Here is a 72,089-nt window from a genome sequence, read left to right as displayed (position 1 = left end):
ACTCAAGAGTGAAGTATTTAACATGTTCTTGGCCTTTAAGGCCTTTGTTGAAAAACAATCTGGACATCAAATTCTTAAGCTAAGATCTGATAATGGCGGAGAATATGTTAAAAACACATTCATCAACTTTTGCACTGAGAATGGAATTCAAATGAAACATACTGTTCCATATACTCCACAACAAAATGGTGTAGCTGAAAGGAAGAATCGCACCTTAAAGGAAATGGCTAATTGTATGCTTCAATCTAAAGGACTTAGTCTTAATTATTGGGCAGAAGCAATTAACTGTGAAAATTACATAATAAATCGCACTCCTACTAAGGTTTTAAAGAATATCACTCCAGAAGAAGCATGGAGCTCAATCAAACTAGATGTAAGTCACTTTCGTGTTTTTGGAAGTGAAGCATGGGCCCATATTCCAGATGAGAAACATAAAGCTTTAGAACCTAAGAGTGAAAAATGTATTTTTGTTGGATATTCTGAAGATGTCAAAGGATATAGACTTATTCCACTTAAGTCCAAAAATGTTATCATTAGAAGATATGTAAAGTTTGCTGAAAATATATCGGCCTACGAGCCTAGTTCGGCGAATGTGCCACCTCTCCCTATCTCTTCTACTTTTGAAAATATTTCTTCTTCAGATGATGAAAGCGAGGATGAAAATCCTCCCCCACCTTCTCAGGATCCTCCTTCAGCTCCTCAGCTTCCAAAATGGGTCCGTGCTACTCGGGATGCAGCAGGTGATCCTACAGATCAGCGACGTACACGTTCTCAGTTCGAGAGAGCCTCTTCTTTACTGGCTCAAGCTTCAGTGAATTATGATCCTGACACCTTTGCAGAAGCTTCAGGCCATCCAGATTGGGAAGCAACTATGAATGAAGAATATCATTCATTATTGGCAAATGACACATGGGATCTTGTTCCTCTACCAAAGGGACGAAAACTTGTTAGATGCAAATGGGTTTACAGAACCAAGTATGGACTAGATGAGAAAGTTGATAAACATAAAGCTCGTCTTGTTGCTAAGGGTTTTTCACAAGTTGAAGGCATTGACTATACTGAAACCTTCTCCCCTGTTGCCAAAATGAACTCTATCCGCCTTGTTCTTTCCCTTGATGCCTCTTTCAAATGGGAAGTCCATCAGATGGATGTTAAATACGCCTTCTTACATGGGGACTTGCATGAAGAAATCTATATGGAACAACCTATTGGCTTTATAAAAACAGACTCCAGCCTTGTATGTCGGCTTAAGAAATCCCTTTATGGTCTCAAATAAGCTCCTCGAGCTTGGTATGCCAAAATGGATAACTTTCTTTTAGAAAATGGCTTTTCTAGGTGTCATTCTGACAATACTGTCTACACCAAGAAAGTGGGCAAGTCCCTTATCATCCTTTTTCTTTATGTCGATGATCTTGACTGGTAGTGATCCCAACCTAATAAACCATGTGAAGTCTAGCCTTAAAAGGAAGTTTGAAATGACAGACTTAGGACACTTACATTATTTTCTTGGTCTTCAAGTCTTGCAATCCAAGGAAGGTATTTCCCTTTCCCAGTCCAAGTATGCCTGTGATATTCTACGCCATTTTCACATGGAAGACTGTAAGCCAGCCCCTTCTCCCTTTCAGTCTGGAGTCAAACTTTCATTCACTTGTACTTCTCCTGAAGTTGATGCTACCTTATACCGTCAACTTGTAGGAAAACTTTTGTATCTAACCCATACTCGTCCTGACCTTTCCTTTGCTGTTGGCCTTGTTGCTCGGTTTATGCAAAACCCACGTGAAAGTCATTGGAAAGCAGCTAAAAGAATACTTCGTTATGTTCGAGGTACAGTTTAGTTTGGGATTCATTACAGTGTCAAAGCATCTCCTCTATTGGTTGGTTTCACTGATTCTGATTGGGCTGGTGACCCTGATGATCGGAAGTCTACTGCAGGTTATGTGTTCACTCTTGGTTCAGGACCTATTACATGGGCTTGCAAGAAACAAGGTGCCACTTCTCTTTCTTCAGCAGAAGCAGAGTATCGTGGTGCCGTAGAAGCTAGTAAGGAAGCCTTGTGGCTTCGTCAAATCCTGTCAGAGTTTGGCTTTCAGTAGCAGCATCCGACTACACTTTGGTGTGATAATCAAAGTGCCATTCAACTATGCAAAGATCCAGTCCAACATCAGTGCAGCAAACACATTGAACTGCACATGCACTTCATCAGAAAGCTCATTCATGACCATGTTCTTGAAGTGCAATATTGTTCAACAGATGATCAAGTTGCAGACATCTTTACAAAGGCTCTCACAGAGGCGGAGTTCACTAAACTTCGATTTATGGTTGAAGTTCAGGAAGTTTTCACTAAGGGGGGATAGGCTCTAGTGCCTCCTTCCTTCTCCTATTGTGTCATATTTGTAAATCCTACAATCCTATCCCAAGTTGTTCTTAAGGGGGGATGTTAGGATATTCCGACACATAGGAAATAGTTAAGTACAACTTGGTCTAGTATAGAGTTAGGTAAAGTGTGTTTCTTTACTATGTACATTTTGTAACTTACAATCCGACGGTCACGATATGTAGTGATCCGACGGTTCATTCTCTCCTTGGTATTACCGACACTTGATCCGTGGCTTAACACCCGATTGGTCCATGATCTCCATTTAAAGAGCATGGAGGGTCATTTGTAGGTTAATCGTTCATGAGAGAAGCTTATGTAAATTTTCATTCTTTTATTAATAAATTGCCTGAAGTGGCCGCGTTGGCTCAGGCCGTGGACTGTTTCGCTCTTTGAGGGTTTTAACCACGTCAAAAGTACTAGTGTATTGATCTGCGATCTGTTTGTGAGCGGTGTCCTTTGGTGTTCTGTCTGAGGAACTTACCCAAACTCAAACTGAATTAATTAATTAATATTCAAATTAATTAATTAACTCAAACTGAATTAATTAACTCAAACTGAATTAATTAATTAATATTCAAATAGCTGGTAAGACCAAATTCAAATTTTACTTCCTATTTTAGACCAGGGACTGCCTAAAAATAGGAATCCAACCAGAACTACTAAAAATAGAACTTCTATTTTTTAGCACTTACATTTTTCATTCCCTGTTGCCCAATCCAGCACTGATACCCAAATTGCTATTTTTAGCACTTCTATTTTTAGCATTTCTTGTTGCCATTTTTCAACACTCCTTCTCAACAAGAAAGGCTTCCTCTCGAACCCGATCCTGTACCTCTAATGTTCTGCATGCAACACATCTACCAAGTGTGGTTGCTCCAGCAACTCTTGGAACAAAAAATGCTCCCAACTGACCTCTCTGTTGGGCTAGAAACATTCTTTGGTGCTGAAGCTCTACCTGCTACTAACAAGTGCTCCCTCTCTGACCTCTGCGCTACTGCAACATCTCCATGCATCTCGCACCGTTTCACCCTTCTTTGTGCTACCCTGCACTGTGCAACACACTTGTGCCTCTCGCATTGTTACAACCTGCATGCTCTACGCTATCTTGGGATTCCCTGCACTGTAGCTCTCTTTGCTGCTCCATCCGCATCCATCTCTACCCAATCAGTTAGTTCCTGCTACTCCTCATCGGGGCTCCTATAGAAAAGTCGAATCAAAGAGGTTGGGTACCTCAAGGATCCTGCCCCTCCTCCTTGGGACGATCACTCCACATCGCCCCACCTCCTACCTGGAGGTATGGCTGCATGTGATCCCTCAACCCACCTGGTTCGAAGTTTCCCCCTACTGGAGGTCTCTACATGAGTAGATGTCTCTAATCGATCTCCACTCAGCTTTCCCTGTTGTGGCTACTCCACAACCTCCTGAAGCTGTTGCACCAATTGTGGCTCCTCCACAATTATCTGAGACTTCTTTTGGTGCTGCATGCTGAGAGGTAATACACTCTCCCTCTCAACCACCAAGTTTCCATTAGTTGCCTTGTTTCTCAAGGCTTTGCATGCATCTTGAACCTCAAGAGCATACAGGTTCTTGACCCATGAACCAATCTGCTTCACTTGTCTAGTGATGATGTGTCTAAGGAAAACCTTTCCCTTACTGAAGACTACATCATAGCCTCTATCTTCCAGCATCGCGATCGACACCAAGTTTCTCTTCAGTCCTGGTACATACTTGACATTGGTCAAGATAAGGCGAGCTCCATGCTCCCTCTAAAAAATAACCGTGCCTACACTTGAGACACTATAATTTTTATCATTACCCATCGATATGAGTATCTGGAGAGCTTTCTCCTCCAAAGTACTGAACAAGCTCTTGTCATCGTTCATGTGGAAAGAAGCTCCACTGTCAAGAAACCAACCACTTCCCACCATGGATGAAACCATGCATGCGAAGAGTGTGAAAGCCAACTCAAACTGTGAAGCAAGTGCCTCACCTTCAGATCCTTCCCCAGATCCCTTCTTGGATTTCCTTAGTGGACAATTTGTAACAAAATGGCCCACCTCATGACAACGAAAGCATCACACTTTCAATTTGTCAACCTTATTCCCACCATGGGAAGAACTGGATTCGGGAAGAGAAACCTTCTCCTTCCCCTTCTTCACCTTACTTGCTAAGGCACAGTTCTCTTCATCCTCCATGGATGAAGAACCATCCCTGGTGCTCCGTCTGATCTCCTCCTGCATCAAATCCGACCATAGTCATTCCCAATCTAGAAGTTTCTCTCTTCCATTAACCAAGCCTTGGTAGCTATGCCAGCTCTTAGGAAGTCTGAGGAGTGTAAAACTCACCATGTCATCATCAGCTGTCACAACCCCTACACTTGCAAGCTCATCCCTACACGTGATGAGCTTGGTCAGATACATAGAGATCGTGTTGCCCTTTACACACTTGATCTTTCGAAGTTTGTCCTTCAGTGCCAGCTTCCTCTAATCACTATTGTTCTGATAAAGATCTTTCAATGTTTTCCACATCGAAAACAAAGTCCCTTTCCCATGGAGGCTCGAGACTATGTGATCTCGAACTCCCTCCAGGATGATTCTCCTAGCTCTAGCCACACACTTCCTCCATTCTGCCAACTCTTGGGCATTAGATCCTAAGGGCTTGGGGACTTCTTGATCAATGAAGTCCTTCACCCCGTTATCCTCTAATACTGCCTCCATGCGATCCTTCCAGGCTATATAGTTTGAGCTGCCATCCAGTGCATACTCAAGCCTCAAACCATAGAACGCCATTGATGAAATCTGAAATGTGATAAGAACTCGATATCTATATCTAGAAACCACAAACTTCTTCCTTCTTGTATATTGTTCTTCCTTGATCACCTGTGCTCCGATACCATGTAGAATTTTCTCTACAAATCAGCTAGCTCACTAATATCATGTAGAAATTTCACCTGCAGATCAAACTGATATATGCAATGTACTAAAGCATAATACTAGATCTACATCTACCATAAACTTTGCGGAAGCTAATCAACCATGAGCAACATCAAGCATGAACACATATAACTGATAAGAAGGAATCAATCACACAAAACATAGAAGAATTTATCCGGGAAAAGCACCAGGCTAAAACGCCATCTCTGTATTGTCAATCAAGTGGAAATCCTCAACAACATACAAAAAGAATCAGCTCAAAAGCTATCCCGCTCTCTCTGTACTCTGATGATGTAGCTCATGGACTATCTAGAACTATATATATAGGCTCCACAAGTCCTCCAAGCCCCTATTTCCTTGTGCATTTTTGATTGGGGTCCAATTACATAACATGTGTGAATTGGCCAAATCATACCTGCTGTCACCTCAGGTCCAACTACGCAGTACTAGAAGGAATAATATTCCTTCCTCATGCAAGGAATATTCACTAGGAATATCCTAACAACTGATAGTACATTGTTCCTCATCTGATCTCAACTAGGTCTCTGTCTAAACTGCCATGCATCAGTTATCCATGAGTGAATACTCAGTTATATGAAAATACCAGTTGTCACATGCATGCAAGCATCAACAAACTGAATCTCATTAATTTAACAAACTGTTAAATCAATCTAACTGGACTTGACTAAGTTAAACTAAGTCAACTGATCCTCTCAATATAGAACTCATCCTTAATTCCTCAATCAATGGAGAAAATCAAGGACACATTCCCCAACCAGTGGAGAAAATATTGCATGTTCTCACAAAGACTTCAAGTCCATAATTCCTTAACTAATTAACTCAAACTGAATTAATTATTTAATATTCAAACTGCTGGTAAGACCAAATTCGAATTTTACTTCCTATTTTAGACCAAGGACTACCTAAAAATAGGAATCCAACCAGAACTGCTAAAAATAGAACTTTTTTTTTTTAGCACTTACATTTTTCATTCCCTGTTTCCCAATCCAGCACTGATACCCAAACTGCTATTTTTAGCACTTTTATTTTTAGCATTTCTTGTTGCCATTTTTCAATAGTCCACTATCTCCTTTGGCAATGCCATTCGCTATGATTTATGTATTGTCAAGCCCCATGCCATTCGAAGCATAATTTTTTGACACGAACCTCGCGTTAATGGGGAGAGTGGAACATAAGTTTGGTTGAAGGCATCCCATGGTGGGACTTTGTATTGGAAGAAGTCAACAACAACAAATGATGGCAATTCAGTGGGTTTTGATCCAAGTGCATAGAAAATGGAAACAACTTTTCCAAGGGCTCTATTGACAAGACCTGCTTCAACCCACAAGTTGCACGCGATAAAAACCTGTTGTTCATTGGAAATAAGAACTTTTGAATCTAAATATTCATCTTCTTCTAGTGTACCAAGATGATGGTGGTTCCTTTTCTCTGCATAACATCGTGCAATTGGCATATTTAGTTTTTTTAGCATCTGTTTGTTATGCACTGTGGCAACTAGGTTGGTTGGATATAGGTGCATTGCATTGTTGAATTCATGTTGTTCATCCAATGTTAGAAAGGAATTTGTCCTTGATATGAGAAGGTTCCAGTCCTCCACAGTAGGTATTGCATTCCTGAGATTAGCAAGAAGTTGGCGAAATGAAACCTGAGAAGGGTCGACCCCCTGTTGATGAAAGATGGTAGATAGTGTGATGATCGTGTCAAAGTTGTGCCAAAAGGCATTGCCGCGTGAAGTACTGACATACATGGGGATGTCCTTTATAGGAGGTAGTTTCCCAAGATCACCAATGAGAATGATAGATCAATTACTAAAAGGCATATTGTGATACGAAGGGAATATCTCCCTTAAGCGATCGCATACGCGTGAAAGAAGCTTAGGCCCAATAAATCTCATCTCATCGATTAAAATTTATTTGACATGACATAGTTTTTGTTGGAGATTATAAGTGATTGGCCCTCAAGAGGATGCATTGAAACCAAAGGAATGTCGAGGGCAGAATGGATTGTAAATGCATTTATATTAAATGTTGCAACACCTATTGGAGAGAGTAGGAGAAATGGGATTGAATTGGAAGTAGATTCGACAAGAAATATATATTTTAGGAAATCAATTAAGTAGTACTTACCCATGCCATCAGTACCTTGGATGAGAATTCTAAGTGGAGGAATGGAGGAAGTGGTCCTAAATTGGGAAAGGACAATGTTGAGAGCAACTTGTTGGGTGTGCAACAATAAGTCAAGGGAGCAGGGAAATGGAGAGGGGGTATAATGGATTTGGGTGGATGAGTGTTAGGTCCCTATACTACTAGTGTAACCCCTTATTGTTATTAGTACAACCTGTTAGAGTCGGTCTGGTTATCCCTCCGTCAGAGATCAAAACTCTTTTTTTCACTTCATGTTTAGATGTCTCATTAGTTTCGATCAGTTGCATTTCGTTAGAAGCATGCCATAAATCTGATGGAGAGGTTTGTGTCACTCATTCCCCTCGTGCTTGGCACTGCTGGCTCAGGTCTATTCTTAAAAATCAAGTCTTGAAAAGTCATTTGCAGTCCTGTTTCAGTCTCTAGGTCATAATAGTTTTTTCGGTCATTAGGTCTAGGGTTAAGTCGATAGGTCTTTGACAAAGTTTAAATAAAGCCAGCAGGCCAGAGGGAGGTCCTTGTTAGATTGTTATCTCAGAGATTTTTATCATTATACGGATAGATTATGACTTCTCTTCAAAACTCTGTTTTGAAGATAAGTCAATATTTCATTTTTGTAATAAATTTTCAAAAATTTCAGTTCTTGAAATGTCCCGGCGCAGCCCTGGTCTCCTTTGCCAGATCATATCATAGCTATCCCTGCAAAAATTTGTCAAAGAAAATCATTATTTCAACCAAATTTAAGGAGGAAACAAAAAGGTCAAAATTCTATTAATCCTGAAAAAGTGTCAATTGCAAAACATAACAAAGTGGGTTATGAAAGAGGCAAAAATCAAATTGGTGTCTATATAAGGGTTTTTCAATGAAGTTTCAAGTCATTGTGCATGCCAAAGGAGGAGAAAACCATTGCAAGTCGTGTTTGAGCGTTTTGGAGCGGATTGGTCCTCATTTCACCTGCGCGGCGCATATAACAGTCTGCGCGGCGCACACAGACATTCAGGCCAGTGCAAATTATAACCAGCGCGACGCGCGACGCACTGGGTAAGGAGCGCAGCGCTTACAGTTTGGAGCCCGTAACTTTCTCGAAACCTCATCAAATCGCCTCCTCTTCAGATCAATTTGTCAGGTAGGCTCGCCTCCATTGCCTTGGCTTTGTTTTTAATGGTGAATGTGATGGGTTCATGGATGATTTCCGTGGAGACCAGATTTTGAAAGCCTCCCTTTGTCAATATAAAAGTGCTGTAGGGTTTGAAAACAATTTTGTTACCAAGGTTGTGTTTTTTCCCCATTTCCCTTTGTTCCTCATTCCCAAATCCACTCATCATACTTCCTCATTAATTCCCTCATTAATCCTACACTACAATCCTTGAAATCCTAATCCCCCACCTCTATTAAAAAAAAACTCCTTAATCCTATTTAATATCCCAAACCCTAAAACCCTAATCTCATATTTACATTTCCCCTCCTATCCCTAAATACATTTCATTTCAAAATTCCCTAATTCCCTGATGTTTTCCCTTTCCTAATATCCCTTGTACATTGTTTCCCCTTGGTCACAACATTGTTTAAATCAAAGGAACAGTCCATATTCAGTTGCACACAACAATTTCACTTATCAACATTCATTTGAGGCAGTTTGTATATCAGTAGTGATGTCATCTGGTCACTCATTGGAATATGAGGCAGAAACCCAAAGTGATTCTCCCGTAGGTGAACAAGAACCCCAGAGGCCTCGTAAAAGTGGCAAACATGTCAGGGAAGAACCAATCACCCTTATAGAACTGCATGCCTGTCCTCTTGCTATGCAGTGCTTTGAGCATCAGTCATGCTATGAGTTTTGTCAAAAGGTAGTTGAGGTCCAGTTTCATTATGAGTTGGCTCGTCTTTTTGTCTTGCATTTGCACGGAGACCAAGCTACCTTGGCTGGGGTCACCTTTACACTTACACCAGAAACTGTTTCGCTAGCAACAGGTATACCAAATATTGGTGAACTATGGCATAAAAAACAGCAGATTGATAAGCAGCATTATGAGCCATATATCAAACCCAATTGCTTGAGGTAGCTCAAAAGAGTGTTCCCGTTCAGGTACCTGAAAGATGAGTATGCTCCTCTCATGAGATTGATCATGAAATATTTCAGCTGTGAGGGACGATTCTCTCGTCTTTATGCTTATCACATCAGGTTACTTATGCATTTCACCAGGGTGCGGATGATGAAAATTCCATATTTCGTCTGCCGGAATATAGAGAGGATGACAACCTTTATACAACATAGAACTCCTCAGCAGCAACTCAACAGTGTATATCATTTTGCACTTATAAAGATTTTGGTGGTTCATCAACTTGGTTCGCAGGGCATCACTTGGGATGACTTTATCTCACGTGATTTCTTCAGAGCTTCACGAGAAGTATCAGAGGTGAAACATGAGGGTGAACCTTCTCAACAGTATGAGCGTCATGAGACCAGGCCTATTTTCATTACATATCAGAGAGGCTATCCGAAAGGTACCAGACCTTTGTTTGCGGCAGCAAAGCGAGTGTTATCTCAACCTGGCGTGGAAGGGGCCTCACTTTCGACATCAGCACCACAGGCACAGGTATAGGACAAGGGCAAGAAGCCCATGCTTGAGAAAGGGATTTCAGGTGAGCCATCAGGTTTCGTTGTCATTCCTGATGTTGAGACAGCTACGGATTTAGAAAAGTCTAGATATAGAATGATGATTAAGGAGCAAGAAACAGACATTCAAGCCTTGGAAATCTAGCTGGAGATGGCCAAATGGAACATCGGGTATCTAGAACAAAGAAATAAGCAGCTTGAAGATCAGCATGTGATCATGGAGCTACAAAACATCCGTGAGAATCGCCAAGCTACCCGACATAAGAGGATTCAGTTCACTTCTCTAGAGCGACAAGTCAATGAGGATTGAGAGTCTAATCTCGAAAGGGTCAACATTTACTTGGAGAAGCGGCTGAGCAAGGCCAATAGAGATAATGCATTGTTGAGACATATGGTTGTTCACTATAGGGCACGGAACCAAGTTTACAAGGCTCGGATAAGAAATCTAAAGGCAAAATTGAAGAAGGCAATCCGCAAGCAAAAGAAACAAAGGGAGCTCGATCGTCTTCAGATTTTGGCCGAGGCCTCTTTAGCTCATCATCACACTTGATGAAGGAACTCCAGCCCAAATTTCAAGAGATTTGGGGCATTTTTGGTCATTTTGAAATTTTTGCATTTAAAAAACAGGTTTTTTCCCTATATGCGTTGTGCACCTTGCGCGACCCATAGGATTGGGAGCTCCAAATCACAAATGGCTTGCAGTTTTGGATTTGTCATGGAGAATGATGAATTTTGGTACTTGGAAAAGAAGTTTGGGAAAGTTTTGGGTCCCCAAAAGGTCAAAAAACATGCAAAAAATGACCTCACTACCCCTATTTTGACACACAGGAAGCAGTCTTGGGAGAATGCACTTTTGGAGGGGCAAATGGACACCAATTTTGAAAAATCCACTTGGGTTGGATAGTAGACAGGCTTTCCAACAAGCCAACCTGAACTCAATTTGGACTCCTACAGGTACCTCAAAATCAGCAGCAAAGTAGCGCAGCGCATATAGAAATCAGCGCGGCACATATAGATTTTTGCCCTATTTTTCATCTTTCAGCTCAAAAACTCGGCTAGTTTGACCAGTTTTGATTTGTGATGTAATTTGTGACTTTTATTGATGTAATTGATTGAAACATGATGTAATTTGACGCTTAGTTACTTGATCTAGAAGATTCATTCACCAAAGAGTGAAAATTTAATGAATGAATCGGTTTCCTACCTTATAGAGGCAAGTCGTTTTGACTGCCTAGATTGTAGTGCTTTGTTTAGAATTGGTTGAAACAGCTCCTAGAATGATGAGCTCGACCCCTAGAGGCAAGGGAAGAGGTTGTCTTGCCTATATTATGTAATTTCCAAGTCATTTTCAGGGTTGGACTCTTGGGAAAAGCTTGACACTCTATTGTACATTCACTTCTGCATTTTTGGCAAAGGAAAGACCAGGGTTTTGCAGCACTGTTTGGGATCCTTGTGGCTTTATGTGTTGATGGTGTGCTTCTTTCAGTATTTGTAAGTTTTTATGTGTATCATCTTACTTCTCTCATCTTCTGCAATTGAACAAATGAAGTGTTAAGGTAGAATCCATAGATTGTTATGCTCTGCCTTTAAATTTGTTTGATTTTTCATGTTTTCATCTGTTTAAGGAGAATCCTTGAAAGCTTCTTGCTCTCCTTAGCTTCTCATCAATCAGATCTATCCATTCATTATCTTTAAAGCATCAAGACAATCGCCTACCTTACCCCAAGTAGACCTCTGCAAAAACTGTGTCTCATCCCCGCACCCAAAATTGCCTTTTCCTTTGATTCAACAAAAACCCCAAAAATCAACCTCAAACTCCTTGTATTTCATACCTAGCCTAAGATCAACTGCAAATTTAGTCATCTCGAGCCTCATCATTTACCTTTTGCCGAGATTGACCCGGAGAGAGCCCTCTCCTGTCCTCGTAGGGCTAGCTATGAGGCTTAGCGTGGTTTGATGTGGACCTAGAACCTTGTCTTTTCAGCCTAAGGCAAATCTAGGCTCTAACATAGTGGCGACCATACTGGGGAAAAATGGTTTGTTTGTTAATGTCATTTGTTTTATAAGCTACAGACGGAGCCTGAAGATTAGCCAGGTAGCCTTCGAAACGCTTTTGCTTTGCATTAGCGCAAGTAGATAAACACTACTTCAGTCAATCTCCGGTCTAGCTTGTAATTATGACACTTGAAACACCCCAGTACATCTGCAAATTCTAAGCTCCTGGATGATAAGCTTAGGGTTTGATAGGCTGAAAAAGTTGTTTATGTTCCTTTGGTTTCGTGAAAATAACACGCTGGCTTCAAAGAGATATACCAGAGCTAATCCAGATCCCAATCCTCCTCCCGTTTATGGGAATCCCAATTTGATTCCAAGACTTCTACATCAAGAGAGCTCTGCGACTCCCGTGTTTAAATCCCACTCATGTCCTGCAATTTTTAAGTATCTTGAAGAACTTGATTTTGACGAAAGTTTTGAATTGTCGCTGTTTAAAACCAAATCTGAAAGTGCACTTGATTCTCTTGTTCCAAATCCTGATTTTACTGCGGCCCTTGAAGTTGAAAGAAACAATAAGTTGATTGAAAATTTTATCTTGTGGCGCCTTCAGAGAGACATTCAGTTTTCAAGTCTTGCTGATTTCCTAGAAGCTGCATCTGCAAACATTGGATCTTCTATCACGGCTTCCGCCTCAAAAGTTCCCACCGAACCCCCTTTCATTCCCACTATTCCCCAGCAACCTATAATCACTTATCCAAAGTCTACAACAAATTCTCCTTCTTCATCCCACGTGGCTTCTCCTCCGCATACACCTCCTCACACTCCTCATACTTCAGCTGCATCCACTCCTCCAACAACTCCCAAACCAAATCCTCCAAGAGCAATGGCTGCTCGGTTTGCACCTCTCGCTCTTCCTCAAGTTTTAAATGACATGCAGCAGATTATCAAATAAAATTCCTTTGTTCGATGGTACATCTCAAAATATCACAACTCAACACCATGTCGACAAAATGGCGGATTTCTTTGATCTCCATGAGATTGATGAAGAAAATGTGACCATGAGGCTATTCGTGCAGACTTTTGGTGGAGAGGTGAGGAAATGGTTTAGAGCTTTGTCGGCCAGAAGTGTTCCTACATTAGAAGATCTGGAGAGACAATTTTTAGAACGTTGGGAAGTAAAGAAAGACCTGCTGCAAATCAAATCTGAATATACTAAGATCAAACGAAATGCTGGAGAGTCTGTTCAAGACTATTGCATTAGATTCAATGTAGTATATAATGCAATTCCAGATGATTTAAAACCAACTAGAAAATCAGCGTTGCTCAAGTTCCCGGATGGTTTTGATCCGGACATGGCTTATCAACTAAGGGAGAGAGATCCGGCTACCTTAGAAGAAATGCAGAAAATTGCTGTTAGTGTTGAGGCAAACTTGAATGATAAGCGAGCAAGAATGAAAGCGGAGAAGAAAGTCACAATAAAAGAAGAAGCCTCTACATCAGATCAAGGTCTCCGCAAGGTAGAAAAGATGATTGAAAGGCTAGCTCTTGATAAACCTGAACCGTAGATTCGGAATCCTAATTTTCGTGGTCAACAACAACCACAATTTAGGATCAAACAGCATGAGTAGCAAGCACAAGACACAACATCACAACAGCAGCAGGTAAAGACACCTCTTCAGCAGAATTTTGTTGGTCCCGAGTCAGATGATGAAGATAATGTAGTTGGAGAAGAAAATCACTTCTTTACTCCCGATGATATGCCCACATTTATCACTGAAGATGATGAAAAGGCAACAAGTTCAGCAGTACAATATGATGCAGATTTTATCTTGGCAAATGATATAGTTTTGGAGGAAGAGTCGGATGAGTATCAGAGAGGTTACATGCATGCTTTGTCCGCCCAACAATGTCAGTATTCACTTAGAAGCAGAAATGTTCCCATCAATCCAGTTCAGAAAAGAAAAGAAGTTCCAGCATCTAAAGATGAAACACCGGCTGCATCAAAGAAAGGAAAAGAGAGTGCTGACCCTATGACTAGCAAGCCTCCACCAGCAAATGAAAAGGTAAATCAACTCATTGTATCAAAGGATAAACCTGAAAAGAAAGATGTTCTGGCCAAAGAAGTGGACAAGACTTCTACTTTTAGTTTAGAAAATGAAATTTCTAAATTGAAGGTATCTATTCCTTTGACTGAGCTCATGAAGAACAGCAGCTATAGAGGTCAAGTCTCCAAAATTCTGAATTTTGACCCAATGTCTGATATGGTGAGTGTAGAAGATGATCAACCGGAATTAATATTTGGACCAGCATTGAGTGGTGAGTCTGAAGTACCTCCTTTTTATATCAGTTTGAGAGTGCATGAGTTTGTGTTGCATAATGCTATGTTTGATACCGGCGCCTCCCATAATCTTATGCCGAAGGCTATCATGGAGAAGTTGGGTTTGGACATCACCAAGAAATATCATGATCTTTATTCCTTTGATTCCAGCAGGGTGAGATGTATTGGGCTAATTAAAGACTTGGTTGTAAGTTTGGATCAGATCCCTGCAAAGAATGTCTTGATGGATGTTGTCGTGGCTGACATTCCTCCCCGCTTTGGTATGCTCCTTTCCAGATCTTGGGGCGCAAAATTACAAGGAACAATACAACTTGATTTCTCCTATGCAACGATTCCCGTGTTTGGCCAAATGAGAAAGTTGTACCGGGAACAGAAAATGAAATACATGATCACCAGCAAGGAGAAACCAATTAATCATCCCATCAGTTATGTACATACAGATCTAGAGTCTTTTGTTTTGTATTCAGATAGTTTCAATGATATTGATAGTCAGTTAGTTGTAGTAGATGATATTCCAGAGATAGCAGAGAATTTCAGAGAAGTTTTGAAGAAAGAATGACAAGAACAACAAAACGTCATTGAGCAATCAGCTGGAGGTAATGGACAACAAGCAGAAAACTCACAGCAAACAACTTTTCAGCACTTGGTAGAAGAGGAAGATGGTTTGTGGACCATGGATTTTGATGGAGCAGTGGGCAATGATGGTGCTGGGATTGGTATTTGGGTACGTAGTCCTTTTTCTGCTTCAGACAAAGTGCCTAGTAATGTGCGGGTATGTTCTTACAAGCTTGCTTTTGATTGTTCGAACAATGAAGCTGAATATGAAGCTTTGATCGCTGGTCTGAAAATTCTAAGAAAGCTAAATGCTAAGAGGATTGCAGTATATGGTGATTCTGAATTAGTGATCAAGCAAGTTAAGGGAGAATATCAAACAAAACACCCACGGATGCGGGCATACCGGAATGCTGTTTTGGATATCTTGAAAGTGTTTTCAGATTATACATTGACATGTGTGCCTCATATTCAAAATAGCATTGCAGATGCACTTGCTAAGGCAGCTAGCAATTTGAAGATCCCTATGAACTCCAGCAATAAATTTGAAATCCATGTGAAGCATCGTCCGACCGTTCCAGACAATCAAAGACATTGGCAAGTTTTCCAAGATGATGAGGAGATCAATGATTTTCTACAAAGCAAAGGTAAGTTCAAGGATACTTCAATGGATGTAGAACATGATGATGGTAGCAATGATGTACGAATAAATCAAATGGAAGTGTTGCAGCTCAAGGATAATGTGATTCCTAAAGGCTTGATACCTTTAGAGGAGCTCTTTGATCATGATGATGTAGCCCGCAAACCAACATTGCAGCCAACAGAAAAGGGAGTTGAAGACGTGAATCTTGGAACAGCTGAGCATCCGAAGATGGTAAAGATCTCCAAAACATTGCCACCGGAGGTAAAAGCCAAATATATCAACTTGTTGTCATCTTTTGTCAATGTGTTTGCTTGGGACTATTCTGATTTGAAGACATATGATACAAATATAATTCAGCATACCATTCCTATTAAGCCTAATCAAAAACCTTTCAGACAGAAGTTAAGAAGGCTTAATCCAAAATTGCTGCCATCAATTGAGAAAGAGATAAATAGGTTGTACAAATCAGGAATTATTGTTCCCATCCGCTTTTCTGATTGGATATCAAATTTGGTGCCGGTGCGTAAGAAAACCGGTGAGATTCGTTTGTGCATTGATTTCTGAAACCTCAACAAAGTTTCCTTGAAGGATAATTATCCGCTGCCCAAAATGGATCACATACTACAGCGAGTAGTTGGAGCATCCCGCATGTCCCTACTCGATGATTGTTCCGGATATAACCAAATTTTAGTCCATGAAGATGACAGAGACAAAACAACCTTCACCACTCCGTGGGGAACCTTTCATTATGCGAAAATGCCTTTCGGTTTGAAGAATGCAGGTGCTACTTTTCAGCGGGCAATGGACTTGGATTTCGCTAATGAGAAAGATGTATTCTTAGTGGTGTACCTTGATGATCTGACCGTGTTTTCCAAATCAGATGATGAACACTTGCATCATTTGAAAATTGTCTTTGAAAAGTGCAGAAAATATGGTGTGTCGCTGAATCCCAAGAAGAGTTTATTTTCCATGGATGAAGGTAAACTCCTTGGGCACATTATCTCAAAGGATGGCATTCGTATTGATCCAGCACGTGTGAAAGCGATTCAACAAATTGACTTGCCCAGGAATAAAAAAGAGATCCAATTGTTCAATGGTAAGATGAATTTTTTGCGCCGTTTTGTTCCTAATCTTGCAGAGCACCTTAGAGAAATTACAAACATGCTTAAGAAGGACAGCCAAGTGTCATGGACGGAAGAAGCGGTGAAATCATTCAATTTAGTTAAATTGATTCTTTCTTCAGCACAGGTTCTAATCAGCCCAGATTATACTCAGGATTTTATATTGTTTTCTTTTGCCTCGGAGCATACTATAGCAGTTGTGTTAATACAGAAAAAAGAAGAGCATGAAAGACCCATTGCTTTCTTCAGCCGAACCATAAGAGATGCTGCTTTAAAATACAACATTATCGAGAAACAAGCCCTTGCACTTGTAAAAGCACTAAAAGATTTCCGTGTGTATATTCTGCATTCTCATATTTTAGCTTATGTTCCTAATGGTGCTGTCAAAGATGTTTTGGTTCAGACCGACCCGGAAAGAAGACGTGGCAAATGGATAGCGGCCTTGTTGGAGTATGATGTGGAGATAAGGCCTACCAAGCTGAATCAAATCTGCGTCTCTTAGACATCAATTTGATCGCTGCCTTGTCCGATGAAAATGATGAAAGCTCTTCACTTCAGGTATCAGAAATGTTTGTTCTTTCTCCATGGTATTCAGATATCATATATGTTCTTCAAAATTTGTCTGCACAGCTAGGGATGGCTAGAAACAAAGCAAGAACTCTTAAGTTGAAGGCTGCTAAGTTTTGTGTTTTAGATTCTGCACTTTATTGGAAGGATCCTGGTGGCGTTTTGTTAAATTGTTTGGTGGAAGAAGAAGCAAAACAGGTCATAGAAGATTTCCATAAAGGCGATTGTGGCAGTCACCTTTTTTGGAAAACAACGGCAAATAAAATTTTGAGGGCTGGATACTATTGGCCGACATTATTTTTTGATGTGTTTAAGGCTGTCAAGAGCTGCCATAATTGCCAGATTTTTGAAGGGAAACAAAGATTACAGCCGTTGCCACTTAAGCCCATTGAGGTGAGTGCCCCTTTTCAGCAGTGGGGGCTGGATTTTATTGGTGAAATTCATCCTTCTTCTTCAGGTCAACATAGATGGATCCTCACAGGTACGGATTACTTCACAAAATGGATCGAAGCAATTCCCACCAGGCAAGCTACAGATGCGGTAATAGTTTCATTTCTTGAGAATAATATTTTGTCTCGTTTTGGTTGCCCGAGTAAGTTAATCACTGATAATGCAACAGCTTTTAAGTCAAAAAAGATGGTTGAGTTTTGTAATAAATATCATATTACTTTGGGACACTCAACTGCCTATCATCCGCAAGGAAATGGATTGGCTGAGTCTTCAAATAAATCTTTGGTTAATATCATTAAGAAAATGCTGGAAATGAACAAGAAAAGTTGGCATAAGAAGCTGGTCCTTGCACTCTGGGCGGATCGGGTGAGTCAAAAGAAATCCATTGGCATGTCCCCCTTTGAATTAGTTTATGGAGTCGATACAGTGTTCCCTACTTCTCTTGCAGCTCCGGTAGTGAAACTTCTTCAAGAGGCTGGTAGTGAAGAGGATCCAATGCAGCGAAGGCTAAATCAAATGATCCACTTGCAATAGACACGGGAAGATGTTTTTCAGAACACCTGTAAGTTGCAGGAGCGTATTAAAAGGATGTTTGACAGAAAAGCAAAGGCAGATACATTTCAGTTGGATAATGTGGTGCTAAAGTGGGATGCAAGAAATGAAGAAAAGGGAAAACACGACAAGTTTGAAAATCTATGGAAGGGTCCTTTTAAGATTGCAACATTTCGAGGTCAGAACACTTTTCTTCTTAAGGAAATGAACGGGGATGATTGTCCAGGAGGGCCGGTCAATGGTCGGCTGCTCAAGCGGTACATTTTCTGAGTTTTTTTGCTGTCCTATTAGCATTGTAAATACCATTTCATTTCAGTTTCGATGCAAGTGTGTGCTGTGATCATTTCTTCAGTCTGGGGCCCGAAGTGAAGGCTATAATTCTGAGGAAAGATTTCAGTTTGAGTTCAGTTTGTCGAGTCGGTTAGTTAGTCATATTCTTGAGTCATTTGCAAGTCAATTTTCAGTCAAATAAATTGGGTCAACATATTGAATTGTTTGTCAAAGTCATGACTCCATAGCCCAATGGATGAAGGCATTATCTAACTCTTACAGAGATTTGCTGTTCTTGGCACCTCCGAGGAGCTACCATCCCCATTGGAGCCAATGTTAGAGTCGGTCTGGTTATCCCTCTGTCAGAGATCAAAACTATTTTTTGCACTTCATGTTTAGGTGTCTCATCAGTTTCGATCAGTTGCATTTCGTTAGAAGCATGCCATAAATCTGATGGAGAGGTTTGTGTCACTCATTCCCCTCGTGCTTGGCACTGCTGGCTCAGGTCTATTCTTAAAAATCAAGTCTTGAAAAGTCATTTGCAGTCCTGTTTCAGTCTTTAGGTCATAATAGTTTTTTCGGTCATTAGGTCTAGGGTTAAGTCGATAGGTCTTTGACAAAGTTTAAATCAAGCCAGCAGGCCAGAGGGAGCTCCTTGTTAGATTGTTATCTCAGAGATTTTTATCATTATAAGGATAGATTATGACTTCTCTTCAAAACTCTGTTTTGAAGATAAGTCAATATTTCATTTTTGTAATAAATTTTCAAAAATTTCAGTTCTTGAAATGTCCTGGCGTAGCCCTGGTCTCCTTTGCCAGATCATATCATAGCTATCCCTGCAAAAATTTGTCAAAGAAAATCATTATTTCAACCAAATTTAAAGAGGAAACAAAAAGGTCAAAATTCTATTAATCCTGAAAAAGTGTCAATTGCAAAACATAACAAAGTGGGTTATGAAAGAGGCAAAAATCAAATTGGTGTCTATATAAGGGTTTTTCAATGAAGTTTCAAGTCATTGTGCATGCCAAAGGAGGAGAAAACCATTGCAAGTCGTGTTTGAGCGTTTTGGAGCGGATTGGTCCTCATTTCACCTGCGCGGCGCATATAACAGTCTGCGCGGCGCACATAACTTGCGCGGCGCACACAGACATTCAGGCCAGTGCAAATTATAACCAGCGCGACGCATATAACTTGCGCGGCGCACTGGGTAAGGAGCGCGGCGCTTACAGTTTGGAGCCCGTAACTTGTTCGAAACCTCATCAAATCGCCTCCTCTTCAGATCAATTTGTCAGGTAGGCTCGCCTCCATTGCCTTGGCTTTGTTTTTAATGGTGAATTTGATGGGTTCATGGATGATTGCGATGGAGACCAGATTTTGAAAGCCTCCCTTTGTCAATATAAAAGTGTTGTAGGGTTTGAAAACAGTTTTGTTACCAAGGTTGTGTTTTTTCCCCATTTCCCTTTGTTCCTCATTCCCAAATCCACTCATCATACTTCCTCATTAATTCCCTCCATTAATTCCCCCATTAATCCTACACTACAATCCATGAAATCCTAATCCCCCACCTCTATAAAAAAAAAGTCCTTAATCCTATTTAATATCCCAAACCCTAAAACCTTAATCTCATATTTACATTTCCCCTCTTATCCCTAAATACATTTCATTTCAAAATTCCCTAATTCCATGATGTTTTCCCTTTCCTAATATCCCTTGTACATTGTTTCCCCTTGGTCACAACATTGTTTAAATCAAAGGAACAGTCCATATTCAGTTGCACACAACAGTTTCACTTATCAGCATTCATTTGAGGCAGTTTGTATATCAGCAGTGATGTCATCTGGTCACTCATCAGAATATGAGGCAGAAACCCAAAGTGATTCTCCCGTAGGTGAACAAGAACCCCAGAGGCCTCGTAAAAGTGGCAAACATGTCAGGGAAGAACCAATCACCCTTATAGAACTGCATGACTGTCCTCTTGCTATGCAGTGCTTTGAGCATCAGTCATGCTATGAGTTTTGTCAAAAGGTAGCTGAGGTCCAGTTTCATTATGAGTTAGATCATCTTTTTGTCTTGCATTTGCATGGAGACCAAGCTACCTTGGTTGGGGTCACCTTTACACTTACACCAGAAATTGTTTAGCTAGCAACAGGTATACCAAATATTGGTGAACTATGGCATAAAAAACAACAGATTGATAAGCAGCATTATGAGCCATATATCAAATCCAATTGCTTGAGGTAGCTCAAAAGAGTGTTCCCGTTCAGGTACCTGAAAGATGATTATGCTCCTCTCATGGGATTGATCATGAAATATTTCAGCTGTGAGGGACGATTCTCTCGTCTTCATGCTTATCACATCAGGTTACTTATGCATTTCACCGGGGTGCGGATGATGAACATTCCATATTTCATTTGCCAGAATATAGAGAGGATGACAACCTTTATACAACATAGAACCCCTCAGCAGCAACTCAACAATGTATATCATTTTGCGCTTATAAAGATTTTGGTGGTTCATCAGCTTGGTTCGCAGGGCATCACTTGGGATGACTTTATCTCACGTGATTTCTTCAGAGCTTCACGAGAAGTATCAGAGGTGAAACATGAGGGTGAACCTTCTCAGCAGTATGAGCATCATGAGACCAGGCCTATTTTCATTACATATCAGAGAGGCTATCCGAAAGGTACCAGACCTTTGTTTGCGGCAGCAAAGCGAGTGTTATCTCCACCTGGCGTGGAAGGGGCCTCACTTCCGACATCAGCACCACAGGCACAGGTACAGGACAAGGGCAAGAAGCCCATGCTTGAGAAAGGGCTTTCAGGTGAGCCATCAGGTTTCGTTGTCATTCCTGATGTTGAGACAGCTACGGATTTAGAAAAGTCTAGATATAGAATGATGATTAAGGAGCAAGAAACAGACATTCAAGCCTTGGAAATCCAGTTGGAGATGGCCAAATGGAACATCAGGTATCTAGAATAGAGAAATAAGCAGCTTGAAGATCAGCATGTGATCATGGAGCTACAGAACATCTGTGAGAATCGCCAAGCTGCCTGACATAGGAGGATTCAGTTCACTTCTCTAGAGTGACAGGTCAATGAGGATCGAGAGTCTAATCTCGAAAGGGTCAACATTTACTTGGAGAAGCGGCTGAGCAAGGCCAATAGAGATAATGCATTGTTGAGACATATGGCTTTTCACTACAGGGCACGGAACCAAGTTTGCAAGGCTCGGATAAGAAATCTAAAGGCAAAATTGAAGAAGGCAATCCGCAAGCAAAAGAAACAAAGGGAGCTCGATCATCTTCAGATTTTGGCCGAGGCCTCTTTAGCTCATCATCACACTTGATGAAGGAACTCCAGCCCAAATTTCAAGAGATTTGGGGCATTTTTGGTCATTTTGAAATTTTTGCATTTAAAAAACAGGTTTTTTCCCTATATGCGCCACGCACCTTGCGCGACCCATAGGATTGGGAGCTCCAAATCACAAATGGCTTGCAGTTTTGGATTTGTCATGGAGAATCATGAATTTTGGTACTTGGACAAGAAGTTTGGGAAAGTTTTGGGTCCCAAAAGGTCAAAAAACATGCAAACAATGACCTCAATGCCCCTATTTGGACACACAGGAAGCAGTCTTGGGAGAATGCACTTTTGGAGGGGCAAATGGACACCAATTTTGAAAATTCCACTTGGGTTGGATAGTAGACAGGCAGGGATTTCAAACAAGCCAACCTGAGCTCAATTTGGACTCCTACAAGTACCTCAAAATCAGCAGTAAAGTAGCGCGGCGCATATAGATTTTTGCCCTATTTTTCATCTTTCAGCTCAAAAACTCGGCTAGTTTGACCAGTTTTGATTTGTGATGTAATTTGTGACTTTTCTTGATGTAATTGATTGAACATGATGTAATTTGACACTTAGTTACTTGATCTAGAAGATTCATTCACCAAAGAGTGAAAATTTAATGAATGAATCAGTTTCATACCTTATAGAGGCAAGTTGCTTTGACTGCCTAGATTGTAGTGCTTTGTTTAGAATTGGTTGAAACAGCTCCTAGAATGATGAGATCGACCCCTAGAGGCAAGGAAAGAGGTTGTCTTGCCTATATTATGTAATTTCCAAGTCATTTTCAGGGTTGGACTCTTGGGAAAAGCTTGACACTCTATTGTACATTCACTTCTGCATTTTTGGCAAAGGAAAGACCAGGGTTTTGCAGCACTGTTTGGGATCCTTGTGGCTTTATGTGTTGATGGTGTGCTTCTTTCAGTATTTGTAAGTTTTTATGTGTATCATCTTACTTCTCTCATCTTCTGCAATTGAACAAATGAAGTGTTAAGGTAGAATCCATAGATTGTTATGCTCTGCCTTTAAATTTGTTTGATTTTTCATGTTTTCATCTGTTTAAGGAGAATCCTTGAAAGCTTCTTGCTCTCCTTAGCTTCTCATCAGTCATATCTATCCATTCATTATCTTTAAAGCATAAAGAAAATCGCCTACCTTGCCCCAAGTAGACCTCTGCAAAAACTGTGTCTCATCCCCGCACCCAAAATTGCCTTTTCCTTTGATTCAACAAAAACCCCAAAAATCAACCTCAAACTCCTTGTATTTCATACCTAGCCTAAGATCAACTGAAAATTTAGTCATCTCGAGCCTCATCATTTGATTGACCCGGAGAGAGCCCTCTCCTGTCCTCGTAGGGCTAGCTACGAGGCTGAGCGTGGTTTGATGTGGACCTAGAACCTTGTCTTTTTAGCCTGAGACAAATCTAGGCTCTAACACAACCCCCTTATTATATTGTTGTGCCCATGTAGTCCCCATATTGTTATTATTGTGCCCCATAGAAGCCCACTATTGTTATTATTGTGCCCTTAAATTATTATTGTTATGTCGGCTCTAATTATATTATGACCCCTTAGACTCCTATATAGAAAGGAGGTCTTGTCATTTGTATCATCCAAGAATTGTTCATTTGTGTAATGTAAAGGTGGTTTCCCCCTCGAAGAAGCTGATTTCTAAGGTGTTGATCTATCTTTTCTATCTTTTTGTGAGTTGGTTTCATAACATTTGGTATCAGAGCTTTGGATTCTAGGGTTTCACTGCTCCAAACAGGTCGTCGTGGAATTTTCACTATAAAGTTTTTTCTGTGACGTTTCAGAAGCTAAAAAAAACCCATTTGAGAAAATCTCGTTAAACCTCAGGTGCGAATTTTAGATCTTGTCTCACTATATTTTAGGATATATGATTTGAGGAAGTTAGGGTTTTTGCAAGCTCCAAAATTTCATCTAAAACAGGTCATCGTGGAATTTTCGCTCTAATTTTTTCGCTAAAAAGTTTTAGAATGTAAAACAAAAACCATTTGAGAAGAAATTTGTCTGAACCTCGGGGCGGAATTTCAGATCTTGTCTTGCTATATTTTCAGATATATGATCTGAGGAACTTAGGGTTTTGGCAGACTCCCGAAGTATGTCCTAAACAGGTGACCTTGGGAAAATTGTCATAATGTTATCTCTGAGCATCAGATTGAAATTTCGTAAGAAGTTACAGAAAGAGGAAAAACTTTATTTTGTTTAGGTATAATTTTCAGAACCTAACGTTGAAACAGTGACACGTGGCACGTTGTACAAGTTCACTCTACTGAACTAGTCTATAATTAGGTCATTGCAGGAGATTGGGAATAGATCTTTCTTCAGGAATCCAATTGTGGCCAACTTATGGAGTTAGAAAGAGGACTTAGAGGGCTATTATAGACCGAAATTTCAAAAATTAAAGATCCGAAAGTAAAAAGTTATAGTTGTTTCAAGATAGAGATCCTAAAATAAATAAAAAGCGAGACGAGGAAGTTTGATGGCAAGGATCTAGTAAATTGGATACTACAGATGGAGAAATATTTTGATCTACATGGTGTACCACTATTACAAAAGGTACGTATTGCATCTAATTATTTAGAACCGAATCAATTATTATGGTATAAATGGCTTTGTTCTTCTAAACCACTTATCACGTGGTCAATTTTCACGGAGGAAATGATAGCACATTATGAGGATACAAAGAGAAACACCTTCTTTAGCCAATTGATAAACCTCAAACAAAAGGGTTCAATGGCAGAGCACATTGAGGACTTCCAAAAATTGAATATAAGGGTAAATGATATTCTAGAGAAGAAAATGGTTGATGTCTTCATAGGGACTTTAGAGGATAACATTAAACACAAGGTTCGTCTTTAGGAACTTGAATCATTGGAGAAGGCATTCAGGTTGGCAAGAAAAATTGAAAGCGAAATTATGGAAACAAGGAATCCCACCACTCAGGACTATAATTATGGAAGTTTTTTTTCTCCTAGCCTTCCACAACCTACAAGGTTTACACCACAACAATTGGAAGAAAAAAGAGAAAAAGGGCTTTGTTACAATTTTGATAGCAAATACACTAAAGGTCATAAGCGCGCTGAGAAGAAATTATTTTACATAGATTATGAAGAGAAGGAAGAAAAGGATCAAGAAACATCAAAAGAAGAGGATATACACCAGGAAACCACCCCAGAGAAAGAAGAAATGAATTTGACCATATCTTGTAAAGCATTGGAAATAATTACCACTCCTCAAACTCTCAAGATAGAAGGACATATCAAGAAGAAAAGGTTCAAGAAGTGAAAGATCACATCGAGAAAGAAGAAATGAATCTGACAATATCTTGTAATGCATTGGCTAGAATTACCACTCCTCAAACTATCAATATAGAAGGACATATCAAGAAGAAAAATGTTCAAGAATTGAAATATCACATCGAGCATCAAGAAATGAATCCGACCATATATTCTAATGCATTGGAAGAAATTATCACTCCTCAAACTATTAAGATAGAAGGACATATCAAGAAGAAAAAGGTAATATTGTTGATTGATTCGGGCAGTACTCATAATTTTATTCATTTTAAGATAGCTAAGGAATTGAATTGCTTCCTATATCCAGCACCAGAGTGTCAAGTGATAGTTGCAAGTGGAGGAACCATAAATTTCTCTAGAAAGTGCCATAATATCAAGCTATCCATGGGAATAGCCCAATGCTTTCCATTCCAATGGGTGGTGCTGATGTTTTACTAGGAGTTCAATGGCTACTGTTATCTCAAAATCAGGCCCTGGAAGGCTGCAGACCAGGAAGACTTCAAGTAACTGTTTCAAACCAATCTTTTAGCTAAGGCTTAGCCTCCTTAGCCTGAGAGGGCTCTCTCAAATGATTAAAAGTTTTTTGATTATGATAAAGATGGCTAACTCTTTGTGAAATAGATAAAAATGAAAATGGTGGAAACAAAACTAACAAGTATCCATTGGGCTTATGGAGTCATATGTGATTTAGTATTAATAGTAGGATGGCTTTGCATAAAAGTCAAGGCATTCAGGTTTCAATGTAAGTAGGGCACACCAAACACAAAGAAGACAGTTTACGAGTATGCGAAGGAAATTAGAACACTACAAGTGATTTCTAAGTAATCAAATACTCATAACACTGTGGAAAACATGAAAAGACAACAAATGAAACTCATACATTGAACTCTCTATGTTTCTTGAGAAGCAATAAGCCAGTACTGTATTACCAAAAAAAACAGAGTCTTTACATAAGCCAAATATCAGAGCTTTTTTTACATAAATTTCCAACCCTTATTACATTTCCCTTTATCCTATATATAGAGTTCTTCTACCTAACTGAGGTTCCTCCTCAAACATGAGGGGAACTCGAAATATATTTCTAATGACACATGTTCAACTTTTAACTGCCTATTAAATGTAACAAACTGCAACTAGACTTTCTAGAGATCTAAATCAAGTAGGAGTCTAACTCCATATTATGCTAATAATAGCCTTAATTACAATCATTCTCGTTCTTTGATATTTGGTCCCTTTTTAGTTTGGCTGTGGTGGATGTTCAAAGCTCCATGCTTGTCTTCAATGTCACATCCTCTCCATTTCCCCTGAAAAATAGGAAACTACCCCTGTTTATTGGCCTTTGGTTTGCCTCAAAAAATGTTCGAATCCAAAGAACTATGCCCTTTATCTTTGATTATCCAAAATATAACAGATTGCCATGTCTTTGATGTGCTGTCAACCTCTTTCATGTGTGAAGGCAAAAGCTCTTCCAAGCTGTCTGACATATCTTGGACTGTAGTAAATGTGCTCACTTTATGACAAAAAGTTTAGAGTTGGATTCGAATACATGTTTCCTACAACTGTCTTGACCTTGTTGAAAGTTGATAGCTTTAGATGATCCCTTGAAGATATTCCCTTTTCAAAATTTTTGCTTGTATTTCAAAATCGGTTGCGCGCTATGAAACTACTGTGTTATTCCAAAAAACACAGTTTCAACCAAATTTTTTCCATTTTGAGCCTTTTGCTATTTAAACATTCTTTCAACTGCTCCAAGGCCTTTCAAAACTGAATGGAAATGTATGATTCTTCAAGAAAGATTATACTAAGCAAAACCATCAAAATTTGAAACATAGCCTTACTTGAAGTGAGATTTCTTTAAGGAGATTCTTTCAGCTGGCTTAACTATATCTTTAAGTCTTCAATTTGTTTCTTCATGACCTTGATCCCAGATCTGAGGTTTGTATTGACCTTTCTGATAAATTGAGCTTCCTTTATTGCAGGAATAGTCCAGCTACGGAATTGAACACTAAAATTACCACCTCGGGAATTTGAAATGTTTGGTCCTCCCACCGAGCTTGCATTTGGTTAAAATAAGCCTCCTTAACTGTAAATTTCCTGGCAGCTTTCTTCAGTCTAGCAATTTCAAAGTTGGCCAATTCCAATCTCCTTTTCAAGTCTTCCACACTATCTTCTTCTTGAATGGCAATTGTTTTGCCTTTATCCTTTCTTTCATGAGGCTGTGTCACCTCCCCTGTTTCATCTGCTCTTGGCGATACCTCCTGTATTTGTTTAAACTTCCTCGTTATGGGTCTCCTGGGCTTAAAGACAAATTGATCAACTTGATCATCAAACTTGAGTTTCTTCGAGGCTTTAACTCTCTTAGCCTTGTCTTTTCCTGACTCTATCAAATTTGCTTGAACTAGTGGTGATTCTTCAATGTCAATGGCTTGCAATAAGTCATTTAAGTCTCCCTTTGAAACAGGGCTTTCTTCAATAATCATTGATTTGCCTTTCTCTTTAGCTACCTGGCTCCTAGTCCTTCTTCTTTGAACTCCTTCACCTGTGCTTGATTCATGTGCACTTTCTTTAACCTGACTTTTCTCTTTAAAGGACTGCTGGGGTGTATCCTGGATAGTCAGTGGCCTGGTGGATTCTCTTACTTGTTTCCTTGCCTTTAACTTTGAAAACCTCTTGGATCTTGTTTCTGCCTGATGACCAGTTGTTGTTGGAAGATCTTTTGCAGCTTGAGGGCTGAGACCGGTCTTGTTCTTGAAACCAGACATGAAAATGAATGTGTGACAGTCCCTACCTACCCTCTGAAGTTCATGCAGAATAATCAACTTAACCAAGCCATGGTGGAACAATGAAGTCTCACAGCTTTTCTTAGCTGCACCTTGTCACACATTTTGCTTAAGCCGCGGAATAAGTAAAAAGGTAGATCAATAGATGTCTTTCCTGTGAAATGCAACAGAAGTTTAAAATGATATGAATACACCTTGTTATGTCTCCCTTCACAAGTAAGGTACTTCTGTATACAGGTAAGCAAATGGGCATATGATTCTTTGACATAACTTCTAGGAACAGACTTGTTTAAATCTGGATTAATGAACTCCTACTTTAGAAATTCTTTGCATGGGGTCATATCAAATTTGAAATTCTTGAACCAACTTTCTTGCCCTATTGGAATCTCCGTAACTGTGGATATTATGTCTGGTGAGACCTGCAATTCCAACATACCAACCTTTGAGTTTAGTCCTGTGAAATTCAAGGCAAATTCCTTGGTGACTTGTGCATGACCTCCCTGGAGTTTCTTGAAAAAATTCCAACATCCAGCTTATTTAAATGCATGCTCGACTTCTCTGTTCTTCAAGGTTATGTCTAAACCTTCAGGTTCGTTTCTCAAACATCTGCCTGATCTGTGGTCTTTTCTTTCTGCTGATCCCTCCATGAAGGTTTGAAACACTGTCGCTGTTCAAACTTCAATCTCTGCCTTGCCTGAATGGTTGCCTTGCTTGATAACAATATGTTCAAATTGAAAACTTGTTGGCTTGTTCCTCATTCAACGAATACAATCATCATTAAGATTGTGAATACCTGGCTTTTCTTGGAACTTGTAATCCATGTGTACCAATGTACCTAGTAGCTGTAATGATGGAGATAAGTGATTGGACATGATATGTGGAGTGCATAAACTGACAATGAATGACGCAACTATAACTTAACTTGACAGATTTGACAGTTAGGAAAGATTTGCTGCGGAATGCACGAATCTCCGATTTCGTAGCGCATTCATTGTAAATCACCTAAAACCTGTTGCGCTGCGAAACTGCTAAAAAGGATTTATGCGCTACGAAATCACCTAAAGGGATTTGTGGCACATAGTAACTTTTAAACAAAACTGACACATGGCTATGGGACCGGTGATGAATGAGAATGACCAGTGATGAATGAGAATGCATATTTGACTCAAGACCCCTAAGACTCAGACTCTAAGGAAAACAAAAATCAAACTTAGACTAGCACCGACCCTTATCATCAAACTAGTATGAGAAATTTTGGCATCAGAATTCTTAAGTGATAACAACTACAATCTTTGGGTACGATAGCTTTTAATTTTCAAGAACTTTTCCTGAATTTTTTTTGGGAAGGAAAGGAAGTTGAATTAAGGGGTATTGAAGGGAAACCTGGAAAGATAATCAACTCTAATAGCGTGACAAAGCTTCTAAATGAAGAAAAATGGGGCATAATTGCACAATTATGTTCACTAGAAGATCCCACATCGAAATCATGTATTTCTCCAGATCTCCAAAACGTTTTGGACAATCATTCCAAGGGATTTGAGACTCCCAAATGCCTCCCACCTATTCGTGATCATGATCATGCTATTCATTTGATTCCAGGAAGTGTTCCTCCAAACAGCAGGCCTTACAGATATCCATATGCCCAAAGGAGTGGGAACTCATTCAAAAGTTGCAGAAGATCCCAGTTCAAAAAATATTGCGAGAACTTGACAAGGAAGGAAAAATCATATTGGAACCTGAAGCAGTCACAAAATTGAGAAATCAACACCTGCGAAATAGATCAATTTCAGAGTATCTCATCAAGTGGAAGAACTTACCCGCTGAAAATTCCACATGGGAGGACAAGAATTTACACAGAAGCATCAAGAACTACTCAAGCATTGAGGACAACACTTTTTGAAGGAGAGGGGCATGTTAGGTCCCTATACTACTAGTGTAACCCCTTATTGTTATTAGTACAACCCCCTTATTATATTGTTGTGCCCATGTAGTCCCCATATTGTTATTATTGTGCCCCATAGAAGCTCACTATTATTATTATTGTGCCCTTACATTATTATTGTTATGTCGGCTCTGATTATATTATGACCCCTTAGACTCCTATATATAGAAAGGAGGTCTTGTCATTTGTATCATCCAAGAATTGTTCATTTGTGTAATGTAAAGGAGGTTGCCCCCTCGAAGAAGCTAATTTCTAAGGTGTTGATCTATCTTTTCTATCTTTTTGTGAGTTGGTTTCATAAGAATGAGTGACTGAACTCTATGAAATGTATGGCTATTTCTTGCAAAGTGGAAGGGATAGTAGTATGGGCCCAACTATGGTTTGAGTAAAAGTTGCGATGGCAAAGCATGTCAAAGTCATCAATTTCCATGTTGTTCCTAGGGTGTGGTTGAGAAAGGAATTTCCATTCATCCATGTCTACAAAAGCAGGTGGGGTAGGCATAGTATCAGTGGAGTTGTCGTCAGAGCAAGTGGAAAGAGGGTCTTCAGGGGCATGATGAACATGCCATGCAACATATGCATGTTTTTTGTGTTCCCAACGTGAAATGATTTCTTCATCAGTTAAGCCAATGTCCGATGGGAGTGATCCAGGTGGATATTGGTGGCCACCTGCCAAGTCCACCTGGACCCCCACCATTGTCTTTCTCAGCATTTTCAGTTTCCTTAATTGTAGCACAACTTACTATTTTTAGCAGTTTTTCGGGTCCTGAACTTCCGGAGCCGTTTTGAGGCCCTAAACGACGTTTTTTGGGGAATCCAGGGGCAACATGGTCCATGGAATGGACCGATGTTGCCCGTTCCAACAATGATAGTGCTCGGATAGATCTTTCTAATGAGCTATTGTACGCGTCAAACGGAGATCATATGCCAAAGTTACGACCCCGGGAAATTGATGTACCAATTTACCCCAAACGGGACCCACAGTTTGGCGTTTCATCTCCTAGGGTTAGGTTTTGGAATGTTAAGGGTTTTTCCATTGTTTCTCAACAATAAATAGGCCTTTGAGCCTCATTGTAACACAGTTCAAAGGCATGTAGCCATCACATCTCTTCTCAGAGATAAGCTACCATCGCCCTAGCTGGTTTATTTCCATTTCTGGTTGTAAGCATATTTCAGTATTTTCCATTAATGAAATGAAGTATTATTTCCGCTGCATCTTTGTGTATATGGTTATCTCTGTAATTTGTTGCGTTCCTGTTTAAATCCGGATCAGTGGTATCAGAGCGGTCTGCTTTTTCTCTGTTTTTCTTTGCATGTCCCCAACAAGGTCGGGATATAAGGAGTTAGGGCTTGAATTGGTTGAACCTTTGCAAGACCAACCTCGCAAATCCCGACGGCCTCCCATGGCGGACGAGAAGAAAGACGAGGGGGCAGGAGATCCCATCAAAATCTTGCTCGAAGAAGCCCTCGAGCGACAACGGAACGCGATGATGGACAACTTTGCCCAGATCCTTCAGCGGCTACCCAGAAGCGGCGCATCGGCTTCCAGCAGCTCCTCTAGAAACGCCACACCCTTTAAGGTACAAGTTAATTTTGAAATCCCCATATTCGAGGGTCAGATAGACGCCGATGCCGTAGATAAATGGTTAAATCTTCTAGAGGGTTATTTTTCTGTTCATGAATTTTCGAGTCGGGAAAAGATTTTTTTTGCTCTTCTCAAAGCAGCCCCCCACGTCAAGGACTGGTGGGAAACCTACTGCGAGCAGAAGGATGAAAGTACTGGCTCACTATTTTCAGCCGCACCCACCTGGGATTCATTCCGGGATGCCATCAAGGAGCAGTACTACCCTGTCGGAAGCTATGAGGATGAATACATAAAGTGGACCACGCTGCGGCAGGGAAGGGACCAAGATGTGCCGGAGTTCACCAATCTTTTCCATACCCTTCGCACAAAGTTGGGTATCAAGGATTCGGAGCAACATTTGATACTCAAATACCGTGGCTGCCTGCACAAGTACATCCAGGAAGAAATACAATTCCTAAACATCCCCTCGCTCGGCGCAGCATACCGATATGCCGTCAAGGTCGAGCAGAAGTTTAAACAAAAGAAGTGAGACTTTGGATCTGCGAATCCAAAGCAAGGGAAAGGTGCCCCTAAACCACAGAACAAAGGACAGAGCCAAGGCGGGACAGCCCAAGACAACCAGCCGAAGCTGCAAGCAAAGAACAACGCCGCGAAGCCGAGAAAGGACACTGGAAAATGGTGCGAGTTCCATAAGAGCTCCACTCACAACACAAGTGAGTGTCGGGCCAAGCAGTCACTGGTGGCTGAGCTAAAGGTTTCAGAATCAGATGCATGTTCCGACTCTGAGTCAGAACCCGATAAGGGGTATGAAAAAGGGAAGCAGATCATTGATGCGGATCCCAGCGCCACTGTTGCTACCGCAAAGATCCAGAAAAATGAACCCGAAGATCCAGAGGAGGAGGAGCATCTCTTCCACTCCCAGATGTGGGTAAAGGGCTCCCCGATACAGTTCATTGTTGATAGCGGGAGTCAAAAGAACGTCATTTCGGCAGAGGTCGTGAAGCGGTTGGGCTTACCGACCACAGCACATCCACAACCATACACCATTGGGTGGCTTCACCAAGGGCGAGATCTTCGCGTGAGTCAGCAGTGTCGCCTGCCATACAACATCAAGCCCTTCACGGATGAGGTATTGTGTGACATTGCTCCCCTTGAAGTTTGTGATATATTACTAGGACAACCATACTTGTGGAAGCGACATGCTGTGTATGAATCAAGGCCCCGTGCTGTTATTATTACATTGGGAAATAAGTTGTTCAGGATACCAAAGGTAGCACCACGTGCCGCTATCTCTTTGATTACTGCAAAACAATGCAGTAAGATCATTTCCAAAACCAGGAAATTTGTTTTCCTGATGATACACCCTCAAGGGAAGAAGAAGACAGTGGCCGCGACCTCCAAACAGGATCGCCTCTGCACGGCACCAGTGCTCGCGTTACCAGATTTACAACAACCATTTGAGGTCGAGACAGATGCCTCTGACTATGCTATTGGGGCAGTCCTTACTCAACATGGACATCCAGTGGCATACCACAGTGAAACGTTTTCAGACACAGTCCGGAAGTACCCCACTTATGATAAAGAGATGTATTCCATTGTACAGGCCTGCCGACAATGGAAGCATTACATTTTGGGGAAGGAAACGGTCATCCACACAGACCACCGACCCCTGCAGTTCATACAGACCCAAGGGAAATTGCAGAATGATCGCCATCAGAAGTGGTCTAGATACCTGCAACAGTTTCACTTGAATATCAAGTATAAAAAGGGCAGCACCAATAATGTTGCAGATTGCCTCAGTCGACCACCGATCATGGCGCTGACCACCGTGCTCAACTCTTGTGGGCACGAGACTTCTGATTGGCCACTTCTCTAAAAAAGCGACCCAGAATTTGGCCACACATACCAGACACTCTTGGAGGGTCGGCATGTTGCAGATTTTCACCTCCAGGATGCCCTGTTATGCCACCTCGGTCACCTTTGTGTTCCTTCAAGCGAGCGTGCCAAGATGATTTGGGAAGCACACTACAGTCGGGCTGCTGGGCATTTCGGGGTCGAGAAAACAGTGGCAGTACTGCAAAATTATTTCTATTGGCCGAATCTTTGACAGGATGTTGGGAAGTACATCCGATCATGTACTGCCTGTGCCATTGCCAAACCGACCATTAAGAAGCACGGCCTCTATACCCCGTTGCCTACCCCTAGTCGACCTTGGGAATCCATCTCCATGGATTACATGTCAGGCCTTCCTTCCACTAAGCATGGAAATGACTGTGTTTTTGTGGTCGTCGACAGGTTCTCGAAGATGGCCATTATGGTGGCCTGCAAGAAGAATATCACAGCAGAAGCCACTGCTAAACTCTTCTTTGAACGAGTGTGGGTGCACTTTGGGATCCCACAGTCTATCATCTCAGATCGGGACAGTCGGTTTCTCAGCACATTTTGGTCCAGTCTCTGGTCAATGCTGGACACCAAACTCACGAAGTCCACAGCCTTCCATCCTCAAACTGATGGCCAGACAGAGGTTGTCAATAGGATGATTATGCACATTCTGCGCATGTATAACTCAAAGCATCCACGCACATGGGACGAGAGCCTCCCCTATGTTCAGCACAGCTACAACCGAGCTCTTCACAGCTCCACTGGCCATAGCCCTTTTCAGGTGGGTTTGGGATTCCAGCCACTATGCCCCATTAATGTGGCCATGCCACTTGCAGCTACTCACATGAATTCAGCTCATGTCCAGTCCGAAGCAGATAAGGCCACCAGCTTCATTGAGCGCATCCAACATATTCGCCAGCAGGTCCATGACATTCTTGAGAAATCAAATGCCAAGTACAAGCAACGACATGATCAACATCGGGTGCCACACAAGTTTCAGGTGGGCGACAAAGTCTGGTTGCATTTGCAAAAGGAACGCCTTACTGGAGCCTATCGGAAATTGAGACCACTCTGATATGGTCCTTACACCATTACTAAGGCTATGGGAGACAATGCATTTGAGCTCAGCATTCCCCCATTCCTTGGCCTGCACCCAGTGTTCAATGTGGACCGTCTTCGGCCATACTTTCCACCATTGCTAGACACATCCGACATTGCAGAACAGCTCAAACCCACAGAATTAAATCCAGATTGCATGGAACAAGCTGCAACTGATCGAATCACGGACACACAGATCAAGAACACTCGCCAACAGAATATCCAACTGTATCGAGTTGTCAAAGCAGGCCAACTCCTTCAGCAGGGCAAGTGGCTCACCAGGGAACAAGTTCAGCAGAAGTTTCCTCATCTCATGGAGGAGCTCAACGCAATGGGGACCATTGCTTCCTAAGGGGGAAGGAATGATCCAGGTGGATATTGGTGGCCACCTGCCAAGTCCACCTGGACCCCCACCATTGTCTTTCTCAGCATTTTCAGTTTCCTTAATTGTAGCACAACTTACTATTTTTAGCAGTTTTTCGGGTCTTGAACTTCCGGAGCCGTTTTGAGGCCCTAAACGACGTTTTTTGGGGAATCCGGGGGCAACATGGGTCCATGGAATGGACCGATGTTGCCCGTTCCAACAATGATAGTGCTCGGATAGATCTTTCTAATGAGCTATTGTACGCGTCAAACGGAGATCATATGCCAAAGTTACGACCCCTGGAAATTGATGTACCAATTTACCCCAAACGGGACCCACAGTTTGGCGTTTCATCTCCTAGGGTTAGGTTTTGGAATGTTAAGGGTTTTTCCATTGTTTCTCAACAATAAATAGGCCTTCGAGCCTCATTGTAACACAGTTCAGAGGCATGTAGCCATCACATCTCTTCTCAGAGATAAGCTACCATCGCCCTAGCTGGTTTATTTCCATTTCTGGTTGTAAGCATATTTCAGTATTTTCCATTAATGAAATGAAGTATTATTTCCGCTGCATCTTTGTGTATATGGTTATCTCTGTAATTTGTTGCGTTCCTGTTTAAATTCGGATCAGGGAGTGTCCAAAAAGGGAAGTATAAAAGTAGTTCAGTCCAACAGAAAGAAGTGTAGCAAGCATCAGTAGGAGAAGGGATGAAATTATAGTGGGGAAGGACATGAACAATATTGGAAGGGTTTATGTGTTTCCATAAATTTTGCTTTTGGTAAGCAGAGAAGGACCAGGAAAATGCAACTTCAATAAGAGGCAGTGTTTCAAGTAAAGGAGGTCTATCTATGTATGCTACAAAGAAGGGTGGTGTTGGGAAGGGGGCACCTCGACCATGACAAACACGTCTAAAAACAATTTGACTAACATTGTGGGAAACAAATGAGCAGATACAAAGAGAAAGGGGAAGGTTTTATAGAATGTGGTACGTCTCCTGTGCGTCAATGTCCTTATCGACAATTGTTTCTGTCAAGATTTTTTGGACAACACTTACAACAAGTGCTTCAGGATGGACATTATGCGAGAGACGTGAAAAAATTTGGCTATAAATTTCCTATTTTGTTTTTTATTTTTCGGCATATTTCAAGATGTAGTTGAGAACAACATGTCGAGACAAAACCAATTAGCAGTCAATGTTCGCTCTCCATATGGAAAACATTTCAGAGTTGTGCACATTTAAATTGTCGTCATTACATGTCGAGATGTATTTCTTCCACCCATTGTCATCAATCATCAAAGAAGATGTGGGATGAAAATACCATGGAGCTCCATAGCGACAGGTAAGAGTAACACATTTTTTGCGAGGACATGAAGAGGGGTGGAATTTTGTATGTCGTTGAACAAAATTAAGAAGCTCTTCATAGTCTTGAATGTGAGGGGATGCAAATATTGATGGTTATGGAAGGATGCATGGGTCATGATCTGTAGAATGACATACAAAAGGTTCACGCTGTTGAGGAGGTAGAGGGTTTGAAACAAAAATGTGCTGATCAAAATATGACTTTGCTTTGTCAACTGCGAATTGGTCATGCCAATTGAGGTTTTCCATATCAGGTGCGTTTTCCAGCAAAAGGAAACCATATATGTGTGCAGAGCCCCTATGTTTCCACTCATATTTCCAAAGATGAGAAAGGGTAAAGTATGAGGCAAGTGTCTATGTAGAATTAAAAACAAAGAGGAGACGGATGGTTAGATGAAGACTTGCACCAGTAGTCTGTTGCATGGAAACCTTTTTGCAAGACCTCTTCGAGGAAGATTATGAACAAAAAATGAATATACTGTGATGTAAGATGCATATTCTTGATTATATTGTGGAATCTCCATCAAGACAACTCAGAAGAATTCATGGGGGGGCCCACCAAGCATGACCATGTGTAGGTCATGCCACTTGGTGTCAGCTACACTAGGGTTGAAGAAGAAAGTAGGACTACCTATTTGAGTGATCATATTAGTGTGTTCACCTCTATGTTTGTTCCAGAAAGGGTGTGTCCCCCTAAGGGTTGACCTGAAATGCATAATCTGGTAAGGAAGAACCAAATCAGGCATGTCATGGATGTGTGCATGAAGGTCTGCAATGATCATTGGTAAGCCATCTTCAAGGATTATTTTCACAAAAACGACAATAGTTGCTTGGCTGCGATGTCACAACATAAGCTTGTACAAGTAATATCAGAATCTTGGATGGTGTCTAAAATGATTATCATGGAAGTGCATGAGGTGCAAAGCATATTATTGAATTTCAACTTTTATGAGATGTGGTTGAGCGATCATGGAAACTTGTGACTTTGGATCTGCAAATCCAAATCAAGGGAAAGGTGCCCCCAAACTGCAGACCAAAGGAAAAAGGCAAGGCGAGGTGACCTAGGACAACCAGTCGAAGACGCAAGCAAAGAACAACACCATGAAGACAAAGAAGGACACGCGAAAATGGTGTGAGTTCCATAAGAGCCCCACTCACAACACAAGAGAGTGTTAGGCAAAGCAGTCACTGGTGGTTGAGCTGAAGGCCTTCGAATCATATGCATATTTTGAATATGAGTCAAAACCCAACAAGGGGAATGACAAGGGAAGTTGATTATTGACACAAATCCTAGTGGCACCGTTGCCACCACGAAGATCCAAAAGGATGAGATCGAAGATCCAGAGGAGGGGGGGCGCTTCTTCCACTCACAGATATGGGTGAAGGGTTCTATGCTACAGTTCATTGTCGACAACGGCAGCCAAAAGAACCTCATTTCAGTAGAGGTCGTGAAGCGGATAGGCCTACCGACCACAACACACCCGCAACTTTACACCATTGGGTGGCTTTACTAAGGACGAGATATCTGCTTCAGCCAACAGTTCTGTCTTCCCTACAACATCAAGCTCTTCCCAAATGAGGTACTGTGTAATGTTGCTCCTCTTGAAGTTTGTAATGTATTAGGCCAACCATACTTGTGGAAGCGACATGCTGTGTATGTGTCTAGGCCTCACACTGTTATTATTAATTTGGGAAACAAGTTATATAGGATACCAGAGGTAGCAACGCCTACCACCATCTCTTTGATCACTGCGAAGCACTGTAGTAAGATCATTTCCAAGGATGGGAAATTTGTTTTCCTTATGATGCGCCCTTAGGGAAATAAGAATATTGTGGCGACAACCTCCAGACCAGGCTCCTCCACACAAAAACAACAGATGGACAAGGTCATGGAGGAGTATAAGGATATCTTCACCTCACCCACAGGGGTACCTCTACACTGTTAGGTGAAGCACTCCATCGATCTGGCCCCAGGCGCTCCACTACCCAATGGACCGCTCTATCGATGCTCTGTTCTGGAGAATGATGAAATGAAGAGGCATATTTATGAGTTTTTGTAGCACATCAGGCCAAGTTCATCACCCTGTGGGAGACTGATTGTGTTGGTACAAAAGAAGGAAGGGACATGGAGACTTTGTATTGAATATCGGGCGTTGAATAAGATCACTATAAGGAATAGGTATCCAATCCCACGGATTGATGACCTTCTGGACCAGCTCAAGGGGGCGAAATACGTTAGCAAGATTGACTTGAAGTCCGGTCATCATCAGGTACCAATCGAAACCTACGATTTATGGATGATTTCCTTCAAATCAAGGAGGGCCTTTTTGAATGGTTGGTCATGCCTTTCGGGTTGATGAATGCCCCCGCAACCTTCATGAGGCTGATGGAAGACATCTTGCGATCCTACACCAACTCATTCGTGGTGGTGTATTTGGAAGACATCCTGATCTTTAGCCATAGTTCATGTGAAGAGAACCTCCACCATATTCAACAAGTCCTCCAAACCTTGTGGAAACACAAGTTGTGTGCCAATTTGGAGAAGTACACTTTTGGTATGACCCAAGTTATCTAGGGTACATCATTGATGAAGGGTGTTTATGTGGACCCAACCAAGATACAAGTCATTCATGATTTACCAGCCCCAACCACTCTAACATAGCTCCATAGCTTTCTGGGTCTTACCAATTTCTACCACAGGTTTGTGTTGGGGTTCTCTCATATCACTTGGACTTTGAGTCAAATCACCAAGGGAGGAGCAAAAGCAAAGTTCTTTTGGTCTGAATCCCAATAGAGGGAATTTCCCAAGTTGAAGCATCGCCTCTTCTTTGCACCAGTGCTCACATTACCAGACCTACAACAACCATTTGAGATTGAGACAAATGCCTCCAACTATGTTATTCGTGCAATTCTTACTCAGCAGGGGCATCTAGTGGCATATCACAGTGAGACACTTTTATACATAGTCCAAAAGTATCCCACCTATGAAAAGAGATGTACTCCATTGTGCAAGCCTACCGAAAATGGAAGCATTACATTATGGGGAAGGAAACGGTCATCCACATAGACCACCAACCCCTGTAGTTCATACAGACACAAGGGAAGTTTCACAATGATCGCCATCAGAAATGGCCCACATACCTGAAAAAGTTCCATTTGAAAATTAAGTACAAGAAGGGTAGCACCAACAATGTTGTAGAATATCTCAATCGACCTCCAGTCATGACGCTAACCACTGTGCTCGACTCTTGTGGGCATAAGACTTCAGGGTGGCCGCATCTTTACAAGAGTGATCTAGAATTTAGAAACACATACCAAATGCTCCTGGAAGGCAAGTAAGTTCCAAAATTTCACCTCCATGATGGACTGCTATGCCACCTGGGACACCTCTGTGTTTCTTCAAGCGAGCGTGCCAAGATGATTTGTGAGGTGCACTACAGTCGGATCGTTGGAAATTTCGGGGTAGAGAAAATAGTGGCAGTCCTATAGAAGTATTTTTATTGTCCAAACCTTCGACAAGATGTTGGGAAGTACATCAGATCCTACACTTCCTGTGCAATTTCCAAACCCACCATCAAGAAGAAAGGCCTATATAATCCTCTGCCTACTCCTAATCGACCTTGGGAATCCATTTCCATGGATTACATGTCAGGCCTTCCTTCTACTAAGCATAACAACAACCTACAAGAAGAGTATCAAAACATAAGACACTACTAAGCTCTTCTTTGAACGAATGTGGGTACACTTTGGGATCCCACAGTCCATTATCTCAGATCAGGACAACAGGCTCCTAAGTACATTTTGGTCAAGTCTCTGGTCGATTCTTGATACCAAGCTCACTAAGTCCATGACTTTCCACCCCCAAACTGATGGCCAAACAAAGGTCGTCAACAAGATGATCTTATACATTCTACGCATGTACAACTTGAATCATCCACGCACATGGGATGAAATCCTCCCCTATGTCCTGCACAATTACAACAAAGATCTCAATAGTTCAACTAGATACAACCCCTTTCAGGTGGGGTTGGGATTCCAACCACTATGTCCCATTGATGTGGCCATACCATTTGTTGCTACCAAGGCAGATTCGACTCATGTCTAGTCTGAAGCTGATAGGGTTAACAACTTCATTGAGCACATTCACCACATCCACCAACAGGTCCATGACATATTGGACAAAGCCAATGCAAAGTACAAGCAAATGATCAACATTGGGTGCCACACAAGTTCCAGGTGGGTGACAAAGTTTGGCTACATTTACAGAAGGAGCACCTCACTGGGCCCCACTGCAAGCTTCGATCGCTTTGATATGGGTCGTACACCATCACCAAGGTTATAGGGGATAATGCATTCAATCTCAAAATTCCACCATTCCTTGGCCTGCACCAATTTTTCAATGTGGACTGCCTTCGACCATACTTTCCACCATTACTGGGCACCTCTGACATTACAAAACAACTCACACCAACAAAGTTAAACCCATACTACATGGAACAAGCCACAACTGATTGGATCATGGGAACGCAGATAAAAAACACTCGCCAACAGAGTATCGAGCTATATCAAGTCATCAAAGAAGGCCAAATCCTTCACCAGGGCAAGTGGTTCACCAAGGATCAGGTTCAACAGAAATTTCCTCACCTCATGGAGGCTCTGCACGCAATGGGGACCATTGCTTCCTAAGTAGGGAGGACTGATCTAGGTGGATATTTGTGGCCACCCTCCTATTCCACCTAGACCTCCAGTGTTTTTCATCAGTTTCCTTGTTTATGCAACATTTACTATTTTTAACAGTTTTTCGAGTCCTAAATTTCCAGAGCAGTTTTGACCACTTAAATGGCGTTTTTTTGAGCTCCGCAGTAGACCCATAGCTATAGGTATGGGTTTGCAAAAAATATTATAGTACTTAGAGAGATCTTTCCAATGAGTTATTGTACGCAACAAACAAAGATAATATGACCAAGTTACGACCTGGGGAAGTAGGCTGCCAAACTAACCCCAACGGAGCCCACAAACTCTTTGTGTTCCATCTCCTGGGGTTAGGGTTTTCCATTATTTTTCAATAATAGAAAGGCCCTTGAACCTCATTGTAATACAATTCAAAGGCATGTAGCCACCACATCTCTTCTCATAGATAATCTACCATCACCCAAGCTAGTTTATTTCCATTCTGTATGTAAGCATATTTAAGTTCTTTGATATTAATGAAATGAAGTGTTATTTCTGTTGCATCTCTACATTTATGGTTATATCTGTATTCTGTTGTGTTCTTGTTTAAGTTTATATCAAGTCTTCATAAGGGAGATAGTGAGGTTGCATGGATTTCCGAAAAATATTATATCAGATAGAGATACCAAGTTCACTTCCAGGTTTTGGAAGGAGTTGTCTGCAGGCTTGGGGACAGAGTTAGCCTTCAGTACAACTTATCATCGGTAGAAAGACAAACATATAGAGAGGGTTAAAAAGATCCTTGAGGATGTGTTGAGGATGTATGTCATGCATCAACAGAGGAAGTGGGAGGAGTATCTTCCACTGGTGTAGTTTGCTTGTAATAATGGGTATCAAGAATCTTTGAAGACGAGTCCATTTGAGGCTCTCTATGAGCGATGTTGTAATACTCCTATTAGCTGGAGTGATCTAGTGAACATGTTGTTTATTGTATCATATATGTTGGTAGAGATGGAGCAGGAGATGCATGCTATTAAAAGGAATTTGAATGCAACATAGGACATGCAAATGAGTTATGTAGATCAACATAGAGCATTCAAGGAGTTTCATGTTTGGGAGCATATGTACTTATGCATCAAGCCCAAGAGGAGCTCCTTGAGGATTGGGTCATGTGCCAAGTTGGCACCTCGACATTGTGGACCTTTTGAGATCCTTGAGAGGATTGGACCCCTATAGACTTGCTTTTCCACCATCGGTCAAAGTTCATGATGTTTTCCATGTTTCATTGCTTAAGAGATATGTACATGATGCTGATCATGTGAATGATTGGTTTGTATTGCAAGTGGAACCAGAGGGAGAGTTTCATCCAAAGCCATAACTCATATTACAACGGAAACATATCTTTCTCTAGAACCGAGCAATAGAGCAAGTTAAAGTGCAGTGGAAGCAATTTGGGCCCAATGAAGCTACATGGGAGATGACTTATGCAATTGTGGGAATTATTCATCTTCTTTATTTTTTGATTGAAGCAAATGAGTTTTGTGTGTGTGTGTGTTTATCATTGTAAAGTCTGCAACAAGATGTGTTATAAAGCTCCAATAAGTAGTATGTTTGTCATGTTTTCAATAGTTTGTCATTGTAAACGCTGCAATGAGCTGTGTTATAAAGATCCAATAAACAATACGATTTTTTTTCAGTGCTTTGTTGGTCAGAAGTGTTATAGAACACCGAGTATGATGTTCCCATAAGGGGGAGGGGTTTGTAACAACTATGGGTTGATTTTCCATGTAAATGGAAGGACATTATAAAGGAAAAAATAAGACTAATGTCATGGGACACATATTCCAAGATGAATTGAGGGAAAAACATTAAAGTGGGTATCACTTATGGTTAATTAATGGCTATGGAAATTGACATTGGCATTGACAAAAGGAAAAGGGCAATAAATGGTAATTAATTCAAGAAATAAAGGAAAATAGGAGAAAAGGAAGATGAAGAGAAAATAACATGCATGCAAAGGAAATTACAGAGAAAATAAAGGAAAATGAAAGAAAATAGGAAAGGGAAAGGAAGAGACATGTATCATCAATGATAAAAATGTATCTGAGAACCAATTGACAACTTTTTATCATTTCCAGTCTTGGATAACTTTAATTTTTCTAAGGAATAAATCAAACTCCAAGGGGGGAGAGAGAGAACTTGGACACTAACAAGCAAGAAAGTAAAGGACAAGCAAAGGAAAGAAAGGGAGTGTGAGGACAATATTGGAAGAGCAACTACAACACAAAGATTTTGTAGGTAATAGGTTGCATGTGTGATTTCCTTACTAGGATTTGAATGCATGGTGCATGAATTTGGTTTACACGATTACTTTGTTGTCATTGGAATGGGATTTTCCTAAATTGACAATGGTTACAACCTTGCCTTTCCATTTCCTGGATAGCCATGGTGGGATGGGATTCATTCTTGGTTGAGCTTTGGACTACTGGAAGATTTTGGATCTGGGTGAGGTGGTATTAGGAAAATCCCAAGGGTTAGGGGTGGAGATGGTTTTCTCCAGGAATCCCTTGACATGTGGATGGAGGCAAGAAAAGTCCTTTGGTTATGGTGAAGAAATTCTGAGGCATCCAAACTGTTGGGTTGTGTTATATTCTTTCCACGACTAGCCCACGTAGTTAACCGGGGGATTAGAGGGGGGGCGGAGCCCCCCCTTCATTGCGCCGATTGTGTAGCGGGGGGGGTCACAGGGGGTTTGAGGTGTACACATAACCCCACTTTATGGGGTCCGGGGCAGGGCCCCGAAAAATTTTGGTTTTGGACCATATGTTAGGTTGGGTGGACCCACCTATGGTTTTGTGCATGAACTTCGCACATGTTTTTGGACGCGATGGTTTTCAGTCCATGGTATTGGACGTGATGGTTTTCGGTCCATGGTATTGGATGCTTCGTCATGTATAAATATGTATTGTAACATTGAAAGGAACATAATGAAAAATCAAGCTGGTAGTCCCGGTTTTGGGATCCAGGGGAAAATCTCTATGTATATGTGTTTTATGTGTTATGCTCTCATATTGTTTATTTTCTGTGTTTTAGAATTCGTATGCAGGTAATTTCTGTACGGGGTTAAAACCTACATTTGGTATCAAAGCAGTTTTGGCTTCAAGGGGACGACTTTGTTGTTGCGGGGTTTCGCTCGGGCATGTGGTAAACCCTGTTCAGTGGGAGATCTGCAAGATCGATTCTGGTGGTGAAAGAATATGGCGAGTAGTGGAAAGATAGAGATCGAGAAATTTAATGGTCAGAGTTTTGAGTTGTGGAAACTCAAGATGGAGGATTTGTTGGTGGCTAAAGATCAGTGGATCATAGTAGATCGAGTACTAAACCAACGGGAGTGTCCGATGAAGAATGGAAGAAGTTGGATCGGAAGGCAAAGAGCACAGTACGATTGTGTGTCTCAGATTCAGTATTGCTGAATGTATCAGGGGAAGCTACGGCGAAGGCTTTGTGGGACAAGTTAGGGACTTTGTACCAATCTAAGTCTCTGGTGAATAAACTATTCCTGCGGAAAAAGCTATATAACCTGAGGATGAAAGATGGAGACTTGGTGACAGAGCATCTGAACATATTTAATATTGTGGTAAGTCAGTTAGCATCTATTGATATTAAAATTTCAGATGAAGATAAGTGCATCAATTTGTTGTGTTCTCTACCAGATTCGTGGGATAGTCTGGTTATTGCAATAGGTAGCAATGCAACTGCCTTGCCGTTTGATGAAATAGTCTCATCCTTGTTGACAGAGGAGATGAGACAGAAAAATATGGAGAGCCATAATGGTGATGTCTTATCTGTATGAGGACGGTCCTAGAACAAAAACAAAAATAAGTCATCGAGTGGAAGATCTAAATCTAGAGGGAGATCTAAATCTCCAGGAAAACCTGTAAAGGTGGTGTGCTGGAAATGCAGAAAGGAAGGGCACTACAAAAGGGACTGTAAATCTAAAGCTCCTGATAAAGGAAATGGATCTGATGATGCTCCTTTTGCAGAGCCGAAAACCACCTCAGATGAAGGTGGGGATGTGTACTTGGCTTCTTCAAGTACACATGTAGATCATGAGGCATGGTTGATTGACTCAAGTGCATCCTTTCACTTCACTCCCCATAGAGAGTGGTTTTGCGAGTATGAGAAATACAATGGTGGTGATGTCTTCTTATGGGATGATAGGAAGGCTAGAATCATTGGTCGCAGAAAAGTAAAGTTGAAGTTACAAGGTGGAAGGATTAGAACACTTCTGGGTGTTCTGCATATTCCTGCATTAGCCAGAAATCTGATTTCTGTAAGCAAGCTGGATGATGCAGGTGTAAAGACAATGTTCGAGAAGGATACCTGCAAAATGGTTTGGGGAGCACTGGTATTGATGGGGAGTTCGAATTGGAACTATGTACAAGCTACAAGGTAGCATTGTTATTGATGGGTGCAACAGTTCTGTGATTCCTGAAAGTGGAACAAAAAATCTAGTGGTCCCTGGAGAGAAGACCATGTTGTGGCATCAAAGTCTTGGACATATTGGAGAGAAGGGCCTTCGAATACTTCATGGTAAAGGTATGGTAGAAGGTATGAGTAATAGCTCTCTGGATTTTGACTTCTGTGAAAATTGTGTATATGGGAAGCAGAATCAGGTGAGTTTCCCCTCTGGTAGTAAGAGGGCGAAACAGATATTAGAACTTGTGCAAAGTGATGTGTTTGGACCTGTGAAGGTTCCATCAATTGGTAAGTCTGTGTACTATGTATCATTTATAGATGAATTCTCAAGGAATACATGGATATATTTCCTTAAGAAGAAATCTGAAGCCTTTGACAGGTTTAAAGAATTTAAGGCTCTTGTGGAAAATCAGATAGAGAAGAAGATAAAGGTGCTGAGGACAGATAATGGTGCAGAGATTTGTAGTAAGGAATTTGAAGAATTTTGCAAGAAGTGTGGTATAGCATGGAAAAAGACTACTCTATATACACCTCAGCAAAATGGAGTTGCAAAAAGAATGAACAAGACATTGGTGGAAAGGGCAAGAAGCATGCTCAGTGGTGCCAGGTTAGGACAAGAATTCTGGGTAGAGGTAGTGGAGACAACATGTTATCTGGTCAACAGATCACCTTCATTAGCGTTGGAGGATAAGACTCCACAAGAGGTATTGACTGGTAAGAAACTCTCTCTTTCACATCTGAGGGTATTTGGATGTGATGCATATGTACATGTTCCAAACGAAAAAAGAACCAAGTTGGATAGTAAATCTGAAAAGTGCATCTTTATTGGGTATAAGGATGGTTTAAAGGGTTATAAGCTTTGGAACCCAACAACAAGGAAGGTTGTGTACAGTCGAGATGTGGTTTTCAGAGAGGTGAAAGATGTTATTAAACATGAAATCCAACAAAAGGAACCTGAGAAGATAGAGTTTGAGCTAAAGGAGGAAGAATTAGACTCTATAGCAGAGGAGGAATCAGAAGATGAAGAGCCACAAACTCTGGGTATGAGAAGATCATTTCGAGAAAGAAGGCAGCCAGAAAGGTATAGTCCATCTACTTTCTATTCAAATTTTGCTTTATCTATTACTGACAATGATCCCAGAACTGTGAAGGAAACAATAGATTCAAAGGATGGAAAACTCTGGAAAGAGGCCATGGTTGATGAAATGACATCTTTGCACAAAAATGAGGCTTGGGATCTGGTGGAGTTGCCGGCTGGAAGGAAACCCGTTGGCAGCAAATGGGTGTTCAAGAAGAAGACAAATGCAGAAGGAAAAATGGAGAAATACAAAGCTCGGTTGGTAGCAAAAGGTTATTCCCAGGTGTCGGGAATTGATTTTGGTGATATTTTTTCCCCTGTTGCCAAGGTAACTTCTATTAGGTTACTTTTATTTGTTGCTGCTGCTTTTGATTTTGAGATAGAATAGATGGATGTGAAGACATCATTTCTTCACGGGGATCTGGAAGAGGAGATCTAGATGAAGCAACCTGAAGGCTTTGCGGTGAAGGGTAAGAAAGAACTGTCATGCAAGTTAAAGAAGTGTCTGTATGGGTTAAAACAGTCACCAAGGATGTGGCATCAGAAATTTGATACATTTATACGGGGACTTGGCTTCACCAGAAGCAAAGTAGATCACTGTGTGTATTTTAAATTAATTGGTGACCGTGTTATTTATCTGGTCTTGTATGTGGATGATATGTTGCTGGTTGGAAATGACAAAGAAATTATCTAGGATTTGAAGACCCAATTGTCCTCCAAATTCGACATGAAAGATCTTGGTGCTACAAACTATATTTTGGGCATGGAAATTACAAGAGATCGGGAAAAGAGGAAGATCTGGTTAAACCAGAGGAAGTATGTCGAGACAATATTGCAGAGGTTTAATATGCAGGATAGTAAACCGGTGAAGGCTCCTATTCCTGTAGGTGTGAGGTTATCTGCTGAATAGTGTCCCAAGACACAAGAAGAGGAAGAGGACATGTCCCGTGTTTCATATGCAAGTGCAGCGGGTAGCTTGATATATGCAATGGTTTGTACTAGACCAGACATTGCACATGCAGTGGGCATATTGAGCAGGGTTATGTCAAAACCAGGGAAGGAGCACTGGACAACAGTGAAGCGGGTTTTCAGGTATTTGTATGGCACTAGTGATTATGGTTTGTGCTACCAAGGAAGACCAGGATTGGACAGAGTGTTAGATATTCATGGCTTTTTTGATGCAGACTGGGCTGGAGATCTAGATCAGAGAAGATCTACAAGTGGGTATGTGTTTAACCTATTTGGAGGTGTAGTTAGTTGGATGAGTAAGAAACAATCTGTAGTGGCACTATCAACTACAGAGGCAAAATACATGGCAGCCACTCATGCAAGCAAGGAAGCAGTTTGGTTGCAGAGATTGTGTTCAAGTATGGGGTAGTACAGTGAGCTATAAGGATAGACTATGACAGCCAAAGTGCAATTTTATTAGCAAAGAACCCCGCATATCATTCAAAGACAAAGCACATTGATGTTCAGTATCACTTTGTGAGGGATATGATAGAAGACAAAAAGGTGTTACTAGTAAAGGTGGACACTTTGAAGAATAATGCAAATGCATTGACAAAATCTGTGAGCTCTGAGAAGTTCTCTTGGTGTAGAGAAACAAAGGGCGTTTCAGGGCTGGAAAAATGACTAAGCTCTCTTGTGGCCCCCTGTGGAAAGAAAACAACAAGTGGGAGAATGTTGGGTTGTGTTATATTCTTTCCACGACTAGCCCACGTAGTTAACCGAGGGGTTAGGCCCCCCCTTCGTTGCGCCAATTATGTAGCGGGGGGGGTCACAGGGGGTTTGAGGTGTACCCATAACCCCACTTTATGGGGTCTGGGGCAGCGCCTCGGAAAATTTTGGTTTTGGACCCTATGTTAGGTTGGGCAGACCCACCTATGGTTTTGTGCATGATTTTCACACATGTTTTTGGACGCGATGGTTTTCGGTCCATGGTATTGGATGCGATGGTTTTCGTTCCATGGTATTGGATGCTTCGACATGTATAAATATGTATTGTAACATTGAAAGGAACATAATGAAAAATCAAGCTGGTAGTCCCGGTTTTGGGATCCAGGGGAAAATCTCTGTGTATATGTGTTTTATGTGTTATGCTCTCGCATTTTTTATTTTCTGTGTTTTAGAATTTGTATGCAGGTAATTTCTGTACGGGGTTAAAACCTACACAAACTTGTGTTGGTTTGGTGATTCTGGATTAGTTTAGGTGAAATCACTGTGGTGGAGGGTTGAGGTGATTTAACCTCTGGATGCCCTGATTGGTTTTGTTTTGGTTTATCCCATGAGATCCCACATTCATGCTTGGAATATGGCACATGGTTGAAGCTCAATCTATGGTCGAGTGGTACATGGAAGTCTCTGACTTGGTTGGCAATTACATATGTCATTAAGTGCTATTTCTTATTGAGATCAATGAGCACATGTATTGGTAATTGTGCTGATTTTATGACTGGTTTGTCATCGCTTCATTATGGTTAAGTGTTGGTTATAGGCATGGTTAAATGATGTGCTCTTGTTATGGATCTTGTTCATGATTCGATAAGTTAGTGAATGGCTATATGAATGTATGAGCTAACAAGTGTTGTTGCAGCTAGCTTGAGAGGGATGTGAACCTTCTTGATGATTCTCTAAGGGAATTAATGAGATAATGATCATATATTCATTCACGACCTATAGTTACTATGTTTACCACACATTTATTTAAATATTTATCACGTGGTTGGCATGTTTGGGCAAGATGTGAGCCTAAGTATAGGTTATGCATACTTGTGATTATCTTAGACTTGATTATGGAAAGTTTTGGGCAGTGCCCTGTAGGCTAGCCCTGAAATTCAAGCATTGAATCCATGGTTGCATGCACAAAACTGGGTATTCTCAGGTGTAGTCGCACGGAAGATGGCTTGTCCATGTGGTTGGAGCCTTCTAGCCGCATGGAGGGCTTGGCATGCATGTAGCTGGGTTGTAAGGTTGTAAGGCTGGGTCGATCAGGTATCCTTGGAAGCTTGCAATAAAGTTTAAATATAGTAGGCCCCACTTCCATATCCGGAACTTGGTTGTTGGGTCATGCATAGTAACTCTCAACTCATGTTTACCCTAGAGAGCTTGTAAAAGTGGGTAAATGTGGGGTGGGGTATTACAATAGCAGCAGTAATGAAAATTTAAAATTGTAGACGCATTTTCGAATGAGGTCTTTCCACAAGCTAAATGGAAGCTTGTCCAACACCTTTGTATGCTGCTATTGAATTTTGGCCCTCTACGGCTAATTTTTGTCTAAAACCCACCAAATTCTAGCTTGTAATTCTCTTTAACTCTGCTAGATACCCTTATGTGGTACCTTCTCTCAAATTTAGGGGAATTTTCCACCATTCCCACCACTATGGCCCTCGTTAAATAGTTGGTCGATAACCTGCAAAAATTCTCAAGTTGCTTCCAAACTTGGACCAATTAAGCCCAATGTTGTGAGATCACTCTAATACCACCTTGTAAAATCCCCAACCCCCAACTGGGAAACACTACATACCCTAAACCAAAAATTCACCAAATAATTTTCCAATATTCTTGTAGAAGCACATTATTTATGTTTTCACATATAAAACCCTCGCTCGCTGCCAATGCCCTATAATTTTGTGGAAAACCCCACTATAATTCTACGCTTGGGTATTAACCCTAGTTTTGATTCCATTAAACTTACATAATTAATTAGCAACCATTGTAGTGCTTCATCCATTGATATTCTCACAGAATTAGGGTTTGCATTCAATAACTCTAAGTCATATACAACAATTATAATTAGCATCGACCCAATAAATACAAACCCAATAAACAACATATGATTCTAAAACAACATATAAATATAATGCACAATGAAATACATAGTCGCAATACCAAACCCTAGCTAGGGTTTACAACAAAATAACACTTAAATATAACACATGGCACACATATACAACAAATACCCAATTTAGGGTTTATCTTAGAACCCATAAACACACATATAATATATCATCACGCAGTGAACACTTATCTGAATGAAAGAGGAATTGGTTGTGGGCTCTCCAAGTTCCACCCAACCATGGACCTCGTGGTTCATCATTCTCAACCATGGGTCACCCCCAAGCTGGGGCAACAATATAAACAAAAAATATCAACATATCCACAACCAATCTACCAACCCAATAATCACGGCTCCAACCACAACGCTTTGCTTCCCTCAAACATATGCCCAAGTGGCACACCCCTTCTTTATTCCTTGCGAGTCCCTTGGTAGTGCCCACCTTCCAAGGTGCCTTATGACCAGCCAAGCACTTCTCAACACAAGATTTCTAGGAGATCGTGCTACTTCCATGTCTTATAGGAAGTCTTCTAAGCCATAACTGACTTGGCTCCTGGTCATTTCCAGAACCTAAGTACAGGGTTCACCAACCAATCATTAGAACCGAAACAACTCCCAACTAATTCAAGAACCCAAGCATAGGGTTCACCAATTGGTTTCTAAAAACCAAGTTCACTTGAACTCCAATCGGTTACGAAGTCCCAACCACAAGACTCACCAACTAAAATCCCTAGTCAGTTCCAGAACGCAACACCGGATTCACCAACTATTTCATAATCAAAAGTCATTGTCCGCTTCGTGAACCATGGATGAATGATGAATATTGATGATAACAATGGAATGAATGATGATGAATATTTAACTGCATAAGTGAATAATGAATAATTATGGTGATGGATGACGTATAAATAATTTCCTTAAATTCCCTAAAAAATGCACGACCCCTCTCTGCCATGTGGCATGAATGGACTTTTGCTACCATGTGGAACCTCTCTAAAGCCACATGGGCCCGTAGGTGCCCCTTCTCCCAACACCTAACACAACAACCTATTTCTTATCACTGTTGAGTTGCATTCCCCCCCATAGTATTTTCCATTCTTGACCGTCCAACCACTTAAGCAAAACTATCATATATGCACAGGGCCCACCAACCTAATACCAATGCACATATATTTCCATTATCATAAACGAGAAGGGGTATTACATTCAGGCCATTAGACACATCTAGGTCCTCAAAGGGAGTTGAGTATTGGAAGAGCACTAAAGTGTGGACCCTGCAAGCCTTGGGAGGTGCATCATTAAAAGATATTGAATCAATGAAGCATCCAAGAATGTAAAGTTATATGGGGCAAATAACACCTAGGGCGCAATAGAGTGTAGCATATCCAGATCAATATGGACTCGGATGATCAGATCAAGGTAAAGTGATAAGTGTAAATGAATTTGAGGTAAGTGCGAGATATTGAAAATTAGATCCTTAGCATGATTTAAATGAGATTTTTAGAAAAGATCCCACAAGGAGATCAAAGGGAAATTGGTTATATCGATCTAAAATGATTTGACCACTATGCTTAGGGGGAGAAAGGATGCATAGTTGGCATCAATTTTTAGTATCGAAGTAGGGAAAAACTGCTCATTTAATTGTTACAAAGATTTTTTGAAGTTAATGGTGGAATTAGAAGAAGACTAGCGCAGGAGATCAAAGTTGAAGAAGTTGTCAGAGTTGCAGAAAGCATCATTAGAATGCCTAAAGCATTGAAGGGAAATATGTAGGCACAAAAACATTGAAGGAGACACAAGGTAATAGATTTGTTTTGTTTAATAATAAATTTGAGTATGTGTTGACAATTGATGAGCCAAAAAAGTGACTTCTACAAGAATGGAGGTTGATTAAGGAAATAGAGCTCATAGGATCTGTTATAAAGGAGAAGGCAATTCTAGCCGAGGAGCAGAGCTAGAGAGAATTGTTAATAGCAATTTGGAAAAATCTTGGAGAAGAATGATAGAAGAAATAGTTTTGTAGTGGTATGAAGAAAGAACTTAGAAATTTCTTGGAGAAACATATCTAATGAGATTGATTAGGGAAAATAATTGGTCTTTATGATTGGTAGTTTACAATTGGAAAAAGTATTTATCTTGCAGGTAGCAATAGAGAGAGAGAAGGAAAATTTGTGGTAACCCTTGCAACAAATATTGCATAACAAAGAGAAGAACAACTTCCAGCTGAGGTTGGGTACGAATAGTTGAGATAGCTCCACAGTTGCAAATGTGGGTGAAATTTTCTAGAGGAAAAAGCATGTGAAGCTCTTGAGAGTTAGTAGAGTGCAGAAGCCTAGAGGAGAAGAGGAAGCTTAGAAGTTTCTAGAGAAGGAGAACCAATGTTACCAAAATACTAGAGATGTGGATGGAAAATCAAGAGGTAGGTTACATGCCCTGTTAAGAAATCATTTGCAAGAAAGTTGAGGAAGAAATTGAGGCACATGGTGAGTGCTTGGTTAAAGGAAGAGGACCTCAGAGGAACTGAGTATGAGAAAGAGGAAGTTCACTATTGTGAAACAAAGCAAGGATAATTCCTTGGGGAGGATGATGATGAGGATGATGATGCAAGACTTCATGATAGTCTTATGGATTGATTGAAAGGTTTAGATCAACATGAAGATTTGACAACATAGATCACAAAAGAGGCCAAAGATCCTTATGTTTTTAAAACACATGATTTGTGTGTGATTTTAGGATTTGTAGGTCTTAAATATGATGGAAAGTTTCCAGACTATCATAAGTATAGAAGAATAACATAATCAAAACTCTATTGAGAGAAAATGAAAGATAGAATTGCCTTATAAAAGCAACCATATTGGAGATCATACACGATTAACAAAATGCAGCTATGGGAAAATAGTTGCAAGAACTGTTTATTGTGGTAAATTAAATCGAGATGGCTTATGAAGACAACCATAAAGAGGACGAAGATGATAAAGCGTGACATTTCTATATAGTGTTGATAAAATTTGATGATGAGATAAAATTGCTAGAGAGGTTTATGAGAAAACCTGCGAATGAAATGTTATTTCATTTAGAACAGAAGCATGATGATAGAAACGATAAAATTCCATCATGTGGAATGAGGAATGAGGAATGACAACCTTATAAATGCATAATTTAATGGATAGTTGAGAATGTTAAAAGAATGACTATTCAATGAGGATTGAGGGGGACTACATAAAGATTGCAGACATGAAAAATGAGGAAGAAGACAGTGGGAAATGTCACTCACATGATAATTGGCATGACCGAACAGAATTATGAACAAGAAAGTGGAGTCATGCATGAACAACCTATAACAAGGTAGAGTTTTACTGTTACTTATAGTTTGAATTGTCGGCAGGGGTCAAGGGTCCACCCTACATGGTTCCACCTCAAGTGTTTGGTTTTGTAGCAAATTCCTTTGTATTCGGAAGTCTGTCATCCAGGTGTTTGGTTTTGTAGTAAATTCCTTTGTATTCGGAAATTTGTCATCCAGGCGAAAGGAAATTCGGGTTCAACAACAATATATACAACAAGGAAGACTAGTTGAATCCTAGTTTAGAGAGTACACAAGTTTCGAGGAGACATGGACGCCACATCCAGTTTTAGGTACATTCTAGGCTGAGTGAGGGACATTCGGGCGAATAAAAACTTTGTTAATGTACTCGGCATAGATCCCATCTCCAGGACGTCACCCTGTCATATGGGCCGAGGAGTATATCTGGTGCCATTCAAAACTAATTTAAGGTGCCACCTTTCGAATGCGTAGATCACCGGATTAATATATATATATATTGAAGTGATTAATCATTCGGGCATGTAGACTTATTTGGGCAATAACATCTGAGGCGTAGCAAAGTATAGCATAGTTGAATCAATTTCGACCCCGGATGACTGAATCGAGGTAAAGTAATAAGTGGTAATGAATTTAAGGTAAGTTTGAGATAGTGAAAAGTTAGATTTTTATTTATTTTTATAGTTTTATTTTAAATACGGATTTAACTTAAGTTATTTTAAATACGAATTTAATATGAGTTGAGAAGGATTATTTTTAGGTGTAAATTAATTTTTTTTAGGTATAATTTTTTTTATGAATTAATATTATTTAAATATTTTGTATGTTTTTTTTTTAAAGATTAATATGAGCAAAATTTCAACTTTGATAACTTTACATATCATAGTGGCTGTAGAATGAGCCTTTTGGCTCAATGATTTAAAGAGGATTTTTAGAAAAACACTCACAATGAGATCAAAGGGAAACAAGTGTGATTGATCCAAAATGATTTGGCCATCATGCTTAAGGGGAGAAAGGATGAACAATCAACATCATGATGATTTGGCCACCATGCTTAAGGGGAAAAAGGATGTATAGTCAGCTCTTTCTCTCTCTATCTATATATATAATTTAGATTTATTAAGTATTAAGAGGGATTAAAATTCTTCATATATAAAAATTTTAATCATTTATTTTATATCACATTAATTTCTTTATATTGAAAAAGTTTAAACATTAATAAATTTGATTCCTCTTAAAACTTAATAGATTTGTGTTTAAAATGGATGTAAGACTATATATAGATATATATATATATATATATTCAAAAAAATATCTTATATTTAGTATGAGGAACAGACATGTCTCAATTTGAGAACAAGACTCAAAATCATTATCATCACAGGTTCATCTTAAACTTGAATCAATCTATTTCAAGTGCTAACTTCTTTTACAATTTCAAACTTGGAAAAAAGTTTGCATATCTAGAGATTTGATCTCTCTACTCACTTGATAAATTTGGGCTTAAGGTGGATCTATCCTAGTTATATATATATATATGTTCATGTCAAGGCTCAACTCCTAGTTAAGTATTAAAAAAATCGAGGTTTCCTTGATTTTGAATGACAAACCAACAGAATGTTTTTATCATAATAATTTTTTATTTTTAATTACTTTATATAATATATACATAGTTGACAATATAATATTTTACTTAGTATTGATATTGAAATATTTTTTTATGGCCCACATTTAATATGCATATTCAAATAGTTTATTCAAGATGTGCATTGAAATACACATCTAGCTTATACTACAAATTAAAAAAAACAAAAATTACTTTCAATTACCTTATTTTTGTGTATATTAATTACGTAACTTAATATGGGAATTGAAATATTTTATTTATGGCTATTTCTTTTCTAAATACCATATGTTAGCTCTAGGTTAAGCATGGAAAGAGTACATCTCCTTTATAGTAGATTGTAATATCAACATTATTTTAGGTATCACATGTAAAATCTATAGTGAGTAGTGAAGGAATTACACTTCTTTTTCATATGAAAAATTAGAAATCAAATTAGAAATTTTTTTTCCATCAATTATTTTATCTCTCTATAAAATTGATATAAAATTATGCTATTTAGGATAGACATTGAAATATTTTATTTATGGCGAATATTGATCTCTTCACAACCGATCATAAAACACCTCTCAACACAACAAAAATATACACATTATGAAATGAAACATATTAAATAAAAAAAATTAAATCTAGATCAGAGAAAGTAACAACATTTCTCTTAAACATTTAAACGACATCAAATTAACATCTCTTCTATATATATATAGCTTTGAATATTAAGTTGAACTCTTAATACAATAATATCATCATTATTATTTATTATAAATATATATTTTTTAAACAAATAACATCTTTATTACACTCAATTATAAATTTAAGGTATCGCAGACACAATATTAACCCTGCCAATTACAAGTTACACTGGTCTTCCTTCTTTTACCCTCCATAGTTTTAACTTTTGATATTTCCCTTTAATTAATTAACTACCATTTTTTCCACCTTTTCCACTTCCACTTCTATTTGAATAATTCAACCCAAAACGTTTTAATGTCATTATAAAGCCCACTGGTGTCTCTCTCAGATCCTGCGTTCGTTTTGGTGGCCGATGCCATAATTCCTTTTCATGCTTTCTGCCACCATCTTTAACACATTTGAACCATGGCATGTTCAGGGCAAAGCTGGTGCCTCCTACCATTTTTTTCTGTTATCGCTTTGTTATTTTGCTCTGCAATATCCTATGAACAGCCCCATCAAATATTGGAGGCGTTTGGGTTCCCCAGAGGACTCTTACCAACCAACGTGGAAACCTGCATGCTCGGCCCGCACGGGAACTTCGTTTTTAAATTACAGGGTTCCAGCAACTTCACTACTATCGTGTCCGGTTACACCATAAATTACGAGAGGCAAATGAAGGGCCATATTGAGAGTAGTGGCATTAAAAAATTGAATGGAGTCAACGTTAAGATTTTAGGGGGGTGGTGGGTGGGCATTCAGAAAGTGATTCGGGATGGAGATGATCTGGTGTTCCACGCAGGAATCTTTACAGATGCCATTCCCGTTTCTTATTTCTACAGAAACCCCCGGCCGCACGATGTCAAAGATGAACTGTAGAATTCCAGTACATATATACAATGTGTATCTCGTCAAGATATATATATAGATAATGTGTATATGTTGTTATCCAGCGCTCTGCGATGGGAACATTTTTATCGATATACTGAATGTGTCCAACTTTTGATGTTGTCAATACTATGTGCTCGTGGAAGTAAACGATGTTTAGTTTATTGTCCACTGCTTTTCTTTGGTCAGTGATATTGGAGTGGAGCTACTATTTATATTCATCAATTTTTATTTATAATAATGCTAACGAAATTTGGCCAGTGATATTAGAGTGGAGTTATTTTATATCTTTGATATTTATAAAAATGTTAATGAAATTTATTTTATTGATAAAAGTGAAATGTTAACATGAACTTACTAGGTCTCAAAGATATACCTTCTAAATTTTCATCATCAAAATCACAAATTTATTTAAAAGTTATATACAACTAGATTTATTTTAAATTAGAATCGCAAAATAGGGATGAGAAGCAGCTGGCAAAAAATAAATAATGTATAAGTGTTATGAAATATTTAATAGTAAATTATCTATATATATATATTTTAATATGATAATGATCAATATTTATTAAAATTGAAATGGTTTATTAAATTTTAATTAGAAAGTATGATATTAGATTAATATGAGTATAAGTTGGACAATAAAAAATGTGTTTTTAACCTTTAACTTTTATAATGTAGTAAAAGTGGTACACTTTTTTATCTCATGGTGTTTTCCAAATTAACCAATTGTACAAAAATTTGTTTGTATTTTTAACCATGTTTATCTCTTTCTTTATACTAGTCAAAACATTAAAATATTTTGTTTTTTTACATTTTAGTTGATCACCTCCTTATAATATCTTAGTTTCATTATCTGTCTAAATATTTTTCACACAACAATTTCTCCTTTAATTGAATGGAATATTTTTTTTAATGATTTTTGTTTTAAAAAATGATCACCTCCTTTGTCCTTTTAATAACAAAGGCTAGTGATTTTGGTTTTAGTTAGAATTAGACACAATTCTAAGAAAATCCTTAAATCTTTATTTTATATATGTTTTATTATTGTTTATTTTTTTTATTATTTAAAATGAAGCTTACTATTTTTTTTTTACCATCTAGAGGTTAGAATACACCTCACTACTTTGAATATATTATTTGATTATATAGATGTTGAAGACCACTCAGCACTTTGTACAATTATTTAAATCTTTATTTGATATATGTTTTGTAATTGTTTATTTTATTTATTTAATTTATTTTATTTTTTTCTATTATTTAAAATAAGACTTACTATTTTTTTGTACCATTTAGAAGTTAGAAAACACCTCACCAGTTTGAATATATTATTTAATTATATAGATGTTGAAGGCCACTCACCACTTTGTACAATTATTTAGTTATACAAAGGTTAGAATACATTTCACTCATTTGAATAAAATATTTAATGAAAAATAAAATTTGATGAAAAAATATCTTATAACTATTTATTTATTTAGAAATAAAGATTTTATGTATTAACATATTGGTTTATCGTCTAGATATAGATAGACAATTTGATTCATCTTCGAGACAAAACATATATAGAAAATATAATCTAAACAAAAAAATTAAATATTATAAAAATACACCAAAATATTCTCTAACCTAAAAATCCAAAAAAAAAAATTAAAATTATTTCCAAATATTATAAATCACAAAAATTAAATTCAAAAATATTTATTTATTATTATTATTAAAATTAAAAATAATTATTTTTCCATCCATATATGGAAAATCCATTTTGAAGCTGATATATGATTTAATTCAACTTACCGTTGAAACTGACATTGAAACTAAAACTCTAACTTGTTATTTTATTGCTCGCTTTACTTGCGTTGAAACATTCGAACCACAAACAACTCCAATTGGATTGGTTTGTTATTGCTTGCTTTATTACTTGAATATGCATGATTATGCATTTGAGTAGTCGTCCCCATAGAGTAGGACCGTTTGCGCAGTGTTGTTTTCAAATTTGATATCTCTAAAATTACAATCTAACCTATCCAAACTTCCCTTTGAAAATATCCTCCCCTAGCTTTAAAAATTTCAAGTTGATAATAACATCTCTACCTATGTCATGCCAGAATTTTTTTTTTTCCTTGTCCTTTGCATTGTTAATGTATACATATATATGTGATATTTTGTTTTTGATTTTATTAATATTTTATTGCTAGTGAAGATTAGTCACATTAATAAATCAAATTAAAAATTAATATAGTGTTAATTACATATATTAATAACTCACCATTGGATGTCAGTACACAAAAGGTATCCCCTTTACGTATAATTATTTATCACAAAACAAATATTATATGTTATTTAAATGGAGATTTGTTTTCCATTTTTTTGAAATTGCATGTGCATTTTAACTAAGGTTTAGGTATTTTTTTTTGTTTTATTATTGTTATGTCATTGCTGGTGACATTTAGTGATCGCGTTTTGGTATTAATTTTAACCGTACAAACAAATATTTTTAAAAATTTCATTTTCTACATAGTTTAACTTTTAGGCTTTGGGGTTTCCAAGGTGGTGACATTGGCATGCCGCCACCACCATGGCTCCAATTCTCAACGCATAGCGTTAGCAATGTTTGTATTGAATGCAAGCTTCGTTTGTATTGAATGCATGGTTCTACGAGCGAGACAGTGAGGCTATGGATGACAATGTACTTCTTCATCCGGATATTGAATACCTCGTCCAAGAGAAGCTACGCAGGTCTACACACTTTATTCCTATTTCCCTGAATTGTAAACTTTTTTCCTAAATTTGTCTCTGAACTTGTTGTGAGGCAGCTGAGGTATGTTTTCACATGATCCATAGAAATCCATCGAGAAGTTTCTTTGGTTGAAACCTTAATGGATGACAGTCTCCTGGGGAAATGTTCTGAGAACTTGAACGTGAGCACACAGTCGTCGTCCTCTTCGTCGGCTGCTCTTGAAAAAAGCTCGTTGTCATATTCATCTTTGTTGGCTCTTTTTGAGAAATGCTTGTCGTCGAGAAAGCTTAACGTTGAATCTCCTGTGTTTTTTCTCAGAGTGCAAGCTGCTGTTCACGTCGGAAGATCAACTCTGCCAAGATTTACTGAACATCCATTGCTATAGCAGTTTTTTGAGTAGGAAGTCTTGGTGCATGAGGCGGAGAGTGTGTCTACCCCCACTCATTCCTCAAAGGGAATTCTCATCGAGGAATTGAGACAAAAGGTCGTGCTGCAAGTTGAGTTTTATTTTAGTGATGCAAATTTGCCCACTGACAAATATTTGATGTAGTTTGTGAAGAAGGATCCAAAAGGATTTGTACCTATTCCGGTTGTGGCATCTTTTAGGAAATTAAAAATCCTTGTTAGTAATCATTCATTGGTGGCAATTGCATTGAGGACGACTTCACAACTGGTTGTAAATGAAGATGGGAAGAAAGTGAGGTGAATACACCCATTAACAGAAACTAACACTAAGGAGGTGCAATCCCACATTGTTGTTGCAGAAAATATGCCCAGTGATTACTCCTTCCAAAATCTGGAGAATTTTTTTGGTGTTGTTGGCAATGTAAAATTTGTGCATTTTTCCAGCCTCAAAGGTACGATTAGGGCCGAGTTTCAATGAAGGCACACATGAATGATATGTTTGTTAGCAGCAAGCTGCATGCACTTGTGGAGTATGAAACTATTGAACAAGCTAGGAAAGTTGTTGTTGAACTAAATAATGGAGGAAACTAGAGAAGTGGCTTTCGAGTACAACTACTTTTGATAATGGGACGAAAATTGGACAATGTTGATGTACATGGTGAAGACGAAGATGCAAACAAAACATCTTGTTGAAGAAAGTGTAACTAGGTTCAGTCTTCATGACATTGTAATTATGATTTTTGTAAAATGAATTTATTATTCCTTGCTGCATGGGTTTCATGAGAAAGAGGTCTATTTATTTAGTGGCTCCCATTGAGAGCCTTAGGATGTCAAAGAGTCAATGTCATGTGTAATGTGTACAAAGTCTAAACAACCCTCCAAGACAAGCACAATCCTCCAAGACAAGCACAAGAATAAGTTTGCAACCTAAACGATGAAGAAGAGTAGCTATGTCGGCCTCAAAATATATATTAATGTCAAGTCAACTCAAATGATAGACACATCCTGTAACTGTGACATACATGTGTTACAGGGGATTTCCATTTCCATTAATTGGTAGGGAGACACTATCTCACATGTCTGGGAATCCTGGTGGAACAATTCCCAACCACACAAGATGCGAAACATCCCCTTGCTCGCATGTTGTGGTCTTTGGATCGAAAAAACCAAACAGATCTTTCATGATCAACCTTTCTCTTCGGATCATACCTTTACCCAGTGTATTGCCATATATTCGCTCCTGCTCGATGATGATAACCTTCCTTCTACTCTTTCGGTCACCTCGGAAAAAATTGATTACTCTACCCCTTTGGCATATTTTGGTGGCTCCTCGCAGCTTGGTCACTGTGGCGGTAGTGCTATTCTCCACCTTAATCAATCCCATCATTTTCATATCAAAGCCAAGCTGGGACAGGGAACAAACAACTTTTTGAAACTGCACAACCTCAAACTATTGCTCCTTTTTGCACTTGAGAAAGATTGCAGAAAGTTACGAGTCTTTGGTGATTCAAGAGTGGTGATAGACTGGTTCACACAAAATCCTTCTTGTCACACACACACTCTCATAAGTCTGATGGATGAAGTATCATTATCAAATCTCATTTTTACTCCATATCTTTTCAACACATTTACAGGGAAAGGAACCATATTGCAGACCAACCATCTAAAGAAGGTGCGCAGCAGGTGTTTGGCACTTGGCATGTGACAGAGATGACTGAAGTAGACCATTTTCAATACTACCACTAACCATTTATTGAGGATATTTAGGCTCTCGCGGTTACACAAAAACGATTATGATTATTACAGACATCCCCGCAGACGGATAAACACTCCTACATATTTTTTGAACTCTAAAACTATGTATTTTTGTATCCAAAAATTTTCTCTACAGATATATATATGATCATGGATGATACAAACTAATAGCAGATGATATAATAAAATCAGTAATTTTTGCAGCTGATAGGAAAATCAACATTTTTTTCCTTGATGACACCGAAATATACAACATAATTTTCATCCACATATTAATGAAAATTATGATTTTTCCTGGTGGTGGGGGGGGGGGGGGGGGGGGCGGCCATTAAAGAATAATACCACAACACTACAAATCAAATAGAAAATACACGTGAAATACAAATGTTTATGTGGAAACCCATAAAGCGAGAAAAACACAAATCTAGCTTCTAATCTTTATGCAAATGCAAGCTCGAACCTGTTGTTACATTAGATTTATTGGAACCAACCAAAAGGATAGACTCTTCTTATAATTTGTAAGCACCAACTTGTTGGAAGCACCTACTCCCACAATTTCTAAGAGCCAACCTACTGAAGGCACCAACCTTCTACTCTTTTTAAGCACCAACCTATTTTTCCTAGAAAATCCCTATTTCATTCATTTTCACACTCATACCTTTAGGCACACTTTTCTCAACATAATATTCATAATTTTACTACTGTAGATCTAAAACAACTACATATTATACAACAATGCAAACATATTGACCACGTCAATTCAAATATGATCTTGTCATTATAAGTTTTCTACTCAGCCAATTATTCCTTCTCTCATGCACAATCCCACATTGTTGCACTTACATAGTTCATACGCATATGTTCTGCTTCACACGCAATGACTTCAGATTTTTTATTTAGCTACCTTTTAACATAAATTTTGCTTTACCAACTCTTTTATTTGCTAGGCCTCAATTGTGCTTCAAAACATCCTAACATATCATGTTTTTCTTCTTTTTCTTTTATAAGCTCGACCTTTCATTTACCATGGGCAAGAATTCACGGTTTTACCCATGGAAAAAATTGTTTGGTTGTATCAATTATTCAAATTTATTGACTATATCAGTGGTTGAATTTGTTAAATGCATAGGGGTTCTTACCCAAAACAATATTGTAGCCATAGTCCGATGGTTGATAAGTATCCAGGGCCCTTTCTCCTCAACCTACATAATTGAGGTCCATGACCGGGAACTCTTTCTTCGTCGGATTTTGCCCATCAATCGAAATACTATGCTCTTATTTCTTTTTTCAATAGTTGATAGGTGATATATGACACAACATTAGATAGACATATGCCTATCTATCAGTCCCATTAACCAACAAATCTTTCTCTCATATCTCACCCATCGCCCAAAACTTTTTCTCTTTAATCATGTTGGCTTGAGGTCCCAATGGCCCGAGAGGCTAAGGGTCCCAATACTCCTCACCTATCATCTACATCAACAAATAATTGATTTTGATGTGGCACTTATGCCACATCATTACTACTTCATCACACTTTCCACTACGTATCAGATCTCTCCCATCAGCCAAAAAATTGTTTTATGTAGTGACGTTGCCCCTTGGTCCCGATAACCCGATATGGAAGCCACTATGTCCATGTCATTTTCAATCATACCTACCACATAAACTATTTTGGTTAATCAGGGATTTCCACCTAACCTTCTTCCACGTGTCTTGATAGTTACTTGCCATGTGTCACCTATTAATTACTCACCTGGCTGACCAAAATGCCATTTTCACCATCCACATTTTACCCTCACATACTACCACATCATGTTTATGTCATGTTGTCATCATGGTGATGTCATCTCACAATGTGGCATTCTCTAGGTGGTGCCATGTGTCACTCAAACGTTTCCCACTTGGCCACCCAAAAACACTAAAAATTCATTACACATGTCACTCTTTTGTACAACCATGTGTCAAGTGCCACATCACCTTGCTGAGTCATCTGCCATATTAACAATGACTAGTCTAATACCTGTGCTCTTTGTCACTGCTTTAATCTGCCAAGTATCAACTAATTTTGCATCTTGTTGTGTTTTCACCCATGTCACATTCTTTGCCACTATCTACACAAAAAATACCATCATTCATGAAACAATTGGAATTGTGGCCCCCTCTTTGGTGGTATTGTTCTTTAAGGAGGGGGGTTCGCAATCCATCACATTTGTTGATCGTGTGATTAACAATTTGGTGTGAAACCACTTCACAACTTGCCCTTTCCCTTTAACCCTTGACATAAGAGGGGCCCCTACAATTTAAAAACATTTTTTGACCTCAGGCCTCAACTAGATCGACAGTGATCGAACATGAAGTGTGCACACTACTTATCTATTCGGCGGGGTTTAACTCTGGCATATATTTAGACTCTTCCACTCATTGATCAGATGATCCTTCTCGATCCCCTTATGATTGCTTCATAACATGTGCACAAAATAGGAAATTTGAGGTTTTCAATTGGATCAAGAGAATTTTGGGGTTCACCCTATGAACCCACACAATTGAGCCATCCACATCATTTCATGGAACAACTCGATCACACCTTTACATATATGCACTAACAAAACTTTCTTTGACATCAATGACAACACATGTCAAGCAAAATATCTTGTAACTCCTTTGTTCCTACGTGACTTTCATAGTAACTATGATGAGAGGGGTAGTTACTTGCTCCATTACTTCTTTAAGTTGCTTGATCAATTTCTTCAAGTCATCCTTCAATAGAGATGGTGTGTCCAAGTTTGTAATTTTCTTTGAATTCCTCTTCTTTCTCACACCCTTTTGCTAAGCTATTAAGGGCCATTTTTATCCTCTTGATCTTGATTCTTCTTCTTTAGGGTCTCACTATGGTATGGCGACATGTTCTTGTTCAGGTTCTCGGGGAAAATATGGGGAAGTCTACCCCCTAAGTTAGGTTTTTTCACAGTATGTCTCTATGCCAAGATCAACATCCTACACTTTCGGTTTTTCATCAATTGTTGTTACCTACTGTGATGCAGGTAAATTCTAAGTGCAGACACAAACAATTCCTCTAGCCCAAGAGAGAGAGTCTAGTCACAAACAAACAATCTATGGAAGATTTCCTTAGGTTAGAATCAATTAAGAGGGCCTACCTCTTAGAACGTTATTCTGCTTAGTGATGATCCTGCTTCCTTGCTCCAACTATCTTTCGTTTCCTTCCTTCACACACCTGAAACAAGCAAATAACAACAAACGTAATAGCATACAATATTGTATTCAACCTACTTAACAGGTCAAGGAACATTAAGCCATAAAGATATAAAATGACACTTCATGTAGGAAATCAATCAATAGTTGCATTTATATAAATCAAGAAGAGATTACAATGGTGCCTTGACGTTGTTGGTCTCCTCTGACGTATCTAGGTTCCCACACTTTTGCTAGAAGTTTGTGGACAACCTCAACAATATAGTTTTTAAGGCCTCTTTCCTTCTAGTCTCAAATCACACCCAAGAACACTATTCTCCCTCAAACATACACTAGAAAACTTTAGACTATAGATGTCTTGCTGATTATTCTAACTCCAAACTAAAAACTAGCTTTTGATTATTCTCAATATCTGAGGCTTTATGATGGAATATTGCCCGTTGAGTTAAAGGACGAAAAGCTGTGAATCAAGGTTGAAAACCAAATCCCAGATGCCAAGAGCGATAGCTTCTGACAACAATTCAATAACTGCGCTATACTCAGCAGTGTTATCAGTCTGTTTCTCCTCAAGCTTTTTCCGAAGGCGATTTGGTCCTTCTGTATGATCAAGCTAATGATGAGCTAGGGGTAGGCAAGTTCGAATCCATGTTGCATGGGCCCTACATTGTTAAACATGTGTTACAAAAAGGGGCCTATGAGACAAATCCCTTGAAGATCAATCAACTCACCATGGGGGTCATAAATGGCCCATGCTGCAAATGATAGGTTCTGGGTACTTTGGCAAGCACCATTAGTGAAACCGATGTGAGGAGACACCGACATTTGCAAAGCAAGCAAAAACATAATAAGTAGGAAAGTTGCTTGCAAAACAACACACCAAACCACACTACACAAAAATGAATGACACACTTATTATACAAAAGTAACCATGCAAGATGACCTAAGCATAGTACTTTTTGAGATAAAGACCATTACAAGGTTTGTCTGAAGGGTTGCCCTTGTAGTCAATAATCTCATAGGCCCCTTTTTGTAACACGCGTTTAACAATGTAGGGCCCATGCCACATGGGTTCAAACTTGCCTGCCCCCAGCTCATCATTAGCCTAATCATATAGAAGGACCAAATCGCCTTCAAAAAAATCTCGAGGAGAAACAGACTGATAACATTGTTGAGTATAGCACAGTTATCAAATTGTTTTCAGAAGCTATCACTCTTGGCATCCTGGATTTGGTTGTCAACCTTGATTCACAGCTTGTCGTCCTTCAACTCAACGAGCAATATTCCATGAGAAACCCTCGGATATTTAGAATGTATCTACGTATTCGTCTACTGGAGAGAAATTTTGATTACATTACATATCATCATATTCCGAGACATATGAATACATTGACAGATGCATTAGCTAATTATGTGTTGGATAGACATTTGCGAAACATGTAGAAATCAGAAACAAATCATTTGTATCATAGTAAGCAGGGAAATATAGCATATATATATGTGTGTCAATAATGTTTGTCATACATCAAAGCCTCAAAAACTAATATGTGTGTTTGAAATACATCGGTAACTCGCAGAACTTATACATCTGTGGCTCGCATGCCTCAAAAATATGGAATGCTAGACCTATGCACTAAACAACATCATGCTCATGATAGCTTGTAACTACTCGGACTATGCGAGATAGTAGTCGACGGATCAGATCTGACACCCCCACCGTATGCCTCTAGTACTGGCATGGGACATCACCCATTCGAGCGTACTCTGGGACCCAGGGGTCAAACCCTCGAGATTCCACGTGATCTCCTCCTCGTTGTTGTTCCCCTCCTGATAAGGAGTGACATCAAACTGCCGTGTGACGTGCCTAGTAATCAGGGACATCCCAGCAGGGCATTCTGGTCCAACATCTGCATTCATAAAATCAAAGTATCATGAACACATATATTTCAAAAACAGTAAAAAAGTCAAAAAACTAAAAATTGTTTGTTTTTACCTCCATCATAAAATCCTCCCCTTCTGAGAAAGGCATATCCAGATCTCCGTAGAGGTCGATATCGTTGTAAGGCCAATCCTCCACTACAATCAGCTGTCGTCATAGCCATGAGAAGAAGGTGGGCTTGTAGGACATCTGTTGGCCCCCCATAACCCTGGGCATCAACTCGCTCCAACGGACCATCCGTGGGTCTCGTGGCATCGACGGATCCACCTCAGTCAACTGGTATTGGAACAACAGAACCCACTCCAAGAAGAAGGTCACTAGCACAAACCCAAAGCAAAACTACTTCAGGTTTCCCGCCTTAGCTTTTGATAGCTGGCACTTCATGTTGATTTTCATAGATTTCACCCAGTTAAAAATAGTGGGCGTTGTGCACTCGATAACATATAGGAACTTGGACTTGTTAGTCTCATGTGGCACTTGGGACCCAACCACTCTGTTGATGGTCAACAGTAACACTCTCAACACAAGATCTCGAACAGTCACGATCTCGATCTTGCCACTCTTGGATTTGAGAGATTCTGGGAAATGTTCGGCAAGTAACATGGACACACTTTCCCCAATCGGCCTCAACCCATATAGGTTGACTGGTTCCCCTCTCCGAGACAGTCCCGTGATGAAATAAATATCTAAAGTCTCCAACTCCAGCTCTTGGTCACCGATGATAAAAATTTCCCGATTTATGTCCCAGAGACTAATCAGGTATCGTAGCAGCGCAAGTTGACCCTCATCCCTGGTGTGAGAAAGAACTTGAGGAGCCCACAGTTCCTCAAAGCCTCTAAACAATTTGGATCAGCTATTGCTTGGGTATCGATATCCTCATGCTCTCGTTCTTTCCAATCCACCATTTTCAACGATTTTCTTCCTGCAAAAACCATTTAATCAAGTCAATGATCATCTTTTGATAGAAAAATTTGGATTCAAATGGTCAAATTGAGCAAAAAACATGTAAATTTTTTGCTCACGGTGCCGGAGTGACTATTTTAAAAATAGTGGCACCAATGATGCGGTTGGTAGTTTTAGCCACCCCCGATCGGCGCGATTCCTTGCCCGAAAATTGTGCTAACTGAGGGTGATTTTTTTTGCCAAAATCTCCCCATGAAATCCAAAAAATGGATAAAAACAGGAAAAAATAGTATGAAAATGGAGCTTAAGGTCTTGGCTCTTACTTGCACCTGACGGCTCAGCGAATGACCTCCCGGATCTCCCGCAATATACTCCAGAAAAATTAGGGCACAAAAGGGTAAAAAGATCTTCACACAAAGGTAAAATGGTAAATGGTAAAAAATAATTACTTTTTCCCCTTTTTATTCATTTTTATGAAAATATTAAGGTTTTTAAAGTGTTTTTGACCTATTTTACCTTAGAACTGCATAATTCATTTACCTTTCTTTTGCAGGGACAGGGACGGATTGTTGACAATGATACTCGAGCCCCATTTAAGCTCTTTTCTTGGTTCGTAAAACTCAAATGAAAAGATCGTTGAGTATTTTTCCCTTTTGACTCGTTAAAGAAAATAAAATGGGGAGGTCTGCTTTTAGCTCTTTTCTGACCTTTTAAACATGAAAATATTGTCGAGCTCTTATCGTTTTGAACTCGTTAAAGATGTGAAACGTCGTTTACCCAGTATACGTTATCCCTTTTTGGGGCTGGGATAAAATATTTATGAAAAAGGTACTCCTTGACTGAAATGGCCAAGCGGTTCTCTCCAGTATCATTTTCTACCTTTTCGGACTTGAGAGACACAAATGTATGAAAAGGGACCATGTGGAGTTTTCTTTTCCGTGTCTTTTTCAAACTCTCTAAACATGAAAAAGATACTGAGTTACACCATTGTCGGACTCGTTAAAACATTAAATGACATTGGATTCGTTAACATGACGAACATGAGCTTCTCCTTCCTAGGGATCATTAAACTTAATAGGTTGGATTTGTCCGAAGGATGAAATTGTAGTGTGAGCACATACTATCCCCTTCAAGCTTGCGATAAAAAATAATTGGGGTACCTGCTAGAAATGGTGGGGTAAATTTGGAAATTCAATCAGTCAAGTCGGAAACTCACTTTTAAACATGACACTTTCTACTTCGTTTCGGGTTGGGATATCCTCCTTTTCATCATTGACCTTCTTGGGTTGGGTTGTTCATTTTTGCCTTCCATTTGATCTCTGCCACGTCATCTTGACCATCGATCCCATGGATCCAAAAGCTGCCAAACTTCGGAATTGTGTCACTGATATGTTCAAGAGTTAGTCCTTATGCAATCACACTTACTCCTGTTTCTCTATATCATCTGAAATCATTCACATCCCTTTGTCTCGTGTCGATGATGTGGGATACATCATGGCCCTCCTTCGACACGGTCGCTTCCTGTCAACTTCAGCTCATTATCTAGGAAGTTGGCCGAGAGACTCCCTTCCAGTACCTTAGAGCTTGCATGCCCTAATGGCAAGTTCTTAGCACTTGACGACAAGTTCGCATCATTGGCTTTCAATCGGGTGATTTCACGGGTGTTCGACATCAGTTCCCTTATTCACATTCCATGAACTGTGCTGCCAGTACCTTGAGATCCATTGTCATTATTGGTAGTTTCTCTCGCGCTTGTTAATGGTTCACATCATCGACTAGTAATCAAGCAACTTCTTAGCATGCTCGACTTCAACACATTCATTCGCATGTTAGGATTTGTACTTTGATCGGGTCGTTTGGAGCCCAAGACCATGGGCTAAGATTACATAAGTCCAAGTTGCGAGGCAATGTGACATGATCATGTTAATGTACATGTCTCTTTCAGATGGATGATTGCGACCATACTATGAGTTATCATATGTGATCCTTCTCATTATTGGATGGTTGCGACCATACCTTGGTTTTGTTATGATCCTTTCTACTAGATGGTTGTGCCCATGCCTTGGATCCATTTACATGATCATCCTCTGGATGGATGCATCCATACCACGATTCATGTATTATTACTCAGAGTTTTCAGTGATGTATGTGTATCTATGCTTGCTTGCAGGTTCTCCGATGACAGACTCTGGTTCCCCATATGCACTTGTAAAGATTTCACTCCTCACTCTAGTTTGACCTTCATGCTTTAGGGGGCATCTATTACACAACATTTTTTCACTGTCCCTATACTCCCCATCTACAATCCTGGAGGACCTCTACAGTGTACCCGACATGCTTTCGTATCATGAAGAAACTCCCATTGTGTCCCTCTTCATGGGCAGAACAATTTCCTTTTGCATCATTTCCCAAAAATCTTCTGTTTATCCCAGTTTACAAGACTGACACTAATGACCCATGTCCTCCTTGTGCTGATATGTAGGGTTTACAACTGTCCATAGCACCGACCGAATCAACTGAACCCTTTCTCAGTCTCTACGATCCTCTTTTGGAAAGTTTTTTAAATATGGAGCCGAAGGTAATAGTTCTGCCCAAGAAGAGGGACACAATGGGAGTTTCTTCATGATAGGAAAGCATGTCGGGTACACTGTAGAGGTCCTCCAAGATTGTAGATGAGGAATACAGGGACAGTGACAAAATGTTGTGTAACACCTACGACTACTATGACCAGTTTTTTATTATATGTGACACAATATGTTCATCAAGATTATACCAACATTGCAACCACCACTTGTTGGGGTCGGCTTGTGCCTGAATGTATATAAAATGTCAATCCGTAAGAAATAATAGTCTAGATAGTATGTGTATTACCTGCTTGATCATGTGAATGATCACCTCCTTCCAGAGAGAAAATATGACATTGTTTTATTTTTGTCACTTTTTATCGTGGGTATACCAAAGAGAGACAAACCTTAGTGCGACAAACTCTAGCTTCTCCATTGGTGGAGACTAGGTATCTTTTAGAATCTTCCATGCCATGAGGGCTATCAAGATTAAGAGCCAAGAGTAGTGTAGGTCAACATTATTATCATGGCCCACAATACAATCTTGCATGAACTGATTCAACAAGAAATTCTCCCACTTCTTATGCACGCCCTTAACACACTTTGCAGCGGATACAACTAGACTTGTGGGGCATTGGTCCTTTCTACTTTTTCTTAACAATTTTCACACCACGATTTGGGTGGAAAACTACACTTTGTCATGTTCTATTATGGAGATAATTACTCTGCACTACCCGTGAACCATTGAAAACTTCTCAATGACCTATTTTTCCATGACTTTCTCATTCTTTTTATCAAACAAGGGCTCTAGATCATCGCCATTAGTGGGGATCCCTATAATCCGAGCAATCAACCACATGCCAATATCAATTGGCTCATCAAGCCACAAGAAACCACCATGCACACAACTGAGTAGCAATTTGATGCAAATGTTTACCTCCAAACTCCTTCCAAATTGTGGGATATCTAGAAGGTTCAATATGCTAGAATTCTCTAGTCCTTGCAACCCACTGTTGAACTTCAATGACACTAGCTCACCAGGTTTCTTAATATTTTTGGTGTACTTTTCTTCAGAAAACTCAAGGAACTTCTTTATATCCTATACATCATGGTCACTATACTTCAATTTATCTACTGTCTGTAGCTTATTCCTCTCCTCTCTGGATTCCTCTAGAATTGGAGCCCTCATTGTGCATGTTTCAGCTCTTTAGGCTACTGAACTTTGGATTTGGCAGAAGGCTATGGAGATGGCACACTACCAATGCCTCTGTCCTTGATTTCTTAGGAATTGATGATGAAGTCATGGTGAATGTGTCTGGCAATTGGAAAATATCTCTACAACTTGTGTTCTGGTCTCTGATTTCTCTCTATTCATCACTTAGGTTTCATCTCTACACTTGTAAATATGAGAGAATGAAAAGGAAAAGAGAGGAAATATTGGTGACTCATATGTCTAGCACGCATTACCATTTGTAATAAATTTTCATGATTATGGCCTTATCTTGTCTTAACTTCATTTTTCTTCACATGGGATGGCTCTCTGGGTGGGCATGTTGTTTGTAGTTATGACTAGGTTGGAAGTCATGTCAGTAGCCCTTCTGACATAGTTGCGGATCTAGAACATATTTCTCCTTAATTAAAATTAATTCTTTTTTTCTCAATTGAGTTCCATGGTGTCCAATCTAAGTGGGTGGCACACGCTTTTACCGAAACCTTTTTCTAAAACCTTTCCAATTCTCATGGAAATCACTAGTTGCATGTTG

At 39.6% G+C, this 72,089-nt stretch overlaps 1 pseudogene; it reads left to right on the top strand.

Moving 5' to 3' along the window:
- Positions 1 to 13,481: 13,481 nt before the first annotated feature.
- LOC149175561 (la-related protein 6B-like) lies at positions 13,482 to 60,648 on the top strand (annotated as a pseudogene).
- The last annotated feature ends 11,441 nt before the right edge of the window (positions 60,649 to 72,089 follow it).

Source organism: Pinus tabuliformis, chromosome 4_1 (genome assembly GCF_031772625.1).
Source record: "Pinus tabuliformis cultivar Carrire ecotype Pingquan chromosome 4_1, CPIR1, whole genome shotgun sequence".
Classification (NCBI taxonomy): Eukaryota; Viridiplantae; Streptophyta; class Pinopsida; order Pinales; family Pinaceae; genus Pinus; species Pinus tabuliformis.
The sequence above is the reverse complement of the archived record's forward strand: the minus strand, read 5'-3'. Positions and strand labels throughout refer to the sequence as shown.